The sequence below is a fragment of the Chiloscyllium punctatum genome, chromosome 35 (genome assembly GCF_047496795.1).
Source record: "Chiloscyllium punctatum isolate Juve2018m chromosome 35, sChiPun1.3, whole genome shotgun sequence".
NCBI lineage: Eukaryota > Metazoa > Chordata > Chondrichthyes > Orectolobiformes > Hemiscylliidae > Chiloscyllium > Chiloscyllium punctatum.
In genome coordinates this window covers 69806066-69878154 of record NC_092773.1, presented here as the reverse complement: position 1 = coordinate 69878154, position 72089 = coordinate 69806066, and positions in this window count along the sequence as shown.

Here is a 72089-nt window from a genome sequence, read left to right as displayed (position 1 = left end):
GTTGGACCGAATGGTTTGTTTCCATGCTGCCCATCTCGATGACCCTGTGACAGTATTACATTCAGAATGAGGTTAATCATATACAGAATCAAAATGGAAGGGAAACTGCAATGAAAATGAATATACGGAGTCATAGAGTAATAATGTCATAGTTAAGTACAGCATGGAAAACCTGAAAGGGTTCAGAAAAGATTTCCAAGGATGTTGCCAGTGTTGGAGGATTTGAGCTTTAAGGAGATGCTGAACAGGCTCAGGCTCTTTTCATTCGAGTGTCGGATGCTGAGGGGCGTCCTTATAGATGCTTACAAAATTAAGAGGGGCATGAATAGTGTCAATAGAGCAAATATTTTCCCTGTGCTCAGGGAGTCCAGGACGAGAGGGCATAGGTTTAGGGTGAGAGGGGAAAGATATAGATGAGACGTAAGAGCAGCTTTTTCACACAGAGAGTGGGTGGTATGTCATTGGAATCAGCTTCCCGAGGAAGTGTCAGAAGCTGGTACAATTGCAAATTTTACGAGGAATTTGCTGGGTGTATGAATAGGAAAGGTTTGGAGGGATATGTGCCAGGTGCTGGAAGGTGGGACTAGATTGGGGTGGGATATCTGGTCGAGTTTCACAACATAAATACGTTAGGAAGGAGATCAGAATTGCACGCAATATTCCAACTTTGGCCTCACCCATGTCCTGTACAGCTGCAACATGACCTCCCAACTCCTGTCCGCAAACCTCTGACCAATAGAAGAAAGTATACCAACACCTTCTTCACGATCCTAGACAGCAGCGACTATATTGTCAAGGAGCTATGAACCTGCACTCCAAGGTATCTTTGTGCTGCTACACTCTCTAGGAACTTATCCTAAAGTGGATAAGTCCTGTTGAGACTTGCTTTCCCAAAATGCAGCACCTCACATTTATCTGAATTAAACTCCATCTGACACTTCTCTGCTCATTGGTCCATCTGGTCAAGATCCTGTTGTATTCTGTCATCATAGTTAGAAGTTTTACAGCACTAAAATTAGGCTGTTCAGCGTATGATTCACACGGTGGTCTAAACTTTTGTTCTCCATCTCGAAACCCTTCCAATTACCCAGATCCCAGTTTCTGATTTAAGACTGATTTATTTGTATGGAGTTTGCACATTTTCTATGGTGTCCGTGTGAGTTACCTCTGGCTGTTCCGGTTTCCTCTTTAAGTCCAAAGATGTGCAGGTTGTGTGGATTGGCCACGCTACGTTGCCCATAATGTTGAGGGATGTGCAGGGTTGATGGTTTACCGATGGAAAATATAATGTTACGAGATAAGAGAGTTGAGACTGGGCGGAATACAGTTCAGAGAGTCGGTGTGGACTTGATGGAATGAAAGAGCCATTTCCACATTTTTGGGATTTTAAGATCCTATGACTCTTCACATGTGCCTCAAGGGATGAAATAGACTATCACCTGATGCCATATCCACTTGGATTGTTCAACATCAGGTCTACTTAAACAAAGAACTTCGGATACCAGAGATCTGAACGACTGCGCAGAAATTCTTGGTGAATCTCAACATGTCTGCCAGCATATGTTCGGAAAGAAGCAGAGTGAACATTTCGTCTCCAGTAATTGTTCTTCAGACCTGAAGATTTATGATGTTGACAGACCTACTGATCGTTCCCCGCAACTTATGTTCTTGTTTCTGATTTACAAAATCATCAGTTCTTTTGTTTTTTTTATTCCAAAATTGATTCAATAACCCAGGAGAGGCAGCAGGAGTTATTGAACGATAGACATGCCTGATGATCTTGACAGATTTAGTTTGAAGGACGATGATGTCCGAAGGAAGGTCAGCTTGTGATGGTCGGGCAAATGAATTATAAGCTTAGTGCCCATGTACCTGACTGAAATAGTTCCGTTTAGACATTGTTAGTTTGAGGATCTAACCAGTTTCAATGCTGGCTTTCGCAACACATCCATTTTGTTTCACTCGCCCAAACCAAGTGACGTCTTTCTCTGCTGTAATCGATCTCCAATTCCCAGGAACGATATTGCAGTGTGATCAGTAAGTGACACAACATATAACCGTGTTGTACAATATAAGCCATTCGGCCCTCAATGCCGTGCTGGCCTTCTATCCTACTCTAAGATCAGACGAACTTACATAACATTCATTGTACTTAATTCCACGTGATGATCCAAGAGTTGATAAACTGGCCCTGATGTATCTGACTCTACTACCACTGCTGGCAGTGCATCTAACGCAGTCACCACCCTGAGAAAAAAATCTACCTCTGTCATCTCCACTAAACCTTCCTCCAATTACCTTAAAATTGTGCCTCCTCGTGATACACATTCCCATCATGGGGAAAAAAAAACCTCTGGTCATCCACTCTATCTATGCCACACAACATCTTGTACACCTCGATCAAGTCAGCTCTCATCTTTCTTCGCTCCAATGAAAAAAGGCCTAACTCTATCAACGTTTCTTGGTAAAACACTACCTCCAGTCCAGGCAGCATCCTGGTCATTTCCGCCCACTCTGAAGCTTCCACATCTTTCTGATAATAAGCTGACCAGAACTGAACACAAAATTCCAAGTGCGATCTAACCTGGACTCTATAGAGATGCAGCATAACCTCGCGTTTCGAAAACACAATCCCCCTGCTAATAAAAATCAACAAACGATACGTCTTCTCAACAGCCCCACCAAATTTGGTGGCAACTTTTAGGAATCTGTGGACATGGATCCCAAGAGCCCTGTTTTCCTCCTCACTGCCAAGAGACATCCTTCCAATCCTGTATTTTGCGTTCAAATTTTATCGTCCAATATGAATGAATTCATATTATTCCAGATTTCACTCCATCTGCCAGTTATTTTCTCAGTTCTACATCCTGTCAATGTTTCGTGGCTACCGAAAACAAATCTCCAAACTATCCACAATTTCACCACCACTCGTGTCATCTGATAACTTACTAACCTTACGCTTCCACTTCCTCGTCCAACCCATGAAGAAAACTCACAAAGAGCAAAGGTTCCATAACTGATCCCTGCAGAACCGGAAAAATTCATCCCCAGAGCATCAATATGGACATCAACAGTTTCTTCATTTCCCCTTCCCCACCTCACCCAAGTTCCAAACGTCCAGCTCATCACTGTCCCCATGACTTGTCCTACCTACAAATCTTGTTTTCCAACTATCCACTCCACCCTCCTCCCTGACCGATCACCTTCTTCCCCTCCCCATTCACCTATTGTAATCTATGCTACTTTCTCCCCAATGCCACCCTCCTCTCTTTTATCTCTCCACCCTTCAGGCACTCTGCCCGTATTCTTGATGAAGGGCTTTTGCCAGAAACGTTGATTTTACAGCTCCTCGGATGCTGCCTGAACTGCTGTGCTTTTCCAGCACCACTAATCCAGAATCTGGTTTCCAGCATCTGCAGTCATTGTTTTTACCAAGAATACTGTTTTATATGATCGCTTCATAATCCATGAAATTGTCATGACACATGTCAGATCCCATGAGCAATTTTCTCTCACGTTGTTTGATGTGCACCTTTCGAGCTTGATCAATACTAATGTTGGGGGCTGAAGCAGAAATTGAGGTGTGTGATGGGGTAGTGTATATCTTAGTACACTCTCATTCCCTATCGATTAAATGATTAATTGTTTTAGCACGTGCCTCCTTTGCCAACAGCCCCTCGAACAGTGTCTCCACAACTTTCTGAACTGGCCCTGCCTGGTTTTTGAGAGTTTCCTCACTTTAAACTGTTAATTCTTTCATGATTTGTCTAACCGTCTGAACATTCTCATTCATACCCTGTATGTTCAATAAAAATTGACGAGGAACGGCACAGCATTGACCCTTGTGACAGCGTCATCCTTCAGGTGTCGAGTGAGATTATGGCATTCCCCACATTTGGTGGCCCCTGTGGCATCAGATGCTTTGTGCACTGGTTAACATGTGTTACATTTGTTTCAATCGAACGAGAAATGTTCTGGCGTTTGAATGCTTTACGTTATCATTTGACATCTCACCTATGTCAAAAAGTGTGGAGCTGGAAAATCACTGCATGTGAAGTAACATCCCAGTAGCAACACATTCGACGTTTCGTGCAGAAGCCCTTCAGTTGGAATGTGAGGATGGAGAACGGAGCTTAAATTTAAATGGGAGGGGGTTGTGGAGCTAAGGTAAAGTATCTTGGAAGGCAATAGGCAGATAGAGCTAGAGGTGATGTCGATAGGTCGGAGCAAAGGTTGGAGCGGATATGTTGAAAGGAAGATGGATTAGTGGCACAGTTCTACAAGGTAGTGCTGAGTTGGAGGGTTGAACCTGGAATTCAGTGAGGGGAGGGAGAGTATGAAACCGGAGAAATCGACGTTGATACTGTGGGGTAGGAGGATCCCTATTCGAAAGGTGAGCCGTTCTTCATCCAGACGTTGCGTGGTTCGTATTTGCCGGTGGAGGAAGCTCAGAACCGGGCCAATACCTCTCACCTATGTTTAATAGTACTTTTCCATGAACGGGTTTATGTTGGGATTGGCGATTTCTAATTCCCTCGGGCTTCTTTAGAGGAAGAAGTATTTGGTGTGGGTGAGGCAAGTGAAAAGCCAACCTACAACGATTGTACTGGTGCACCCATTTCCAAATAACCTCCACACAGCTATTTTTGCCCTTTCATATTATATAGCCTGTTGTCCGTGGAGGGGATTGCAATGCATGCTGAAGGTGCATTCATCCGTTTTTCTACTTCTTTTTTGTACATACATTTCACAGGTCTGCCTGTCGACTGTAAATACAATAAATCTCTACCAGGAGATGGCATGAACGGAGCGCTAAAGACTCGTTATTTTGCCATTCCCCCTTATAAGGCATGTCCCATCCCATGTATTGCGTGATAACAACGTCTCTCATATTCCTTTATTGGACCAATGTGATCTCTGAAGAAACAGAATATTAAGGATTTGAACTGGAGAATGCATCCTGTCACAAAAAGAGCGAAAGGTGGACCCATTGCCTCTGAAAAGGCCATGTTGAGAAAACTGACAAGGTGGGGTAGCATCATACAGAGAGAGCGGGGAATTACGTGATGGAAATGGGCAAGGGAGAGGATAACATTTGTTTTATGGCGTATTTAAGCAGAACTAAAGAAGTTAGAAAAGCTTTTTTTAGCAATTGGACCAGGTGTGGTGCTAAAGAAGAAATGAAATGGTCTGTGATAGGGTGGAGGCTGCAAACCTTAAATGACAAAAGATTTCATGGAAACAAATCTAAACTGATTGCTGACTGTGTCAGCAAGGAAAACAAGAGCCAAGGAAACAAGCAGGAGAAGATGCATTTATTCGATCTGTTCCATCAGTCAATATGATTGTGGCTGACTTCAGACTTCAAATTCAGCGTCCTCCCCATTTTCCATGATGCTTTGAGACACCATGAAGTTTTCGATTTCAGTCTGAAATGAACTAAGTGAGGGAGCACCCACAATCCTCAGCGATATCAAATACCAAAGACTCCGAGATGATTTGAGGAAAAAGGCATCATCTCTTCTCACTCCCAAATAAGCTTTTCCTTATCTTGAGATTGCGTTTAAGGTTGCCACACCCGCGGGAATAATTTCTCAGCATCTCCCCTATCAAGCCTCTGTCATTCAGGATCTTATATATTTCATTGGAATCGATTCTCAATTTTCTGATAACTGAGGATATGGACACATAGCATGCAATCTTGGCAGCAAATATTGAATTTTTTTACAATTTATTCATTGGGCTTTGGCATTTCTGGCTGTCTGCTGGCTTTTGTTCCCTATACGTAGCAGGTCTGGAGGAAGCGGTGGGGAGTTGCCTTCTTGAACGCCTGGATTCCATTTTGTGCAGTTAAATAAAAAGTGTGGTAAAGGAAGAACTTCCAGGATTTTCAAACATTGGCACCTTTTGGAACCAAATGTTTGTTCAAACCAGGGTGGTGAGTGGTTTGATGTGAAATTTTCAACTGGGGTGTTTCCTATTTATCTGCTGAGCTTTACATTCCAGATAAGAGTGCTGTGTGTTCAGAAGTTGTTTTGTATGGAATTTCTGCTGGGTATCTTGTCTATGGTACGCACTGCTCATACCGGTGGTGTAGACAGAGAATTTGTCGCTGTGATGCTGAGCAAGCTGCACTGCAAGTTTATTCTCCCTCAATATTGAGCGCACATCTGCTCCATGTGGTTACTCATTGCCTGTTTGGCAATTTTATTTCAGTTCAGATTGTTTACTTTCTTGCGGGCTTTTCGTTTAATAATAAACACAATATTGTGGATAGCCTCAGCTGGATGGAGAGAACCGATGCAGGAAAACAGCAGGAGTCATTCCTTGCCCATTAGCAATGGAGTATTGTCGTGTTTCTACTCCTTCGTATCCTTTCAGTCCTTTCCTCACGTGGACTCCTCGTTTCATTATTTGCTGCATCTAATCTTGTTGCTCAATTACTTGGATTTATTCATTATTTGAATTATTTTTATAACTGGATATTTAGCAGCATACGTTATCTGGTCTCTGAACTTTTTCTGTGTCACCACATAAATAAATGCATTTGTGCAGCAGCTTAAGTTCCGCAGCATAAATGCAGTTAGTTCAAAAAGACGACGAACAGCATAATCCAATGAATAACCAACATTAAAATAATATAAAATACAGCCCAACCAGAGGAGTATGAAGCTGGCTGATATGGCAAAGAGTAAAATCACAGACTTCTTTCTGCTCTCTATCTCTGGATCGTTCTCTATTTTTCTCTGATTCCCCAATCCCTTACGCACCTTAATAGCCTGGAAGATGTGTCTGACAGTCAGAACATTGAGAAAGAGAAGAAAAATGAATGGGAACATTGGTGTTAAAAATTGTTCCAAATATCTGAAACTTATCCACCGACGGTCGTAATAATAACTGGACCAGACATGACAGTACCATTGAATGTTGTTGATAATCGTTCCAGGTTTAAATCGGAAGTACGTAGGAATGTTCTTTAACGAGAAGAAAATAGAGATGATTGCGAGAACCCTCATTGCAGTTTTCTTTGTGCAATACGTAGTTTTCATCTGATGAAAACAAATGGCGACAAATCGATCGAAAGAAAAGGCAACAGTGAACCAGACAGAACAGTCAATTGTCAGGTGGTGGAGGACATTGATAAGACTGCAAACCGGAGTGATGCTCAGGAAACAAATTGGATAATAAAATTTTTGAAATCGGATAAGTACGACATAAAAAAAAATGAACAGTAGATCAGACGTTGCCATGGCCACCAGGTAGATAGTGCTGCATGTGGAAAGACCACATTTGCCCCGAGCTAAAATTACAATCACCACGAGACTAACTGTAAGAGAAAGGGCAGGAAGAGATTTCATGTTGCTGATTGAGCATTATTCATGCAGACTTTACGTAATGACACAGAGATGATTGTTGTACTCTGTAATATAAAGTTTAAAGGATCTGAACCATATAACAGAAAACGCATTCTAAATGGATCATTTGCACTTGGAAAAGACACAGGGAACCACATGATCAGCGGATTGCTCATGAAAACACGATAATGTGTTCTCTTTTTGGTGCCGGCAGTGGTTGATTTCATATGCTTCATAGACGAAACAGACTGGTTGGGGTTTCCCATATGACCACAACATCCACCACAAAGACACTTTGGATCAGTTAAGCAAAGAATGGGAGAAACCCTACATACGTATGGGATTGCAAAATTTCTGCATTTCATTTTAAACCAACGTTTGTTCCTTATCAGATTAAACGATATTTTATCTTACTGTATATTGGCACAGACCTCTTACTTACCTAATGCATCATGCATTGTGCTAACCATTGTGAAATCACAAGAAAACATCTTTTTATTTGGAAATGATGGTGGAACGAAAGGCATTGCTGAGGCAGATACAGATTTTGGGACCTAGTATATGACCCTGAATAGTTGCTGCAGCGATGTTCGACAGTTGAGATGATTGCGTTACCACAGCCGAAATCATTTTCACCTGTGGTCATGATGAAACCAGGGAGAATGAGATTACCAGAATGTGATCTAATTTAGTTTTTTTTGAGGGCTGTCTTACTGTGAATCACTATTTGTGATTTGAATGTGAAAGAATTGAATCTTTTTTCAGGAACTAAAATTTAACTGTAAAAATAGGCACAATTGATTGATAAACAGACAGCCAATCCTACTGAAAATGCAAGGCAAACAGTCCTAATTGTGGAGCAAGACAGATTTAACATGTGAATATTGGGAAGGTCAGAAGTCATCGTGCAAAATGCAACAAACAAGTGGCAGAGTTTGAGCCCCCAGAGTCGGAATGTTTTCCATTATGACGATAAAAGAAGGGAACTGCTTATAAATCAGGAAATTGGATTTGTAAGCTGTGAACTGACATGGAGTATGGCAGATGGGTAGAGAATACATAGCGCTTTGTGATGTAATTATTGAATTTAGTTATTTGTTGAAACAGACTTTTTTTCCTATTGCTATTCCTATTTTTATTTTTATATGTTGCCTTAAAACTGATTGATGCACAGTTCTCATCGAGAGCTCTTCTTCCTAATGAAGCCACACATCACAAAGTGTAGGGCAGCGATCTCTGAACAATTAACTGTAGGCAGATTATGAATTGCAGTTTTAACAATTGATAATCTTATTCTAACCAGATACAGATGGCAAGTCGTGACAAAATTTCCAACTCTATATCCATACTTATTCATGTTCAGAAAAGACATTACTGTAGCCATTGTTTCACAACTTTCCCTAAACTTGCTGGAAGATTAATCAGCATCAAAAACATTGCTTGAATCAACATGATATGTCTTAATGGCATTTGGTTGAATGACCGTTATTGCTCTCGGAATATATTGTATCTGTTTATCTTCAATGGGACATTTCACTTTGTAAACTTAGCATCAAACATAATCAACCAGATGCGAATATTTTCCTAGTAGCAAACCATTGTATATTGACAAACTGCATTAAGAACTTCATCACTGGACAGTACAGGAATGAGGAAGGTCATCCAAACGAAGCAGTCACTGTTTCATATTCTTATAGTCATAATTACCTTTGCTGTCAGATATTATATATCATTGTTGTGGTTCTGTTCTCCGAGCTGGGAATTTGTCTTGCAAACGTTTCGTCCCCTGTCTAGGTGACATCCTCAGTGCTTGGGAGCCTTCTGTGAAGCGCTTCTGTGCTGTTTCCTCCGGCATTTATAGTGGCCTGTCCCTGCCGCTTCCGGTTGTCAGTTCGAGCTGTCCACTGTAGTGGCCGGTATATTGGGTCGATGTGTTTGTTGATAGAGTCTGTGGATGAGTGCCATGCCTCGAGGAATTGTCTGCTGGTAGCGCTAGAGGGAAGGACTAAAATCACTAAGAAACGATAAGAACATAATTATACTACCAGCAAACAAATGCAGAATGACGGTCATCCTGGACAAAGCAGACCACATGCAAAAAGCACAACAACTACTTGCAGATGCCAACACCTACCAAAAGAGGGAGTTTGACCCCACCCCACAGCTCACCAATAGGATAAACAACACACTGAGGAATCTAGAAAAAACGGACAGATAACCAGGTCTGACCTACAAAGAATGAAGCCTGAAAGCAACAACACCCCCAGATTCTATGGACGACCCAAAGTGCACAAACCAGACATCCCACTCAGACCCATAGTATCACTACCAGGGACACCATCACACAAACTGGCCAAAGAACTACAGCAGAAACTGAAACACCTGATCAGCGGATCCAGACAATCTATACAATCGACACAGGAATTCTTGGACATCATCTGAAATATACACATAGACAAGGAAGAAACTATGGTCTCATTCGATGTAACGGCACTGTTCACCTCCATCGACAAAACACTAGCCAAAGAAACAATAGCCAACATGCTGGACAGACATCACAGACAACAGGACTTTGAAACTATCAACAAAGACGGCATACTTAAACTACTGGACTTGTGCCTCACAACATACTTCACATCCAATAACCAAATATACGAATAAATCAACGGAACACACATGGGCTCACCGATCTCTGGACTCATAGCAGAAGCAGTAATGCAAAGGTTAGAACAAACAGTCTTACCACAACTTCGACCCAAACTCTGGGTCAGATACGTGGATGACAACTTTGTCATAATTAAAAACACAGAGAGAGAGAACACACACCAGATCATCAACGCCACACTCACAGGAATCCGATTCACTGGAGAGGAAGAAAAGGACAACCAACTCCCATTCCTAGACGTGATGGTACAGAGAACACCGAACGGAGAATTCACCACAAAGGTTTACAGGAAAGTCACACACACATACCAAGTCCTAAACTATGAAAGCAACCACCCCAACACACACAAACGAAGTTGCATCAGGACACTATTCAAAAGGGCCACAACACACTGCAGCACACCAGAACTACAAAAAGAGGAAGAGGAACACCTATACAAAGTATTCAGCAAAAACGGATACCCTCGCAATTTCATCAACAGATGCCTAAGGGAGAGACAACGGAACGAGGACAGGCCGCAACCCAATGGACGAGCCACACTACCATATATCAGGAGCATTTCTGAACTGACAGCCAGAGTTCTGCGACCACTAGGACTCATAACAGCACACAAACCAACAGCCACGCTCTGACAACAGCTCACCAGAACAAAGGACCCGATACCCAACATGACCAAAACTAATGTAGTGTACAACATCCCATGCAAGGACTGCAGAAAACACTACATCAGACAAACAGGAAGACAGATAAGGATCCGGATACACGAACACCAACTAGCCACGAAACGACACGACCAGATGTCCCTAGTAGCCACACACACAGACGACAAGCAACATGAAATCGACAGGGACAACACTACCATTATAGGGCAAGCCAAACAGAGAACAGCCAGGGAATTCCTAGAGGCATGGCACTCATCCACAGACTCTATCAACAAACACAAAGACCTGGACCCAATATACCGGCAACTGCAGTGGACAGCTCGAACTGACAATCGGAAGTGGCAGAGACAGGCCACTGTAAATGCCGGAGCAAACAGCACAGAAGCGCTTCACAGGAGGCTCCCAAGCACTGAGGTTGTCACCTCGACAGGGGAAGAAACGTTTGCAAGCCAAATTCCCAACTCGGCGAACAGAACCACAACAATGAGCACCCGAGCTACAAATCTTCTAACAAACTTTGAATTATAAATCATTCTTTTCCCCACAAACAGCTAAATTCATAGTCAGAGATACTTCTCCATGCTGAAGATCGCTGGGGTAAATTCTTCTGCTCCATTTAATAATTCCCACTCAGCATAATTTTCCTTTGAGTGATGCTCCCAGTTATGCTTTCACACTCCGGTCATTTGTTCCTCTTTAGTTAGGAAATCACTTTCGATAAAGTTCTATTTGAAGATGCTCACTGAATCACTCTGTCACTGGAATTGGGTGTCAATTTATTGACCCTTATGCAATATAGATCTACAGTAAAAGATACACTTAGCAAAACTTACAATTGGAGTCACAGGTAGTCTCCTCTCAGTGCTCCCCACTTACGACAATGCTGCATTTACAGGTCTCCACAGAAACGCAAGAATGCTGCGTCATAAGTTTCTGTTTGAGCAGTTACCCACACTCAGTGCAATTCGACAATGGAATACCCTCCTAGTACCATGTGGCCACTGAAGCCAGGGGATCCGGACTGAAGTTCGTGATCCTTGTTCAGTACAATTATACAATCAGTACACACTTCAAACAGAGTCATTCCTGGAGATCTAGATCAATTGGACACAACATTCCAGTCGATCGTGCGTTAACATAGAGTGACTGAAAGTTGCAGACAAATGGTTTTCGTTATTTCAATTTAGAAGTTACACGACAGAGATGGTTTGGAAATATTAACCGCAAACATTAATATCACACAGGAAGAACACGTACCGCCCCAGTCCAGTGCCCATGAAGTGGAGGGATAAATATAACCATTATGCATGTCGACGGATCAGCATTCAGACAGCACTCCATATCAGGGTGTACGATGCTCTGGCGAAGGAAAGACCAAACTTCAAGACACGATTCTACTCCAAGAGCCCATCGAAGAATGCTTTTGCCCCAGAACTCTCAAGGTGCTGTGTTGTACTCACCTCTGGCATGATGATAGTAATCTGTGTTCTCTGAAACTTACAGAGGCTTATTGGGTACGAAATAAAATTTATTTGACTAAGAAGTCTCCATTTTCCTTCAAATGAACCATTTTGGAATGGAAGAAGACAGGCCATTATTGCATCAAAATGCCTGATCCACTCCAGTGATGTCACAAACGCTGTGCCAGATATATCCCAGCAAGCAGTTTTGATGTGGCAAACCTGACAATTGCACAAAATAGCAGGTCTCTGTATTCTTACTTCACTCTCACCATCAAGATAATCTCTACCCCTCAATTGCCTCAAAACATTCTGGGATAGCTCAGCACCGAAATGTGATCTTCAATAAATCACCTCACTTTAAACACTGATTCGAAAAATATGAAACATTTCATCGAAGCAGAAGGAGCTGAACATGCTGAACTGCCTTGCGTGGGGTCAATGCCCAGAATGGTCATCCACACCCAGCATAGGTTTAGTCATAAACAAGTTCCCACATAGTAAACACAGGTGAGTAGTCATTCCCACTCACCTCTGCTTTCCGATCATTCAGAAAACAAGGGACATGTGACGTTATTAAGAAGTAGATTGGCTCAAATAGGCCAACAAGATCTTGAACTGCATCGAGAGAGCCAAGCAATTAGAACCGTTGGCATTTATATCTCTATATAAATTTATCTGTGTGGTGTGAATCAAAATCACTGCTTGGACAGACACAGCACATGAAAATTGCATTGATGCCCCACACCATGTGGCAAAGAGTGACATTCAAAGCAGGGTCGACAAAACGCTACATATTATTGTAACAGTGTGCTGCTGATGGATTAGATATCAATTGGTGACACTGATAGGTTGTCTAAGTCACCAATCCATTCAATTCTGAACATCGGCACACGCAGCAGGGCTAAATGTTACTCCATTTTGCCCGATATTCTTGAGCCTTATTGGAACCTTGGAGCAGTAAGATAATCTGAAATATCTTAAATTGTACTTCAGTCACCCCAAACCGACTTCTCTTCCATCAGGTAAAATCTGCTGTACCACACAATCTCCAAAGTTCTGAGTCCTCTATCGTACAATAACAGGAATGTCTCAAAAGTGACAGAGACCTGCAGTCCAACGTATAACACAACGGTTTCACAGTAAATTGGTCTAAATTATATCCAGGATGTTCATCTCCAAAATGTCAGAACCGGAAAACTAACAGCGACGAGAATAAAAATAATCATAAATTCAGATTAGATTAGATTACTTACAGTGTGGAAACAGGCCCTTCGGCCCAACAAGTCCACACTGCCCCGCCGAAGCGCAACCCACCCATACCCCGAACTTAACACTACAGGCAATTCAGCATGGCCAATTCACCTGACTTGGACATCTTTGGAATGTAGGGGGAAACCCACGCAGACACGGGGAGAATATGCAAACTCCACACAGAGAGTCGCCTGAGGCAGGAATTGAACGCTCGTACTCTGGCACTATGAGGCAGCAGTGCTAACCACTGTGCCACCGTGCCGCCCGCAAATACGGAGTAACAATCCCAATCAAAAGCCCTTATATACCATTCATATAGACCAGTATCGTTTGGGGAATATCGAAATATAACACAACAAAGGGAAAGTCGGGAAATATCTTGTTTGACAAACCTGTTTCACCACTGTTGGATTGCTGCTGCCACAAGATTCAAGATCTCATTATATTTCATATTCGATTCCTCCCGACTGTATTGTGCATCTTTTTACAAAAGGTACTACTCACATGTTTTTTGTGGAAAGAAACAATCGAGAAATACACATCTAATTTGGAATCCTGTGCTCAAAATCCCTCCCAGCAATCCGTCCTCACATATATCGTGGTCCCACACACCCACTGATTGACGAAAACACACAAGATGTTCAAAGCCATCTGTGCTGACACTCACTTATCACTCCGTAGTGACCTACTCACACCAAACATTGCCCAACTGGTATCTGCTCTCCCATTTGGAACAAGATATCTGAGATACATCCACCAACAAAATTCCTTTGCATCAAGGAATTCGAAACACCTTACTCAGAGGTTTCTAAGATGTCGGTCGTTACAAACACCATCTGACTGATAGTAGGGTTTGAGCTACCACGGAGCGAGATCGGTCTTCTTCAACACTCTCTCGACCAGCCAGGGCCAGTGCTCATTCAAATTCCATCAGTATGGCCGCAGTGCCAACCCATTCTGCGCGGCATGGAGAAACAGGCAATGCTGCAAATTACTGAGGGGCCTCCTAATCAATAAACTATTCACAGTAAAATCAGTAAGTGGAGACATTGTCATCTGCCATTGGTATTTGCCATGCTAAATGGAAAGGAAATAACTATTAATCATAGAGTGGAAATAAGTATGATTTAATGCTGAGATTTTTAAAACTAAATTGTTTCAAGACTTACCAGGAATACCAAAAATGGCAAAGATGGTATAGTATATTTTTTCGATCATTATCGTTGGAACATACATTTTGCTGTTTGTGAAATAGCCTTTGATGTCCTGCTGCTGACAGTCTGTCTGAATGTGGAGAATTACCTGGCGCTGACACAGTTCAAAGTTTATTATTTTATATCATGTGATGGTCCACTGGGAAACACTGATTTTGTATCCAATATTTTTAACAAACAACTTATGACGGAAGGTTTATTTTAAATTTGTGATGTAATTGAGATTTAAGCCTGTAATTGAAATACCCCAAAGACTAGATTAATCTGATCCTGTTAGATCTCTTATATTAATTGTAAATCTTCTTCAAAATTCAATGCTTGTACAAAATCATGTATAGTTCGTCCCATCAATACCAAAATATTTTTCGATATTCTTTTCAGTGACTGCATACATTTTGATCAGGCTTTACAGTCATTCAATAGTTCGCGCGGTTGACCTTTTTAAAAGCTGTTGTACTGCATATTGTTGTATCCCTATTTTGCTTTTTAATCCAATTTACAACACATTTGAGAAATTCTATCTGTGAATGAGCTCTCTCAAACAGACCCTGAAGCTGATAGAAAACACAACAGCTGGAACGTGCACGAAGTGATATAGTTCGCAAAACAAATGCAAAAACTAAACAGAAAAGATTCAGACCTTTGACTTCAGAATCCAGAATGACAGAATGATACATAATACAAGTGACCCTTGGACCCGTCGTGTTCATTCCACCAAAATGAATTTAAATCTACATTAATCCCACTTTCCACTGCTTGAAGTATAGGCTTGTATGTTATGATATTTCAAACGCTCATCCAAGTAATTTTAAAAGTGTGTATGTTTTCCTATCTCAAGCACCCTCCCAGACAGTGCATTTCAGGTAAATACCATTCTCTGGAAGAAACGAATTTCCCTCATGTCCACTATGAACCTCCTGCCTTTCACATAGAATTATGCAACCTTGTTCCTGACACTTAAACTGAGAGAAAAAGCTGCTTTGGATTCACACTGTCCATGCCCCTTATAAGTTATACACCTGCTCTAGATAAGTCACTCCGAACTTATCCACCCTCCCTCTGCACAGCTAAATTGTTGCAAACTGAGCACCATTCTGGTGAATCTCCTTTGCACTTCTTCCAGTGCAGTGTCCAGAACTACACACAATACTCCAACTGTGGATTAAACAAAGTTCTGTACAGCTTCAACATGCCCTCTCCTTTTATAATCCTCCGACATTTCTCATGAAGGCATTATGCACGAGAAGTCGACTTTCCAAGTCCAAGGATACCGTCTGATCTGCTGTGGTCTCCCAGCGCCACACTGTTTGACTCTGATCTCCAGCATCTGCAGTCCTCACTTTCTCCTTATAATCTATGCATCGACAGAAAAAGGCGAGTGTCCTATACGCATTCTAAACTACCCCAGTATCCTGTCATTCCACATGCATGGTTCTGTCAACAGCACCTCATATCCGTTCGGATCCTCTGATCTTCCTAATGTCGGGCTATTCATTGAGTACACCCTTTTCTGGTGACTGCATTTCTTTTAAAGTGCTTCATCTATCATTTCAGAAGGATTACATTTCATCAACCACTCATCTGCCCATCTGACCAATCTATCTATTTCTATCTGACACCTAAGAATATAGACCTCCATGACAATGACCCAGACAATGCTAGTGTCATCGAAAATCCTATTTCACGTTCCCAATCTCTTCAACTGCTTCTCCCCATTCCCCAGCCACACCCACTCCGTAAAACACGCACACACATTCTCAGTCCCCCATGTGCGAACATGTCAAAGCCTTTGCTCAATTCCTATGAACGAATTCAACTGCCCTACCCTTATCGAGAGATCTGGCCACCTCATCGAAAAATCTCACCAGATTTATGAGGCATGACCCCCTCTGACGAAACCGTCCCAACTATCCATGCTGAAAACATTCCGCACTAAATGGAGGTGAACTCTATCCTTTGGTTTTTTTCTCCAACCGTGTCCTGAACACTGATGTCAGACTCAGTAGCCTGTTATTCCTGTTCGATCTCCACCTCCCCTCTTGAACAATGGAAACACACCAGCTGTCCTCCAGTCCTCTGGCACACCCCGCCCACCACCCGCACTCCCGCCCCCCCACCCCCCCGTCCCCTCCCCACCGTAGCTGAGGAGGAATTGAAAGTTTCAGTCAGAGACCCTTTAATATTTTCCGTTGTTCCTTTGGTTATATATCCTACGCATATCAGAACGTTTACACATTTAAGGTCTCCAAAATCTGCAATATCTGCTCGCATCATATAAATGGTGAGAGATTGAGCGAGTTTCGTTTTTTTTTTATCTCTTTAACTTCCCATTCGGTTTCCCAACCATACAAAGGGAAGACAAAATGTGTTCCAAGAATCTTGATTTCCGAATTCTATTTTTTTTTTAATAAACACATTGCAAATTCTTTCAGACTAAGTAAAAGCCGATTTCAGAACAAGAGAATTGTACACTGTGGAAGCAAGCCATTTGTAAAACGATTCCACTCCGACTCATTGTACAGCATCCCACTTGACCCACCCTTTACCCTATCGTTGTAACGTCTCATTTCCCTTGTCCAATCCAGCTTTCCTGCGCATCACTGGACACTATGGGCAGGACAGAACGTCTCGTTCATTCAATCTGCACTTCCCTGGACTCTGGGAGGAAACTGGATCATCCAAAACCCAGAGACTGCGGGGACATGCGGACTCCACACAAACAGTCGTAAAGAGTGAAAATAACCCAGATCCATGGTGCTGTGAGGCAGAAGTGCTAAACACGAAGTCACTGCATATAACACTCATAATTCATAAGAATGAATTAGGTGTTTTACACTCTCTCTCTCTCTCTATATCTCTCTCTCTCGCACACACAGACAGACACACACACGCACAAACACACACGCACACACACACGAAATGTCTTTTTACTTTCTTCTTTCACTACTTAACACTTTGTTTTGCATGGGGAAACAATTCCTCTGATCATCAACAGTTGCTTTTTCCTCACTGAGCAAATACACTGAGCCATCTTAATTTTCTCTTAATTGTTCGCAGTCAATGGTAATACCATTGTCTGGTCTTATTTTGACTGCATTCACATTTTCTCGGGATCAAGTAGAAACAAGTTAATAATTCGCTAAATAATAATAAAACTTATATCTTTATTGAGTAATTGGCACAAAACTTTCAAAATGGTCTCAAATTAAGGCAGGAAGCCAGCTTTAAATCCGTTCATTTTATGACTTTTAATATTGACATAAAGCTATGGTCAATTGAAGTAGCAACCCATCAAATTCATAAATGTCCTTTCGGGAAAGATAACTGCTGTCCACAGCCAAACTGGGCTCCACGTGTCTCCATGCTCACAGAAATTGATGTTGTTTTCGGAGGTTAGTCATATAGGCTCAAGGCCCACACTGCATGAGATCCTCAGGATTGTGTTCTTGACATAACAGTCTTTTGTAACTGTACAACTTACCTCTTGTCAATTAAAGAGCCATAAGGTACACTGTTTGCGAATAATTGCACAATCCTCAGCAGTATTCCTGGATACTGCAGCACTCCATGCCGCAATGATGCAAAATCTCAGAAACATCCAAGGCTGTGCTGATCAGTGCCAATTAAAATGCGTACCACACAAATTTCAAACAATTACGACCTCGAATACGAGCTCATTAAAGTTCCACCCCTTGACATTCGGAGGCTTTGCTGATTGTGAACCGTTGTGATCAACAACCTGGAGTTACTATTGAGCAGACAATGAACTGTAGATCCAAGAGCAGATCAGAGGGAAAGAACCCTGCCATGGCTAACGCATCACATAACACCGAAAGCCTCTCCACCACCTCCTGTGCAAGGCACAAATCAATTTGATTGGTGCCATATTTGGTAAAATATTTGCATACATGCATTCCATCCACCACCGATGTTCAGTGAATGCATTATGCATGATTGACAATACACATTGCAGAAAATCGCTCATGTTCATTCAGTCGCATCTTTCAAATAGCGACTGTCACATTTCCAAAGACAAAGGCAGTAGATGCATGGGAACACCTCTCGCTGCATGTTCCCTACTCGGTCACTCACCACCCTGCCTTTAATGTATCTTTATTCAAAAAAATTGTCTTCACCCCAATGGACAATAAAGCTACTCTCTTATTAATGAGAAATGAGTGGTTGTGAGTTCAACCTGAGGGTTACCATGTCCCAGGTGAGTGTTGATGGTGGGAATTTAGGAACTTTATGGTGATATCAGCCAGTGTGGGAAGTGACCCACACTGTTGATGCTACTCTACATCGCAAAAACAACCGTCCAGCTCGCAAAGCTGCAGGAGGTCAGTTAGCACAGCTGGATTGACAGCTGCTGTGAGATATAGAGAGGTGAGGTAATCTTCTGTTCAATATCGCTGCCAGTTATCTCACTGTCTGACAGAACAGCCCTCCGTATCTAAGATGATTCGTTCGGTGTGCCATTGTCAAACTCCTGCACATTCCCTCTCTCCTGTCCCCATCATACCTTCAACTATTTTTACGACACTGTCGTGACTGTAGTGGCACAGGAAAGCAGCTACAATAAAATACTGAAGGGAAATAAATTTTGGTCCATACATTAAAAAACAATCCCGCTGAATTAATTGATGAAACATGCCTGAACAAACCATTTTGATCGCCAAGATTATGAAAACCAGAAAATTCAGAATAATGTACAAGTAAAATCGTTGGATATGTAAACATTTGGCAGATTTTTTTCGTGTTGAGACTGAATAAGAGAATATTCGTGAGAGTGTAAGAGAAATAGTGCGAGAAAGAAATGGCATGTCAATTGCTGAACTCAGTTCAATGTCATTTTAACTATGATGAAATACATTGAGCAAATACCACTGATGGCTGAATTTTCTTTGAACGTTTTCGACACTTTGAAGCATTTTCATACATGACAGTCCGAAAGTGGTTGGTACATGTCGCACGTTACAATGTTCCTGCTTCTATTCGCAGAAATAGCTCCTTATAATCCTAAATCATCATCTGATGTTTGCGCAGCCCTTGTGTCTCAGATGAAAATATCGTCCTCGTGATCTAATATTGGTAAGTGTTTGTGCTCGAGAGTAATAAAACATAGCATCCATGCCAAATTGCGTATTGTTATTGAAATGATGAAGTTCACTGATCAGCATTTACGCTGCAGATGGATGAGAAAAGTATTGTTATCTATATTGGGTGACACAAGTATCGGGAGAGAAGAGTAAATTTTCCAGGGAGGGGTTTTACATTCAAACCGACATTGAATGATTACTGTTTGTGCAAGGATATGATGGCTCAGTGGTAAGCACTGCTGCCTCACATGTCAGGTCCACATGATCGATTTCACCATCGCGCGACTGTCTGTGTGGAGTTTTCACATTCTCCCAGTGTCTGTCCGTGTTTCTTTCATGTGTCCCGGTTTACTCCCACAATCCAAGTATGTACAGGTAAGGTGCTACAGTCAGGGGTAAATGTCGGGGAATGGATCTGGTAGGGTTACCCTTCAGATGGTTGGTGTGTACGTCGTGGGGAATAAAAGGCCTACTTCTACACTGGAGGAATTCTACCGTTTTATGAAGGAGATAGGGAACAAAACTTCTGTCAATAGCTGATTCAAGACAATATGTCTGAGAAGAGTTCCCATCGCTCGTACTTTGGAGATAGGCTCACTGCCAGTTCTTCAAAATGTCACTTTCCAATTGAAAGTATTGTTTTACTGAATTACGTAATGATATTGTCAACACTTTCTTTCAAAATGAAGCATACAAAACAAACTAATAATACTTGTTAAAAGAGTACAAATAATGGAACCAATTAGTTAACACATTTCGCTCCCTGCAGATTCGATGCTCGAATTAGAACCAGAATTAGGCTGTATTGTTACGTATCCTGATGAATATAAACACGTGAGAACAGTAAACAGTGTACAATGTCCCCATTCTCAGGTATCAACTTGGTTACAAAAGCAGAATTTTAAAAAAAAGAACATTACAAATAACACAGCCAAAGGTGTGTGTGGGGGGAGGGATGGGAGTTGGCTGGATTGGGGGGAGGGGGGAAATATCCGGACATTAAAGTTTAAATCTTTTCTCGATAAGCGTGTTTGCAACCACCAGAACAGGCACATGGACTAAGCCATCGCCTGTAGTATTGATCCGCCTACGATTCCGCACTTAATAGGAAGGGATGTCGTTGCTGGAAGAGGTTGCAACGATAAAGAACGTTGCACAGACTGGACGATGAAGCAGTGAGAGGTAGATCTACCGGGATTGGAGCAGATAACAGTAATATTGTAGGGTATAGAGACTGTAGGAGGTTCTAGCGATGACCGGAATGGCAAGGATGAGAGGGGTTTGCAGAGATAGAGAGGGCAGGAGTATCTGAAGGAGTTGACAGCGACAGGGAGATGTGTGACCGCTGGAGGAGTTTTCAGAGATTTCGACATTTGTCGGTTTTGGCGGAAGTTCCATAGATGGACATTGCTGCTGCATGGAATTATACAAGAAGGGAGGCTCTTGGGTTGGAGGACCTGACAGAGGGTGTAACAGAAGGTGTGAATAGACTTGAGCAGATGATGAAAAAACGAAGTGTTGTTGGGCTATTTTATATCACTGTGATAGAGAATGACATAGATTGTGGAGTCAATTACCTATATATGGAGGAGTGTAGCTGCTGGAGATCATTACTGAGATAAGGAAAAATGTCAGGGCGTACGTGGTTTCCAGAGATAGAGAGAGATGTAAATGCTGGAAGATGTTACGGAAATTGGAAAGGACGCAGGTGCTCTCGGAGTTAACAGAGATCGGCTGGGTGTTTGTGCTCGCAAGTGTCAGAGAGATCGGGCGTCGCCTTGGGCCTGATTGATTTCATTTGATTTACTGTACTCAGGTGTACCTAAGTACAGTGCTTTGTTTGCGAGCAGCATTTGTTGGATCAGAATAATCGAGCATACACATCACATACACTTCGATAAAGTAAGGCACAATGTTTTCATTGTACAAGCGATGCATGAAACAAAATCAATATAAACAAGATGAGCACAATTTGAAGTTAGGGAGTCCATCCAACATTCTGATAACGGGAGGGAAGAAACCACTCTTGAAACTGATGGTGCCTGATCATGCTTCTGGATCTTCTGGTTAACGGAAGATGTTGCAGGAGAATATTACCGAGGTCGGAGGGAGCATGATTTTGTTGGCAGTCTTTCAAGTGGTAATGAGTTGTGTAACTGGAGTCCATGGATGAAACCGTGACTTTCCTGATGAGCTCCGATCTGCACACAACATTCTGTACTTTTTGACAGTCCTCGGCTGAACAGTTGCCGGCCGAAGCCATTATGCGCCATGATACTGTGCTTTCCATGGTGCATCTGTAAAAGATCTTGAGATTCTTATATACAAAGCGAACTTCCTAAGCTACCTGAGGGAGAAGTGGTGTTGATATGCCTTATTAACCATTGTATCAACACGAGCCGTCCAGGACAGGATGCTGGTTATCGACGGCCTGAGGAACTTGTTGTTCTCAACCCTCTCAACGTCCTCCCCTCTGATGTAGATGAAGTCATACATAAATGAAGGTGTGAAGATTGTACAGATATAGGGATGTGTGTAAGGGTGAGTGAGGTTCAAGAAAGGGAAACGTCACCGGGCAGTTTGAGTTTCGAGAGAGGGGGCAATGTATCGGCATTGGAGAACGTTACAGACAAACGGAGGCAAGTCAATGCGGAAGGAGTTGGCAGAGACAAAGATGCATGTTAGGCTGGAGGTTGCTACAAATATAAGGAAGCATGTAGATGATGGAGGATTGTACAGAAGTTAAGAGCTGGAGTAATTGGGGGTTGCAGAGATAGGGAGGTGTGTGGGGCTGGAGATGGTTACCGAGATATGGAGGGATGTAGCTGGTGTCAAAGGTCTTGGGGTAGTAGTGGAGTGATGAAAGGGCTGGAGAAAGTTACAGACATGTGCAGGGGTGTAGCTGGTGTTAGAGATCACAGACGTGGGAGGTCAGAGGTATCGTGGCTGTACATGGGTGGAGAGTTTTTGAGGGGTGAAGCTCGTGTGAGACGGCACGTAGGTCATCGTGGTGGGAGGGATGTCGGGCCTGGAGAAGGTTACAGCGATATGGAGTGGTGTAGCTGGGGTCAGAGGTCATGGAGGAAGGAAGCGCGAGTGGGAGAGGCGGGTTTAGGTTATACAGATGTAGAGCCGTGTAGCTGGTGTCAGAGATCATCAGGTGGGAGGGGAGTGGTGTAGAGCCTGTAGATGGTTGCTGTGGAATCGATGGGGTGTAGCTGGTTTCAGAGATCAAGGAGTTAGGGGAGAAAGCAGAAGATATCGATAGAGATATGAAGATGTGCAACTGGTGTGAGATGTCATAGAAGTTGATGGAGTTGGGTGTAGTGGCTGGAGAGTGTTGTAGCGAAATGGGAGGTTCAGAGGGTTTAAGACGTCATAGAAGTGAGGGGGTAGCAGTGTAGCACCTGGAAAAGGTTAAAGATATATGGAGAGGTACAGCTTGTATTAGCCATCATAGAGGCAGGAGTGGTGGGGTGGGGGGGATGGAGACGGTTGAAGAAAAATGTAGGGGTGCAGCTGGTGTCAGGGATCATAGAGGTGAGAGGGAGGGAAAGAGGATCTGTCGAGGGTTACAGAGATAAGAAGAGGTGTGGCTGGTGTTAGCGGCCATACAAGTGCGAGGAGACAGGGTGTAGGGTCTTGCGGGGGTTGCAGAGATATTGAGGGGTTAAATTGGTGTCAGAGGCAATAGAACTGGGGGGCGGATTGAGGGGCTGGTGAGGATTACCGAGATATGCAGATATATAGCTGGTGTTGAAGGTCATAGTTTTGCTGGGGAGAGGTGTTGGGGCTAGAGAGGGTTACAGAGATATGGAGGGGTGAAGCTGATGTTATAGAGGTGAGAGGGGTCTCGGATCTGTGGAAGGTTACAGAGATATGGAAAGGTATAACTGGTGGGTGAGCAATAAAAGAGGTGGGAGGGGACGGGTGTCTGGGCTGGCGAGGGTTAAAGAGTTAAGGAGGGTTGTTGTGGTTCTGTTCGCCGAGCTGAAAATTTGTCTTGCAAACGTTTCGTCCCCTGTCTAGGTGACATCCTCAGTGCTTGGGAGTCTCCTTTGAAGCGCTTTTGTGCTGTTTCTTCCGGCATTTATAGTGGCCTGTCTCTGCCGCTTCAGGTTGTCAGTTCGAGCTGTCCACTATAGTGGCCGGTATATTGGGTCCAGGTCGAAGTGTTTGTTGATAGAATCTGTGGATGAGTGCCATGCCTCTAGAAATTTCATGGATGTACTCTGTTCGGCTTGCCCTATAATGGTAGTGTTGCCCCAGTCGAATTCATGTTGCTTGTCGTCTGTGTGTGTGGCTACTAAGGATAGTTGATCGTGTCGTTTCGTGGCAAGTTGGTGTTCGTGTATACGGATCGTTAACTGTCTTCCTGTTTGTCCGATGTAGTGTTTTGTGCAGTACTTGCATGGGATTTTGTACACTACATTAATTTTGCTCATGTTGGGTATCGGGTCCTTCGTTCTGGTGAGTTGTTGTCTGAGCGTGGCTGTTGGTTTGTGTGCTGGTATGAGTCCTAGTGGTCGCAGTAGTCTGGCTATCAGTTCAGGAATGCTCCTGATGTATGGATGACACCTTTGCAATAATTAAAAACACAGAAATAGAGAACACACACCAGATCATCAACGCCACACTCACAGGAATCCGATTCACTGGAGAGGAAGAAAAGGACAACCAACTCCCATTCGTAAACGTGATGGTACAGAGAACACCGAATGGAGAATTCACCAAAAAGGTTTCCAGGAAAGCCACACACACAGACCAAGTCCTAAACTATGAAAGCAACCACCCCAACACACACAAACGAAGTTGCATCAGGACACTATTCAAAAGGGCCACAACACACTGCAGCACACCAGAACTACAAAAAGAGGAAGAGGAACCCCGATACAAAATATTCGCCAAAAACGGATACCCTCGCAATTTCATCAACAGATGCCTAAGGGAGAGACAACGGAACGGGGACATGCCGCAACCCAAAGGACTAGCCACACGACCATACATCAGGAGCATTTCTGAACTGACAGTCAGACTACTGCGACCACTAGGACTCATAACAGCACACAAACCAACAGCCACGCTCAGACAATAACTCACCAGAATGAAGGACCAGATACCCAACATGAGCAAAACTAATGTAGTATACAAAATCCCATGCAAGGACTGCACAAAAGACTACATCAGACAAACAGGAAGACAGTTAACGATACGCATACACGAACACCAACTAGCCACGAAACAACACGACCAGCTATCCTTAGTCGCCAAACACACAGACGACAAGCAACGTGAATTCGACTGGACCAACACTACCATTATAGTGCAAGCCAAACAGAGAACAGCCAGGGAATTTCTAGAGGCATGGCACTCATTCACAGACTCTATCAACAAACACATCGACGTGGAACCAATATACCGGCCACTACAGTGGACAGATCGAACTGACAACCGGAAGTGGCAGAAACAGGCCACTATAAATGCCGGAGGAAACAGCACAGAAGCGCTTCACAGGAGGCTCCCCCAAGAACTGACGATGTCACCTAGACAGGGGACGATATGTTTGCAAGAAAAATTCCCAGCTCGGCTAACAGAACATCAACAATGAGCACCCGAGCTACAAATCTTCTTCCAAACTTTGAGGTCAGGAGAGGTTTAGCTGGTGTCAGAAGTCATAGAGGTGTGGGTGTCGGGTTAATGGGCTGATTTGGTCTCATGAATTTGCAGATTAACCCAGGAACTCAAGTAATATTGAGATTCGAATCCCACCATGGCAGATTGCAGAATCTTTCACACAGACATTCTTGGAATTAAGAATACAAAGATCACTGAGAAACTATTGTTGGTTGCCAAAAATATCCAACTGGCTCACAGAATTCCTTCAGAGAAGGATTTCTGCCATCCCCTCCAGGTCTGCCGACATTTGAATCCAATCTCAATGCAAGTTGGTAGACCCTTAACTGCCCTCTGAAAGAGCAAGGCAGTCAGTTCTATCAATCGCTACAATGTCTCAAAAAACAAATGAAATGGCACCGACAGCTGAGCATGACCTAGGCAACAGAAAAGACAAAGCCAGAAAAGACAAAGCAAGAAACAGACCTGTTGAACCTGTAATGTCTTCCTACAGTTTATGACAAAGTTCGGAAAGTGGCCTCACAGAGCAGTCAATCAGCTTTCTATCATTTTGTGCCCCCAACCACCTCTCACAGTCTTTCTTTCTGTCTTTACCTTTCATTCCTCTTCCTCTACATCTGTGCAAGCATATCCTACTATATCCGTCTCCTATTCCGTGTACTTGACGTTACCTCTTATATCTGTGTATTTCTATCTATTTTGCACTCTGTCTGCCCTAAGTAATTATGCACTGCCCCACATTTGTGCTTCTCCTTTCTTGCATAGCCGCAGTACGTGTTGTTTTTTTCTCTTCTCAAACGCAGCACTTCACACAGCTCCAGACAGAGTTGTATTTGCCTCTTCTCTGTATGAGTGACCATTGCACAGAATCATCGAATTATTTTAGTGTGGAACCATGCCATTCTACCTGCCGAACAACAGCAACCATCTGAAGAGCAACCCACCCAATCCATATAACCCTGCATTTGCCATGACTAATCTACCTTGCCTTTAATTCCCAACACACTATGGATTATCTAGCATGGCCAATCCACCCAGCATGCACAACTTTGAACTATAGCAGAAAACCGCAGCAACTGGACTAAACCAACGCAGACACGGAACAAGTGTACAAATTCTCCTCAGAAAGTCGCCCAAGCTTGAAATTGATCCTCGCTATCAGAGATCTGGCTATTTTTATTTCATATGTTAATTGCATCTGTTGTGATAACAGGAAGAACAGAAACCACTATCGACCCGAAAGGATAGCACTGATTTTTCTCCACAGGTGGTGCTAGAACTTCTGAGCTTGAACAGCAATTTCTGTTTTTGTTCCTGATATATATAACTGTGTTTGCCTGTTCCCTTCCCAAAAACATCACTTCACAATTCTCCAAATTGAGTTCAGTTTGTCACTTCTGCTGGTTGTTTTTTTGTGGTTTTTACCCACCTAGAGAACCGTGGTAGACAATCAGTGAGCTTTGCGGACATGCAATGGCTAGATGAACCATTGCGAAAGCTCTGCCTTTCGTCTGCACGACCGCACAGCCTTTTAGGGAGGCCTGAGTCGTTACTGACAGATGTCGCAACAAATCAGACCAAGCATGACTGACAGCTATGTTAACCAATCCGATAATCACGTCACAACACTCTTTAACTCAACCCTTTCAGGCAATCAGAGCAGTCAAACTATGACATCAGCACTTGCACTCAATCAGATTGGCAGTTCAACGGCTGCTTTACGCAATCAGAAATCACCAACCACGTCACCCCCCCCCCCCCCCCTGCCCGCGTCAGACAAGTAACAGTGGTAGAGATTTTAAAAAAAAACTTGATGAATTGAAGATGCTGGAAATACGAAACAAAATCTGAAATTGTTGGTTTCTGCTGGTGAGGGTCACTGAACCTGAAACGTTAACCGTGATTTTTCTCCACAGATGCTACCTGATCTACTGCGTTTTTACACCACTTTCTGCATTTGTTTGTCACATTGAGAAGCATGTTTCACACAATAAAACAGAAGCATGAAGTGAACAGCTGGGAGACATTCGTATTAACTTGCCCATGCCAGTCAATAAATATATGAATACAAAGAGGTGGGGGAGTGGCATTGCCATGCAGGGATAGTGTCAGAACTGCAGAAGGGAGGTCATCGCGAATAGCTTTTCTTCTGAGTCGGTATGAGTTTGAGTCAGATACATGAAAGGAGCAATCACGTTGCTGGGTGTTTTCCACAGAGCCCCCAACAGCAACAGTGACACGGAGGAACAAGTTTTGTAAAGGTGCAGAAGTAAAGGGACTATTGTCAAGGGCAACTCCAACTTCCATAACAAGGATTACATTTTCTCAGGTGTGCCCAGGAAGGATTCCAGACTCAATATGTAGAAAGGCAGACTGGGGAAGCGGGGGGCGGGGTGCATATTGGATTTGATGCTTTGTAATGAACCAGGTCAGGTGTCATACCGCTCGGTGGGAGAGCATTTTGTCAAAAGTGATCATAACTCTTTGAACATTACTATAGTTATGGAAATGGATAGGACCAGACAGTATGGGAAAAATCATTGTGGGCGGGGAAATTATGATGCCATTGGGCAGGAACATTCGAGCATAAATTGGGAGCTTGTATTCTGAGATTAATTCACGACATAAATGTGAAGGGTGTTCTTGGACATCTTGCTGTGTGTTTGCATAGATTTGTCCCAATGAGAAAAGGAAGGAATGATCGGGTGAAAGAGTCTTGGATGATAGAGATGTGGAACATCTCATCAAGAAGAAGAAGGAAGATTACATAAGGCTGAGGAAGCAAGGATCAGACACGGCTCGAGAAGGATAAAAGGTGACCACGATAGCACTGAAGAATGGACTTGCGAAAGCAAGGAGGGTAATGAAAACAGTTTGTCCATTCGGACTAAGGGAAACCCCAAGGCATTCCACATTTACGTGACGAAAAGGAAGATGGCCAAGTGAGGACAGTGCTGATTAGGGATAGTGGAGGGAATTGGTCCCAGGAGTCGGATAAGTTCAGCGATTTCCTTAATGAATGCTTTCCTTCAGTATTCACTAGTAAGGAGGACCTTGACGTTTGTGACGATAGCGTGAAACAGGCTGTTATGCTTGAACAGGTTGATGTTAAGAACGGGAATATGCTGGATAGTTTGGCACCATGAGGTTAGATAATTCCCCTGGTCCACATGGTATATATCTTCGAGGAGAAAGTGAGGACTGCGGATGCTGGAGGTCAGAGCTGAAAATTTGTTGCTGGAAAAGTGCAGCAGGTCAGGCAGCATCCAAGGAAACGTCGATTCTCCTGTCCCTTGGATGCTGGCTGACCTGCTGCGCTTTTCCAGCAACACATTTTCAGCCCAAATGGTATACATCCAACTTTACTATTGGAAGCGAGGGAAGACATTGCTGTGCTTTTGGCGATTGTCTTTGCATCTTCACTGTCCACTGGAGTAGTACCAGATGATTGGAGGATGGCAAATGTTATTGCCTTGAATATGAAAGGAAGTAGGTTTAATGCTAATCATTACAGAACAGACAATCTTACCTCAATGATGGGCATACTATTGCAGAGCAATCTGAAAGACAGGATTTCTTGTTATTTGGGAAAGATTGGCTTGAATAGAGTTAGTCAGTATGGAGTCGTGAGGGGCGGGTCATGCCTCACAAGATTTACTGAATTCTTTGGGGATATGACAAGCACATTAATGAATGTCGAGCAGTGCATATTATGTATATGGAAATTACCAAGGAGTTTCAGAAAGTAAGGGGGGATGGGATACAGGGAAGTCTGGCTATATGGATACAGAATATCCTGGGTCATTGAATGAAAGAGACTGATAGTAGATGGAAAGTAATCAGACTGAAGCTCAGTGACCGGTGGTGGCTCTGCGTGAATGACATGAATGTGGAAGTGGAAGAGAGGCTCAGTAAATTTGCCTGTGACACGAAGGTGTTTGGAGTTGTGGATAGTGTGGAGGGCTACTGTAAGTTGCAATGCGATATTTAAAGAATGGAGAGCTGGGCTGAGAATTCACAGATGCATTTCAACCTAGATAAGTGTGAAATAATTCACTTTGTAAGGTCGAATCTGAATGCAGGTGACAGCATTAAAGGCCGAATTTTTCACAGGGTGCAAGAATAGAGTGATCGTGGAGTCCAAGTCCATGCATCCCTAAAAGTTGCCAAACATGTTGCGAGATTTGTAAAGAAGACATATGATGAGCTGGCTTTCATATGCAGGTACATTCAGTTTCAGATACGCAATGTTGTGCTGCAGCTCTGTAGACCTCTTGTTAGAACCAACTTGAAATATTGTATTCAGTTCTGGTCGCCTCGTTATAGGAAGAATGTAGAAGCTTTAGAGAGGGTGCAGAGGAGAATTACCAGGATGCTACCTGGACTGGAGGGCATATCGTATTATGAAAGTTTCAGGGAGTTCGGGCTTCTCTCATTGGAGCGAAGAATAATGAGAGGTGATTTTATAGTTGTGTCAAGATGATGAGAGTCATAGATAGAGTGGCTAGCAAGAGACTTTTTTCTAAGGTGGAAATGACTATCACGAAGTGCATAATTTTTGCTAACTGGAGGAAGGTTTCGGGGAGATGTCAAAGGCCGGTTCTTTACGCAGAGAAGGGTGGTTGCGTGGAATGCATTGCCTGCAGTGGTAGCAGCGTCACATACTTTGCAGTCATTGAAGCAACTTTTGAATTGGCACATGGATGATAGTAACATGAATGGTATGCAAGTTACTTTGATCTTAGAGGAGCATAAAAAGTCGGCACAACATCGAGGAATGAAAGGCCTGTACTGTGGTATACGGATCTTTGTTCTTTGTGCAATAACTCTTTTTTCCACTTTGGATTAAAAGCGCTGGATTCTCAAACACATCATTAGGCAGTAGGTTCCATAGTTCAACAACTGCTGAGTGGTAAACATTCTCCTAAACTATTGTTTTAGACTCCTCCCTTTTAATATAAATCTGTGCCCCTGGAAATTGATACATGTAGTGATGGAGATGAAATGACATTGATGCATCCCATCAATGCTTCTGAGAATCTTATAAAACTCTTAAACATCCCCAATGTTGGTTCATTGCTTCAATCCGATATTCATTTGATTTATTATTGTCACATGTACTTAGGTAAACTGCAAAATTTTTGTTTTGCGTGGCAGATCATACGATACATAGTGCATTAGTGTAACAGAACAGAGCGAAACTTACAAGTTACGACTGCAGAGAAGACGGACAGAGAGCAACAGCGATATTAATTCAAAGTTTGGGAGAAGATTTGTAGCTCAGCTGCTCGTTGTTGTGGTTCTGTTCGCCGAGCTGGGAATTTGTGTTGCAGACGTTACGTCCCCTGTCTAGGTGACATCCTCAGTGCTTGGGAGCCTCATGTGAAGCGCTTCTGTGATGTTCACCAGAACGAAGGACCCGATACCCAGCATGAGCTAAACCAACGTAGTGTACAAAATCCCATGCAAGGACTGCACAAAACACTACATTGGACAAACAGGAAGACAGCTGACGTCCGCATCCATGAACACCAACTAGCCACGAAACAACATGACCAGTTATCCTTCGTAGCCACACACACAGATGACAACAATATTAGTTCGACTGGGACAACACTCCTATTATAGGACAAGCCAAACAGTGGATTGCCAGGGAATTCCTAGAGGCATGGCACTCATCCACAGATTTAATCATTAAGCACATCGACCTGGACCCAATATACCAGCCACTGCAGCAAACAGCTGGAAATGACAACCGGAAGCGATAGGTACAAATCACTATAAATGCCGGAGGAAACATCACAGAAGCACTTCACAGGAGGCTCCCAAGCACTGAGGATGTCACCTAGACAGGGGAGGAAACGTCTGCAACACAAATTCCCAGCTCGGCGAACAGAACCACAACAGCGATATTAATTTATAGATTTAAAGGTCAATTCTAAAATATTACATCGGGAAAGAAACTGTTTTTGAATTTGTAGTTACGTGTATAAAAAACGTTTTTACCTTCTGCCAAAATAAGCTGTTGGCAGAGTTGAGAAGTAGTGGGATATTTCCTCATGGCTCAGAACGTCCAGTTGACGCAGTCTCCTGGTCAATCTCCTCTTCACCGTTTCTCGTCCACTCACATTTTTCCGATCATGTGGTGCCAACCTAGCTCAGCACAAAACAAAAAAGTCAAAGGAATCGTTCGGGCTCGCTAGTCCATATGGTGCCACTCCTGCATGGAAATTAGTGACAAATTGTTCTACTCGATGATCAGTCATTTCCAGACTGTTGCCCTTTGCGGCTACGCTGATCCACGTTGCCACACTGATGTCAGAAACCATTCTCTACGTTTCAGACAGTCAGTTAGAACATTGCACCTTTTGTTGCAGAATTTCCATTGGCAATCCAATGGAACAGGTCAATGATGCAGTGTCTCTCACCGAAAATTTTATGAATTCCGAAGTGTTTGATACAGCCTCAAAGACAGGTTCAGTTTTAAAGACTGTAGATGTACAAGAAGGCTTTTAACCGATCATCATATCCGACGATAAAACATGATTTTAGGTATTACAGGTATAACATATAATTGATATATTATTCAACATATTATAATTTATAAGAACACCCTTCCCACCCCACACACCCCATTTATGTATGTTTAAATTACCGTGAAAAATAGTGAACACACTCACAAGGTAGGAAGAGGAAAAATATTCAGGGAGATCATGACTAAAGTGATCGTAAAATTTTGTCACATGCTGTCGTTTTCTTTGACGTAGCTGCCAGGAAACTCACGACGCCGGAACTTCTGGAGAAGGCATCATTGTTGTCTGTCGACCGAACAGTGCGCCAGTTACACTGAGGCCACCAGCCGAATGACAAAGGGTTTTGTAAACACGACAATGAAGGGAGAGATCACAATAATTTACATGACAGCAGGAAGATTATCAAAAGAAAAGTTATTTTAGTAAATAATTTTACTGTAAATTAAAATCGGGGAAAAAATTCAGATGGTCTTCAACTATTCTTATTGAATGTTTTGCTTTGATTTGATTTTTTACATGTAACTTTAGGATCCTCAAACTGGAGTCTGAATTTCTGATTCGTTCTGTGCTGGTTACGAACTGAAATTCTCAAAGTGGGTTTTGCGCTGAATCACTTGCTCCTCTAGAATATTTTGTGTCCATAGCACAGATATATAGAGCACTGTGGGAGAGAAGAGACACAAAGTTGTATGTTATATGAACCAATCATTTTTCTCTACTCAAAGCAGTAGTGAATCTTTCTGGGAATTTTCCAAACCTTACGTCCGTGCAGCATACCTTTAATAAGTATCTCTGAGTTTCCATGGGAAACTGGACATACCAAACTGGAGTTTGAAAACCAGCTGCTGACAACTACAGTTTAGCATTCTGATTTGTTCTGAGAGATACTTAACAAATGATCTTTGCCATTGTTCCTGCAACAAAATGTACAGTTGATCAGTTAGTTGAAATGTATCCAATTCAACGCAATGAAACTGGTAATTTAAGCATAAAATTATTTGTCTTCATGATCGACATAATCAGTGAAGAAAATTTGGAAACATTGTAACCGTTTGAGATCTTCACCAAAATAATAAAATTATTTCAATATATTCGTGATGATATCTTGGGGAAAGTACACAACACAGTAGAGATGTTGCTTTGCGTATTCGAATGTATGAAGGTGGATCAATAACCTGGACCTCACCAGTTATATCCAAGAGCACTGCAGCAGTCCAGTGAAGAAATCGCGGGGGGATCGTTTGATATTGTGGCTAATCGCAAGCATTGGGTAAGGTTCCAGAGAAGGGAGAAGAGCGAATATGGTTCCATTATTCACTAAGGGCTGGAAAAAAAACGTTGGGAGCTATCGACCAGTAATGTTTACATATGTGGTGGGTACGTTTTTTGAGAAGATTAGAGACGTAGGTTCATAGAGATGTACAGCTTGGAAACAGGCTCTTCGGTCCAACCTGACTATGCCGACAAGATATCCCAGCCCAATAGAATCCCACCTACCGGCCCATATCTCTCCAAACCCTTCCTATTCATATACCCATCCAAATGCCTCATAAACGTTGAAATTGTACCAGCTTCTACCACGTCGTCTGGCAGCTCATTCCATACACATATGAACCTCTGCTTGAAAAGGTTTCCCCTGATGTCTCTTTTATATCTTTCCCCTCTCACCCTAAACTTAATGCCCTCTAGTTCTGGACTCCTCCAACTCAGGGAAAGTCTTTGTTTATTTATTCTATCGATGTCACTCATAATTTTGTAAACATCTGTAAGGTCACCCCTCAGCCTCCGACGCTCCAGGGAAAACAGGCCCATCCTCTTCAGCCTCTCTCGATAGCTCAAATCCTCCAACACTGGCAACATCCCTGTAAATCTTTTCTGAACCCTTTCAACTTTCACAACATCTTTCCGATAGGAAGGAGACCAGTATTGCACGCAGTATTCCAACAGTTGCCTAACCAATTACCTGTACAGCCGCAACATGACCTCCGAACTACTGTACTCAATACTCTGACCAATAATGGAAAGCATACCTAGCGCATTCTTCACTATTCTATTTAAGTGCGACTCCACATTCAAGGAGCTATGGACCGCCACTCCAAGGTGCCTTTGTTCAGCAAGACTCCCGAGGCTTTGCTGTAGGAAAACATGCCTCAAACAATTGCAAGAGTTATTTAATGAAGGTAGACAAGGGCAGGGCGGTAGACGTGGTTTATATGGATTTCAGGAATGCCTTTGAAAAGGTTCCACATGGTAGAACGCATGGAATCCCGGGCGAGCTGTCAGATTGGATACCAAACTGGGTTGACAGTAGGACGCAGAGGATAATAATATAGTCCTCATGGACTGTATGACTCGATGTTGGAATTTCCAATCTGAGATGTATGAGAAATATGAGTAAACTTATATGAATTACTGACATTAATTAATGGGAAAGTAATGGTCATTCTACAAGGAGCAGGGCTGGTTTGCCCCTCAAAGCTGACAAATGTTAGTTATCAAACAAACCTTGTAAATTCCAAGAAATCCTTCTCCATTATTGCTACCAGTTTGATTAGTTCAATCAACATGCAGATTGAAGTCACCCACAACTCTTCCATACTCTTAGTGCACACATATGCAATTTACTGTTTTGTGCCATTGGGTTATTGCTAACAGTTTGGTTAGACCAATCAACATTCATGATGATGTCACCCGGAATATCTGCTGTACCCTTCGTGCACTCACATGTAATTTTCTATTTGATGCCATTCCCAAATTCACAAATGTTTGGTGGGCTGTACACAACTCCAACTAATGATTTTTTTTTCCTTTGGTATTTCACAGCTCTGCTCAAAAAGATTCCACATTGTCCAGATTACTGTTTAGATTAGATTAGATTACTTACAGTGTGGAAACAGGCCCTTCGGCCCAACAAGTCCACACCGCCCCGCCGAAGCGTAACCCACCCATACCCCTACATCTACATTTACCCCTTACCTAACACTATGGGCAATTTAGCATGGCCAATTCACCTGGCCTGCACATCTTTGGACTGTGGGAGGAAACCGGAGCACCCGGAGGAAACCCACGCAGACACGGGGAGAACGTGCAAACTCCACACAGTCAGTTGCCTGAGGCGGGAATTAAACCCGGGTCTCAGGCGCTGTGAGGCAGCAGTGCTAACCACTGTGCCACCGTGCCGCCCACCGTGTTGCTCCTTACTATTTTGTTAATATGTTTTACAACCAGCAATGCTATCTCACCTCCTCCTATTTCAGTTTAGAATTTCAGATAATTGAACATTCCAGTGTGTTGAGCTCTCAAACATCGTCACCCTGTAGCCCCCAGTTGCATCAGACCTAAAAATAACTGCCTGCACAGTTTATTCATCCACCTTATAACAAATCAGTTGTCTGCCTGAATATTTTTTCATCTTAACATCACCCCTGCTCCCCAGCAGCGAACGTCGGCCCCAACTCACTCTCTTCCCCTGAAAGTGCCCGGCCATTCTCAACCTCTCTATTCCTCTTGGAGGCCCTGGCTGCTCCGTCCATTTCGGCTCACCTAGGAACGCATTGCCGACCCACCATCCTATGTTCACCTAGTCAGTTCCAACGCGACTCATTTTGTCCAGCAAAGATGGGCATATCCATTAGCTCGCTGCTCACCCACCAACAGGCTCTGGTGCAACACACCAGCTGTCCCCCAAACAAAGTCTTTTCACAATGGGCTTTGTCCCCAGCCACATTGGTCCCCTTGTAACTACATTCAGACCCAGACCACACTGTTCTTCAGCAGCGCCCAAGATCCAACCTTCTACAACCTTCCCCTAGCAAGGGCTTCTGGACAGAATCCACTCTGATCATGTAGCAATGGCCTCTGGATTCAACACCACACTGTTACCAGCAATGCCCTCGAATCCAACTGCCAATCTCGTAACCACTAGTATGCCAACATGCACTCTGTTGCCCTACAAACTGCTAGTAGCCCCACACCACACTGTTCCTCTAGTAATTGGTCTAAGGACCTGCGCCCCCTCTGTAGATCTAGGAATGTCCGGTGACCCCAAATATATCTGTTTGCCTTCGGAACAGACAGTGGACCCATTATCTCCTTGTGCCCAACTTTTGGCCTTTTGACCATTTCATATTCTGTTTGGAGCAGCAGACAGTGGACTCACAGCCATTATATTCTCCTAGGAGCAGTCAGTGAACTCTCGCCCCATCTGTTTTCTTAGCAACAGATTCTTAGAACAATTCTGTACCGCTCCAAATGCAGCGACCTTCAGCCCCAGCAGCCCGTTGTTGCCTAATCAACGCCCAGTGATCATACATTCATTTTTTACATAGGACCGGCCTGGTCCAGCACCCCCACTCATTTCTCCAAACAAAGGCTTGTTGCCCAATCGAACCTGCTTCCCATCTAATCGTCTGCTGATTCTTTCCCACTTCGTCTGTGAGCAGTGACCTGCAGTGCCATCCCCAATCCACTCCGCAATTAACATGCAGTGGTCCCACTTCTAATGTGTTGACTCATCAATGGCCTGCGGACAATTCCCACTCTGCACATCTAGCAACAAACAATGAGCCCACATCCAATATTTTCCTCTGGAAACGGCCGGTATCTAAATAGACAGACGTTTCTCTGAACAGTAACGGTGGTTCTGCAATCAATAACCTCCACTATCAAATATTAAGGTGCGATCTCCAATCAGTTTCCCTCGTGAAGGCTTGCTGGCCCAATGCCATACTGTTCCCTCGAAAAAGACAACATGGCCACATTCACACTGTCCCATTACCCACAATTAGTTGTGTAGTTTTCAATCTGTTCTCTCAGCAAGGCCTGTGGACCCATCAGCACTCTGCTCATCTTTTAAAGGCCCCAGTCCCACACCGTTTGTGAAAACCTATCAACGGTTATTTGTCGGACAGCAACTATATTCGCCTCGCAACGAACTATCCCCCACACCCTTTCTCATCCCTTGGTAACAGACAGTTGTACCACTGCCACACTGATACCCAGTGTCCATGTTATTTCCCTAGAAACACATAGCGTCCCCAGCTGTGTCTGTTTCCCATTGCGTAGGCCTGTAGTCCTACTTCCATACATTTCCTCGAACAAGCCTGTGAACTCACTCCATTCTTTTACAATGTAGCTACAGATGGTGAACACACACCTCACCTTTTCATGCAGCAATGGTCTGTGGCCCTATTCCATACTCTTCCAAAGCCCACACCAGCCCTGTAAACACCCTGTTTTCTAACAAACGCCAATGATTATGCAAGCACTCTGATCCTTGAACAGCATGCTGCGTCACTTCTGTGCACTCAAACATGGCGGCCCGGCAGCCCCTCGCAGAGGACTCTCATGACATTGAGTTATTTAATTTCAGTTTTCTAAGGCAAAGATGGAACAGGTATAGGAAAACCACTGTTTGCAGATATTGTTACAATCTGCAAACTCTGTTCCTGTCCAGGAACGGGCCGAAAACGAACCTGAATCGAAAGCTATGAATGGAGTTCCTGGCTTGGCTTGCTTTGGAGACCAGGACTTCAGCCTCGACCTCGACTGATAGAGTTGACCAGATTTTGAGACGTCAGAAGCAGTGTGCGAGGAGGCGGAAGCTTGGTAAGTTGGCACGAGTTCATATTTGGCGAAAAGCAAACCCAAGCCGACCACTTCTCCCGTCCATTCTGCAGTCAAATATCTGCTAACTGGACAGGAATTTGGACTGCATCTGACTACGGCATGCTTCTAAGCGTGTGTTTAGAGACGGCTGCGACCTTGTTTTCATGGAAACATTGCTTCCCAACAGAGTTTAAGACAACACCATCCAGCGAGATTGACTTGCCTAGTTTCGGGCTGAACGAAATGAAGCTCTGTGCGGAAAGGCTGTGTGTGGCAGTTTGTGTCTACATCAAAAATAAATAATGAAAGGACTCTGTGCTATTCTCCAGTTAGTGTTCATCACTGATAGATTTGTGATTGTTTGATGTAGACTACTTCATTTGCCACGGCAACTTACCGTTGTCAGTATAGTAGGTCTGCATATTACTACCAGTGTTTATGTTAAGAAGGCACTCTATGAACTGTACGGGGCTATTAGTCGACGCCGTACCCAGACCCTGATGGACAGTTTATTGTTGCTAGAGATCTTAACTACGCAAACCTGAAATTTGTGCTCCCGAAATTCCATCAGCAAGTGATTTTTATGACGAGGAGGTGGAAAACACTTGATCTTGTTTCCACAAACATCCACAATGCATATGGGGCAGAATCCGTCCCCACTTTGTCTCCTCAGACCACATCTCTTTCATGCTAATTCCAGTGTACCGATCGCTTGTCAGATGTGTCAAACCAGTTCTGAAGCGGTTTGAAATCCAGGCCTGTAAGAGATATTTCTGCTCTTCAAGACTGCTCAGAGCACTCTGACTGGCACTTCATGTAGGAGGCGGCAACCGATAGTGACTCCATCAACCGAGAGGTGTGCACAGCGTCAGCCATTTGCTATAGTACCAAGTGCATTGAATACGACACTGTGTCTAAGACTATCCGTTCTCACCCTAATTAGAAGTTGTGGATGACATCAAGCGTGTGCGCTGTGGCGGTTCCATGAATCTGCTTTAAGATCAGATGATAAACGGGCCCGACCAGCAGCGAGGGCCAGTTTTTACGGGCTATTAATGAGACAGAGCTTGCATACGCACAGAGAATTCGCAGCCTTTTACAGGACAACGGTACTACCTAAGCGTGTGGAAGGGCATTCAGTCTATCGCCAACCACAGAGCAGTACAGCCTACTGTGCTAGTGATGCTTCCCACTCAGATCAGTTGAACAACTTCTATGCACAGACTGAGGCAAGAAATGACGTGGCAAGAAATGACCATCTCCCATCCAAGTTAACAGGTGTTGTGTCTTACAATGGCTGACGTGTGGACAATTCTCTGCACAGTCTACCCATGTACGGCTACTGGACCAGATAACATCCCTGACATAGTGCTCAGATCACGGACATTTTAGGCACCTCTCTGAGTTGTGTCATAGTTGCAAAGTGCTTCAAGACCGCTACCATCGTCCCTGTGTTGAAGAAGTTTTCAGTGTCCTGCCTGAGCTGCTACAGTCCCTTTGTTTCAACACCCAATATCATGGATTGTTTCGAGAGGCTCGCAATGGTGCTCATTCAGCACTTGCTCCCGCCCTGTCCACATTGGACACCGTGCAGTTTACATGTCGTCCAAACCTCTCAACAGATTATGTCATTTCTCATCAGCCTTCATCTGGCGAACACTCGTCTGGAAAAGAAGGAAACCTCCATCGGATTATTGCTCTGAGACTTCAGTTCTGCATTTAAAACTGTCATTCCTTCCCACCTGATTGGACATCTGAGTCTGCTGTTTACCCTCTGCAAAAGTATATCGGATATTTTGACGGGGAGACATCAGTAAGTCGGGTTTGGGAACAGCATCTCCAACACCATCACGCTGAGTGAGAGTGAGGGTAGCGGCAGAGTTGTATGCTCAGTCCATTGATGTTCACTCTGCTGACACAGGACTGTGCAGTGATTCACAGTTCGAATTACTTTATTAAGTTCTCTGATGGCACGGTGGTAGTGGGTGTCATCACCAGGAGTGACGATTCAGCATACGGAGAGGAGGTGCAGTGGCTTACGGTTTGGTGCAGAGCCGACAACTTAGCTCTCAGTGTAAAGAAAACGAAAGAGATTGGTATTGACTCCAGGAGGGGATGGAGCGATCACTTTCTGCTGGACATCGACGGCTTCCCTGTGGAGATTGTGAAGAGTCCCAAATTCCTTAGTGTTCACTTGGTGGAGTGTCTCACCTGGTCACTCATCACTAGTTCCATAGCCAAGAATGCCCAGCAGAGTCTCTACATGATGCATAGGCTGTAGAAAGCCACGTCCCGATTATCCAACCGATACCCCCTTCCTCACCAAATTCCAGAGTGGGATAAATGAGGTTAACATGATTAGCTGCATGATGGGCTTGCTCGGGAACTGATTCATATTGCATCGTACGACCTTGCAATGGATATTGAAGAAAGCTGTGAAGATCATCGAGGTCACTCTTAATTGCGGGCATTTATATTGCACACTGCATTCGCAAGGCTAACAGCATTGGGGACGACCCCACACAGCCTTCATTCAAATTCTTATCCATTCTGCCATCTGGCAGACGATATCGGAGCATTCAGTCTCTTACAGGCCAGACAGTGAAAGAATTTCTTCCCACAAGCCATCAGGCTCCTGAACACCGTTTGATCACATTCTATTCCATTTGCAATTTTCGGACGACTTGTTCAATTGCTGCTGGAATAATGGTTTATTAATGATCATTCAGTGTTACATTGTATTTTGTCCCGTACTCTACCTATCCTTTTGGATGTTTGGAAATAATTGTGCAGTCTTGCATGTTTTGCACTTTCCTGTGCACTTTATGCTGCCCTGTGTATTACTGAATTCTTGTCTAGTCAGTCTATTTATATGCTACTTGGTCATGGATAAACGCTGTTTCATTTTTATTGTGCCAGCTGAATATGTCAGAAACGACAAATAAAACTACTGTATTCTTCTTTATTCTACTCTGCAACACTGTTCTGTTCATATCAGGAATTGTCCTCCCCATAGTAAGTTCCCAAGCAAGAGTTTGTGTCTCCAAGTACGACTATGATTCCTCAGCAATGTCCAGTTCGTCACTTGATAAAATTTAGCACCAGAAAAATGCAATTCGGCCAATCGACTCTGGTCCACCATTCTATCATGGCTGATGTGCTCCTTACCCCCACTTTCCTGCTTTATCCCCACGACTCTTCAACCCATTTCCAACTAAAGATCTCGCGGACCCCTCCTCAAGATTACTCACTATCCCAGCATCCAGTGCACCTTGAGGTAGAAAATTCTGCAGACTCACAATCTTTCAAGAGAAGTAGTTTTTCCTCAATTCATTTAAATTTGCTATCCCTTTTCCTTAGACCATGTCCTAAAGTCCGACAATAACCCACAAGAGGATGTATCCACTCCATGTCTATTTATCTGAACTTTTATAATCTTAAATACCTTTCATCTCCCTTTCGGCCCGTCCAGGTTAATGTTTCACTGACAAACGCCATAACTGAGACTTCAAGTCTCATTTTTCCATAAGCGTCATTTATCCTCTTGACAAGTAATTCGAATTGTTTCGTAAATCACTGCTCCGTCTGTCGACAACTTCCTCCCTGTCTAACAGCTGAATACTTATCAAGGCCTCCCAGCAGCGTTTTTACTGTACAAGTTCCACATTTGAATAGTGCATATCCCTTGAAATTAGTTTACCCATCCTATGCATCCTGAATCTTGCCTAATTGTATCATTATTGCCTTTCCCCAAACTATATGTCCTGCCCTGTGTTGTATGCTATCCCTGTCCTTTGCTAAAATAAACATAACCAAACTGTGGTCGCTTTTACCAAAGTGCACACCTGCCTCCAAGTCTAACACCTGGCTCGGTTCGTTTCCCAGGAACAAGTTCAATGTGGCCTCCCATCTTGCTGGCCTTAATACATCCTGTGTCAGGGAACCCTCTCGCAGACATTGGACAAAATCTGACCCATCTGAGGTACTCGCCCTATCACGCTTCCAGTCAATATGATGCAAGTTAAAGATTCCAATAAGAGCTGGCCTGTTATTTTCGCTTCTGTCCAGAATCGTCTTTTCAAATTCTTCCTCCATATATCGGGAACACTTCACTGTTCGACAGAAAACTCCCAACAGGGTGACGTTTCCTTTCCTGTTTCTATCTTAAGACCATATTACCTCAGTACACCAGTCCTCACTAAACGTCCTTTCTGACACCGGCATACTGTCCTTGAATAACAATTCCTTACCTCATCCTCATTTGCCATCTTTCTTGCTCGTTATGAAACATCTGAACCCTAGAACCTGCAGCAACCAATCCTTTCCCCGCTCTATTCATTTCTCAGAAACAGCCACAATATCAAAGTCGTAGGTAACAACCCATACTGCAAGTTTCCCACCTTAATCAGAATGCCCATGGAGTTCAAGTAGACACACTTCAAACCATCTGATGAAGGGCTTTTGCCCGAAACGTCGATGTTCCTGCTTCTCGGACTCTGACTGACCTGCTGTGCTTTTCCAGCATCACTCTGACCAAACTCTGGTTTCCAGCATCTTCAGTCCTCAATTTTGCGTAGTTGATTTAACCTTGCTGCGAATCCTCTTGCAAGGATGTCTACCTTCATAATGTTCTCGTCCTATCTGTAAAACTATTTGAGTGAGTCTCCCTCTCACTGCAACCCCCAGGTCATCTCCTCGACCTATTCCTATTGATGGGCTTCCACCCGAAATGTCGAATTTCCTGCTCCTCCGATACTGCCTGACCTGCTGTGGTTTTCCAGCACCACTCTGATCTTAACTCTGGTGTCCAGGATCTGCAGTCCTCACTTTTGCGACACTTCAAACCACCTTCTTGCTTGCTGGTACAATCTTGAAATCTTGAAACCTTGCTTAACACCTCATTACTCACAACATCCGTCCAGTGGAGCTACAATTCAGGTTCCTACTCACCCTCCTGAATTCGTTTAAATTGTCCTGAAGAGCATGAGCACATTCCCACCCCACAACCCAGGAAATTCTTCCCCTCTTTTTCAGGTGTACTGCATCCCGTTTTTAGAGTTCCCACCCAAACCAGAAAAAACCTCAATTATAAAGGTATGTGACCCCTCCTTCCTCATCATCCCTGTAGCCAGGTGTTCAACTGCTCTTTCCCTATATCTCAACTCGCTGGCAAGTGACATTTGTAACAAACCAGAAATACCAACTCTGTTTGTTTTGGCTCTAAGATTCCACCAAACCTGCCTGAATTTCTGTTTTGTACACCCATCGTATTTCCTACCTATGTCGTTGGTCCATACATGGACCTCGAATTGGGGCTGCTACCCCTCCCCATTAAGCATCCCGTAAACACTATTTGAGTCACCATGAACCCATGCAACTGGGATGCAGCACAGAAAACGTGAATCTGTCGTATTACCACACATTCTCTTATTTGGGCCCTAAATTTGTAGTCCCCAATAACTAATGATCTGCTCTCTCCCCTTTCCTTCTCAGCAACAGGCACAGCCTCTGTGCCAGAGACTTGTACCCCATGGCTTTACACTGCTAAGTCATTACCCCAACAGTATCCAACTTGGTATACTTATTCTTCTGGGGAACGGTCACATGTGATCCTTGCACTGTCTGCCCGATACGTTTTCATCTGCCAACAGTAAACCATGTACCATTTTCCTGTACCTGACCTGTTATGGCATTTCCGAAAATACTATGAATAACTCCCTCAGCCTCGCGAATGATCCGCAGTTTATCGAGGCCCAGCCCCAGTTCCCTAAAACATTTTCCAAGGAGCTGAATGTGGGTGCACTTCCCACAGATGTGGTCAGCAGGGACATTAGTTGTGACCCTAACCTCCCATATTCGACAAAGAGAACATTGAACTGTCCTACCATCCTTTCCCATTGTTCTGAATTCCCGGACAGACTACGTATTTCTATTAAAAGGTGCAAAACAATACTAAGCAAAACAGCATTTTTATTCTAAAAGTTCCATTTCTGACATTGTCGAGTGTTCTGCCATTCAGGAATAGCTCAATCATTAACGAACAGTTATAAAAACTCACAAAAGGAATATCCATCTCTGGATAGAGAAACCGACTGGACGTTTGAACTCGATGACCTTTCTCATATTGCTAACACTGCATTGGCTAACATTCTGGGGAACGCTGTTTAGCATGTTTCATATTATCGCATTTGCTATAAATGCGCACTGGTCCTTAAATCAACATGAAAGGAATTAGGTTTATCTCATTGGGTTGTTTGAATATTGCCAGAAAAACTGGCATTGAAAGGGTGAAGATTTTTTACAGTACTGCTGTGAAGAATAAAGGGTTGAAACAGGAATAATCTTCAAGACTTATCGCTGGATTCCTTTGATGGAAATCAATGCATATTAAATGGTATCACGGCCTTCTCTGCTGATGGCGGAAAAATGTTCAAGCAACAATTGGCAATAATAATGGTGTGCTACATGAGCAGGTGCATTCCTATTCACTGTGGTATATTTTCCTTTGAAAGGGATGTCAATGTCGCCACAACCTTACAGATTTGGTGAGCAGCGAGATTGGGATCCTTATAGTAACCTAAGACGGTGAGAGAATTAATCCTGCACTGTTGGTATCACTTTATCGTAAACCAGTCATGCAGCGGACTGAGCTCACGGACTTCGGTTCAATGTAGAGCTAAAACAACAGCTCAGTTATTTTACAACTTCGAATCGTTCATCTCGAACTTGCTGCTCAACCTGTCAAAACAACCTAGCTCTTTTTTTACATGTATTATTCAATTGCAGGTGTGATGGAATTTCCTCCCAATTCACGTTAACCAGTGAGGGCGTGTGCAATTTACGCCTTCCCATCCCAACAGCCCAGAACCCCGTCCCACTAAATTAACTACTTTTGCTTCTGCACGCGTCTTTTCATGTATTCTGGAATCAGTTTCTGAAAAGTTATCTTTTCTGAAAAACGTCATTCCCGATTTCAATAAGTTTCAGAATGGAAAAATAAACACCGTCTCCAAACTTGTCTTTATCACTCACCGCTGGATTTGAAGTACTAAACTCTATTTATTGATCCATCTGAATGAGGGCATTTAACTCCAATTTGCTGTCACCAAACTCACATCATCTGGTAAACCTCCATGAGGACACGCCTCAATCTTATTGATTTTCAACCTACGTGATCTATTCACATTTTCCACCATCCAATTTACTGCACCTCGCCTTTTCTAATATCTTTATCTCCCAGTAAACCGCATTGCTGCCTTTCCAATGTTTATGCATCCAAGTAAATCCTATCCATTCATTCCTAACGTCTTTACTTCCCAGTAAACAACCTCCATGTCTATCATCATGACATTGTCCTGTGTCTGAGGACTGACACCTCCCTGTGTATCGTCTCAATTTTTCTCTCAGCCTCCCGGATGATTCGCAGTTCATCCAGCTCCAGCTCCAGTTCCCTAAGTCGGTTTTTGAGGAGCTGGAATTCGTTGCATTTTCGCAGATGTGGTTGTTAGATTTTCCAAAAATGCTGATGTAAGAAGGCTGTTGTTATGTGTGACTTCAAATTTCCCAATATTGACTAGAACCTCCTAATGCCGATGGTTTGAATGGAGCCTTTTTGTCAGGTGTTTTCTGGAGGGTTTCCTTACACAATATGGATGCAGGCCGAGAAGGGGATAGGCCATTTTGGATTGGGTGTTCGGCGATGAGCCAGGACAGATGTCAGATCTCGCCGTGCGAGAACACTTTTGTAACAGTGACCACAAAAAATCACACTTACCATTAACTTGAAGAGGGAACAGAGCACTTATCAAGGGAATATATTTCATTGGGGAAAAGGAAAATATGACGCTATCAGACAGGAGTTGGGAAGTAAAGATTGGGAATAATTGTTCCACAGAAAGTGCCCAACAGTCATATGGAGACTGATATTTTTGAGGGAATCAGCAGATCTCGCAACATCTACTTACAGAAAGCAAAGTCGACATTTCGCACCCATGCAGACACGTACGCACAAATACAAGTACACATACTTCCCAATGCCAGAGGCAAACAGAGAGAAAAGCACACACATAGTCACAGCTTCGCACAAACATTCATCCACATGCAGACAAATAAAAGTACAAGCGCATACTTTAGCACAATTACAATTAAAAAAGCGAATGGTAGTGCAGTTCCCTACAAAGCGAAGAGCAATAAAATCGATTAAACAAAAGTGTTCTCAAATTCGTTGAATCAACTCTCAGTTTAGATTACTTACAGTGTGGAAACAGGCCCTTCGGCCCGACAAGTCCACACCGCCCCGCCGAAGCATAACCCACCCATACCCCTACATCTACATCTACATCTACCCCTTACCTAACACTACGGGCAATTTAGCATGGCCAATTCACCTGACCTGCACATCTTTGGACTGTGGGAGGAAACAGGAGCACCCGGAGGGGACCCACGCAGACACAGGGAGAACGTGCAAACTCCACACAGTCTGAGGCGGGAATTGAACCCGCGTCTCTGGCGCTTTGAGGCAGCAGTGCTAACCACTGTGCCACCGTGCCGCCCATATGATAGGCGTGGATAAACGTCAGTGAGTTTCAATAAATGCTCACTTTGGATTAGAATTCGAAATTTTTTGCGCTGTCTCAGATAGAATAGATAACTGTCAGTTAGAAACGGTACAGTACGGATCCACCCGTCCCCAATCGCCATCCACATCTACCAAATGAATATGGACTATTATGTTGCAATTCCAGAACTTCATATTCGTTGGCCCACATCTGTTTACAGTTGACTGATTTGATTCATGGGCACATCACAGTTAAAGGACCGGTATCAGTAAATGTCGACTCTGCTTTCTGTTAGTAGATGTTGCGAGATCTGCTGAGTCCCTCCAAAAATATCTATCTTTGTTTAGCGATTGCCATTCGACTATTGCACATAAATGTTGGTGGTGTCTGTATGTCAGTAGCACAACAATCTTCATTGAATAAGGGGAATTCAATACACTTCAATGAATTCACTGATAGTTTGCTCTCGGATGGTCTCAGTTCTTCCGATTCTTTGTTATTTGAATAATAGATGTAACAGGAAATTTCAACATACTCCCGAGCTCTTCTCTGAACTTGGACTGCGTCACCACATAAATAGACTTATTTTTACAGATAGAAAAGTTGAAGTTCTGATGCATACCTTCGAATTATTCAAAGGCAATTTCAGTCACTGTGTCATCCCACGGATCCATTGCTAGTATGTTGTAGTAGAGGATTTCAGTTTCATATAATTACCACAGGAGGATAAAACACCGCGATATGGTGACAAGTCGAATCACAGACTTCCTTCGGATCTCCATCTTTCAATAATGCGGAATTTTCTTCCATTCTCTAATCTCTCAGTTCCTTGTGGACTCTACTCTCTTGCAAGATTTTCCGTCATCTTCAGAAAATGTGAATAGTAGCAAAATAGTTAAAGCATGATCACAAGGGGCATGCAATAGTCACCCAGAGCAATCTCTGTGGCTGCAGGCAGGAGGTCAGCAGTAAAATTGCATACAGTGGTGAAGTTCTGGATAAACCCCTGGAAATAATATTTTTTAATGTGGCTCAGTATGACTTCTGTGACAATGACAAGGATATGTACCGTTCCCGTTGCCACGGAATAATGAGTGATGCATGTGGAAAGGCCACAATTTCTGCCAGCCTGGATCCCAATTTCACGGAAATTCGCTGAAATGGATGGAAAGTGGTAAACACTAAAAAGCTGCTAAGCCATGTTTTTAACTCTTCTGTACGAGATAGTAAGTACATAATATTAGCAGTGATATCTTGTGTGCTTCGAATGGATCGTGTTCCAGCGTGTTTACCTCTGGTTAATAAGACAGTCCAACTATGCTGGGATCACTCCAATTGTCCATGAGGTTTGCGTAATCTAAGAAAATGTGCTTGCTTTCGTCTAGATCTTCATAAATTGAAACATCATCAACTGCAAGCGAGTATCACAGCCAGGAGATCTAAGCAGCAAAACAGGGAGCAGGTTGTCCACAACAACAGCAACAAGAACAACAGTAACAACAACAACACAGAAGCAGGGATGGGGTCAACAATACAACACAAATTGGTGAAAGGTTTGATTTGCAAGTGATAATCACTGGGAATCAAATCATGATGAATTCTTTTGAAGGAAACACTAACTGATTCAAAGCACATAAAACTTCAAAAACAGCTTTGCCTGTGGAATAGGGAACAGATGGGATACCGTCGAGGATTACCCTGGAGAGCATCATTCCAAACCTGAGTGAAGTGAATTATTTATTTGCACTGTGATCATGCTTCAAGCTTATTTCATGTATATATATTTCAGTCAGACCTCCTTCAATCAATTTTCTATATTAGTTTCTCATTCCTAATTAGCTCTGTCTGAAATACACATGTCCTAAGATAACAACACAGGTTAATGCAGATATGTGGCAAGAGTTTCACCAATCGTTAACATGTTCGGAAATACTTTATTCAGTAATACAAGTGGATAATGAAATCAACTCTGGAACTTTTAGGTACTGAAAAAACGCGAATGAGTACATAATTTCAGCATTTCTTGGCTCACAGTTTCTTTAGCCTATGCAGGTTGAATTTGTTACTACCATAATGTCTGCACGCAGGAAAAAATACAATCCTATGGTCATTGATGTTTATATAGAGAAAGGTCCTTGTCCCCAAAGTATCTGTCAGTCAACAACTAGCGCTTAAATATCCCAATCTCTTTCAACAGCATCCATTCCAGGCATTGTATGTCTTGCATTGCAAGTGCATAGAACAGAGGAAAAGAACAATGCAGTGCAGAATAGGCCCTTCGGCCCTCGATGTTGCGCCGATCTGCGAACTAATGTAAACCCCTCTCCTATGCTCTCTCATCACAATGTTTATTCTCATCCAAGGACTGCTTAAGTGCTCCGATGGTGGCTGAGTTAACGACATTGGCAGGCAGGGAATTCCACGCCTTTACCCCTCCCTGAATAAGGAACCTACCTCTGACATCTGTCTTAAATCTGTCACCAATCAAATTTCAGCTGTGCCCGCTCTTACAAGACGACGTCATCATCCCAGGAAAACGACTCTCATTGTCCACCTTATCTAATCCTCTGATCTTCTTGCATGTCTCCTCTTAGCCATGCGATTACCAACGAGAACAGACCAATATCCCTCAACTTTTCCTCTTAAGACCTTCGCTCCAGACCAGGCAAGATACTCGTAAATCTCCTCTTCACCATTTCCAATGCTTGCACATCCTTCCTCTAATGGGGCGACCAGAACTACACAAAATATTCCATATAAGGTCGCACTAGTGTTTTGCACATTTGCAGCATGACATCACAGCACCGGTACTCAATTCCACTTGCAATACAGCCGAACAAACCATATGCCTTCTAACAGAACTATCGATCTGTGTGGCAACTTTCAGTGATCTATGTACATGGATACCAAGTCCCCCCTGCACGTCCACACCACCAAGAGCCTTTCCATTCATCAAATATTCGGCCTTCCTGTTATTCTTCCCAAAGTATACCACCTCACATTTATCTGCATTGAACTCCACTTGCCAACTCTCGCCCAATTCTGCTCTTTATCCAAATTCCCCTGCAACCTACAAAATTCTTCCACATTGTCCATTACTCCTTCGACTTTGGCGGTATCTACAAACTTACTAAGCCATTCACATACGCCGGCGTCCACGTCATTTGTGAAAATGACAAACGGTAGATGTCCCAAAAGACTTGGTTGTGACACACCACGAGTAACTGGACTTCAGGTTGAATATTTTTCATCAACCAGCACTTCATGCCTTGTTACAGAAAGCGAGTTTCCAATCTAAATTGCTAAATCACTCTCAATACCATACCTCTGCGTGTTCTTCAAAAGCTTAGGTTGTGGAAACTTTTAAAAGGCTTTACTGATGTTCATGTACACCACGCCAAGTTCCCTACCCTCATCCACATGCTTGGTCACTTCGTCAAAACATTCAGTGATGTCTGCCCGTGACGAAATCATGTTGACTATCTCCAATCAAATTGTTGCTTGCTCGATGATTAAAAATCCTACCACTTATAATCCTTTTCAAACCTTTTCCTCCAACCGACGTCAAGCTCATTTGTCTATAATTACCTGGATAATCTGGAATGCCCTTCTGACACAATGGCACAGCTTTTGCAATCCTCCAGTCCTCTGGTACTAAACCTTCAGAAAATGACGACTCAAAACTCAAGGCCAAATTTTCCACCATCTCCTCCCTAGTTTGCCAGAGAATCCCTGTATAAATCCCATCTGGCCAGAAGACCTATCTCCTTTCACAGCTTCTACAATGGATAACACCTCATACTTACTAACCTCGATGCTTTCTCGTCTAATAGCCCGTATCTCATTATTCTTAGTGAATTGTTAAGTACTTTTAAAATGTTATGACAATTCCCGCCTTGTCACCCTTGTAGGTGATTTCGTTATTTTGTTGCCATTCTATTGGAGAAAATATGTTTTGCTCACATCTCTTCTAAACATGCTGCCCCTTACGTTGAGTTTAATCTGGTGGATCATTGATCCTTCCAATAATGGATGATAAAATGCACTATCTTATGCACTATTTCCCTCAATCTATCTCTTTTGAGGAAAACCAGCCAGTCGATTCAATCTCTCTTTGTTACTGAAACTTGCCCACGAAGGAAGGAAATAAGCTATGTAACAGAGCTTGATGATCCCGTATAGAGAACTCAGTTTGAGTAATTAACACTAAATTGAAATTGTTAAATTAACACCAGAACGATGACGGCTCTTTCCACAGCGAGAAACATATAAAGACACCTGACTTTATCCAGATAATCAATACATGTCAGACGAAGGGCAAATTTCACGAAGGAAATAAATTCATGAAGAAATCAGGCAATGTGTCTTACATTACAAAGCAACCGATCCTGTAAAGTAAGTGAACTGACTACTATTAACGGTCCTTGGCCCACTTTGTGAGTCAATAACTACTGCCTAACTATCCCAATTTTATTTGCCAACACCTGGCCTATTGCTCTCTATGCATTGTCAGTGCTGAGCATGTTCGCTCAGTAGTTAACGGTTCTGGATCATACCGAGGTCGCTTCCCGCCTCAGGCGACTATCTATGTGGAGATTGCAGATTCTCCCCATGTCTGCGTTGGTTTCCTTTGGCTTCTCTCCTTTCTCCCACAGAGTAGGAGAATGGATCTGGGCGTATTATTTGATGGAAAGTCGGTATGAACATGTTGGGCCAAATGGCCTGTTTCCACAAAGTAAAGATTCTATGAATTAGTGCATGCCTTTTTCTATTAAGAGAAATTAGAGAAACACCAACAAATTTCACTTCACACAGGCACGGTTGAACTTTTCAATTCAGAAAGCAAATGCATTTCAATCCATTGCTCCGAAAATCAAACGAAACAAAATTAAACGTGGTAAGATAAAACATCTTGAATTCATTGCAGACAAATTTTCTTTAAAAACAAACATTTGGTGCTGCTCAGAAAAAAGTTAACTTCCAAATATTCCTGTTGTTTTCATCAGGCCAAATGTAGGAGTAACCAAAATATGGGGTACACCAACAGCATAGAACGGTGGTTATGATTGTTAGGAAATTTCGGCTGACGAGCAGAAAATGTCCATTTTGATTCGTAATGATAGTTGTGTTTTTTGGAAGACCATTAATAAAAGACAATGACCGAAGAAGTTAAATTCTGAATCCTCACACTTCCCTGACAGATGAACGGGAGAATTTGACCCTGCGAAGTTGCAAATTGTTAAAGTGGATTACCTCGAGCTACCTCTCATGACTCCATTCAGTGAGTTAGTGGCGTCTTTTCTGTGGCCTGTTCACATAATAGTCTTCCAAATCTATAATCTTGATAATTCAGGGGCGTTTTGACGTTCTGTATCAATCGAGTGACTGCAGAAAATATTAAAAATAAGTGAAATGATTAACTCTACGTTGGACAAGTATTTGTGAAACATCACAGTCTCAACCAAGAGGGCGGTTCCTTAACAATTCCATATCTAATTAATGGTTGCAATCACTTAGCAGCAAGTCTAGTAGAAGCAAGATTGATGTAATATATCTTCAAAACATGTTGAATTCGAAGATGCATTTTCACCTCCATTTACAGCTATTCACCCTCCCAGCAAGATCGTTATTCACTCCTATATCCTTCCAAATGTTCCATTTATCTCTGTGTGCTCTGTTCCAATCTATTAGTTACTCTTTTCCCCCACCTCCTGCAGTTCGGAGATGTGCAGATCAGGTGAATTAGCCATGGTAATTTGCACACAGTCTTTAGGGAAATGTAACTGAGGTGAATTCGTCAGGGGAAATGCAGAGGAATGGGGTGGTGGGATATTATTCAGAGAGTCAGTGTGGAGTTGTTGAGCCAAAGGGCGTGTTTCCACGCTGTAGGAATTTTGTATGATTCAAATTACCCCAGCTACCATCAGTTCTGAGGTTTGGTCACTGGACTTGAAACGTTAAATCTGATTTCTGTTCCCAGATCCTGCCAGACGAGCTGAGCATTCCCAAAAAATTTCAGCTTGTTGTTCTTGATCGTCACCATCTGCACACCTTCCGCATTTAGGTCAGAGAGAGGGAGGATCCCGCCACTGACCTCACAATCGGGCCCAGCTCATTGATGGCAGCTTTGGATCATAAGGAGGAGGGGGCGGGGCTGCCAACCAAGCTGCGCCAGCTAGTCCTATAACGAATGGGAGTTAAAGGCAGGCGTGGATAGTGACACAACACCTGCGCAGTGTCATGTGACTGGATACCACAATGTGTGCGGGAGCAGGAGATGTGTAAGGGGGGAGTGACAGTGGATACCAGGAGAAAATAGAGTCAGTTTGGATTGGTAGATTTTATATGCAACTGGTGTAGTTCGCTTGTTTGGTATTAGAAAGTCTCGGTCCCATGGTTTCAGGAAATGGGAAAATGGCCATAGCTTCCGGTAGTGCTCGGTCCGGGTAATGTCTGCCATCTTTGTTCGGGGAATTTACCACGAGGCACATGCGCATGTGCCTGTTTACATCAGTGCCGGCGTGAGCCGGCAACAAAGTGATATCTGTGTGTTGCTTGGTTCACTGAGAGTGCTTTGGATATTGGCTGAAAACAGAAAGGGAGTGGAGACAGGAGAAGGTTAAACTGGGTAGTGGCGAGCATTTTGAAGAGGAGCATTTACGCAACAAACTGAAATCAAGAGAAATATTTACCTTTTGTATTCATCGTGCAGTGACTGCTTTTTTTTGTGAACTCATTCCCCATGATTTTCTCCGTGAACAATTGAGACGGGGATCTCAAACATATGCTTTTACAATAAGCAGAGTCAGCAGAAACCGAATATCATTGGCATTTAACTGTGTATGAAAAATGTTGGTATGTTCTGTGTGTGGAAAGTATCTTCAATATTTTTTGGAATGTGAAAAGCAGAAAGATGCTCAAATTCCTTTTTAGATCGCCCTTGGACGAAATGCTCAGTTGTGGGTGCTGCAGCTGAGGACGGAGACACATGTCTGAGAGGGCGTGCACATTCGTCCAAATTACACCTCGTCTATTTGTTCAAACTATCATATTTACTCGCAATTTCCCTGTTAATGACTTTAACCAATAAACGCGTCATTCCCAATTACCTGCAAATATCCTTTTAAAGTTGGTTAATGCCTCGATTACAGCACATTTTCAGGAATTCTGAAGTCCATGTTGAGTCTCGGGTTCCAAACGGCTGCATTGAAAGACGAGATGCTGTTTCCTGAGCTCCCATTGAGATGCATTGGGATGTTGCAGGAGGCTGAGGTCAGTATCGGTGCTGGAATACAAAGGAGACAGGCAGGAGGCTGGAAGAGCACAGCAAGCCAGGCAGCATCTGGAAGTTGGAGAAAGCAGTCCTGAATAAGGCTTCCAAAAGAAACATCAACTTCTCCACCTCCTGATGCTGCCACACTTTCTGTGTTGTTCCAAGCTCCTTCCTGTTTACATCAGTGCCGGCGTGAGCCGGCACCAAAGTGATATCTGTGTGTTGCTTGGTTCACTGAGAGTGCTTTGGATATTGGCTGAAAACAGAAAGGGAGTGGAGACAGGAGAAGGTTAAACTGAAACTCAGTTTTAGATCGGGATTTTCAAAAAGTCAGACCGTCCCAATGGGAACCGCCAATTTATAAATGATACCTGTGGAGTACTTTTAACAGTTCTTACAGTTTAACGTATCAGTTGATTTAAAGATCGGAGTGTTTGATTAAAATAGAAATGTTTGAAATGAACGAAGATTGCCAGCATATTTAAATTCTCTTAATGGGATTAATTAGTTCGATTTAGAGAGAAGACATGACAGGAGACCTCTGACTTGTGATGTGCTCCTTTTCCACATGTGTCCCTGAAGGCTATGTGTGAAGTTCATGTGTCCATCTGCAGCTACTGGGTAACTGCTTTTCACATCTGGAGGCATCGTTGGATACACAGTGAAGTGTACGCAATACCAAGAATGTCATGGACAGTATTTTGACGAGTTGGTCACACTGGATGTGAGGGTTACACGTGCAGAAAGGGAATGGGTGACCATCGGAACAAGTAAATGGCTCAGAAAGGATCATCCCCTGCTCAAACTGATATCTCATTTAGGATTCTGGTTGGGGAGAAATGGGTGGGGTGGCCTCTCAGGGGAAATCAGCAACAGCCTAGTTCATGACATCACAGGTAGCTCTGCTGCTCAGAATAACTGGAATTGGAGTGGCAAAACAATAGTGCAGGAGTTTCAGTAATTAGGGGGACAGACAGCCCCTTCTGTTGCCGCAGACATGAATCCTGGATGCTATGTTACCTCCTTGGTAACAGGGTCCGAGATATCATGGAGCAGCTGAACGACATTCATGAGCTGGTGAGTAAACAGCCAGTAGTCGTGGAAAACGTAGGTACCAACGACATCGCTAAACAAAGGGACAAGCGCCTAAAAGCTGAATATATGGAGATCAGAGATACATTCAAACATAGCTCTGTTATGTAATAATGTCAGGAGAGATCAGCTGGATGTGTGGCTGGAGAAATGGTATGCCGGAGATGGGTTTAGATCCGTCAAACTTTGGAACCGTTTGTGGGTTAGGTGGGACCTATGCAATACTGACCGGTTGCCTCTGGGCAGAGCTGGGACAGATAATCTTTTAGCGGCTTTTGCCAGTTCTGCTTGTGAGGTGTCAAACTAGTCTGATCGGGAATGGGAACCAATGTACAGGCTTAAATGAGATAAGATAAGGAATGAGATCAGAGTCAGATAATGAAATGGGACGTATAATATTAGTTAGTGATCTCGTCAGCGGCTCAGAAAACTAAAAAAAATTGAGGATTAAACAAGGATTGAGACTTTTCTCATCCATCAATCCCGACATCTCAGGAATCAGAGTCAATAAAATATGGAGTTGGAAAACAACAGCAGGTCAGACATTATCGGAAGTGCAGAGAAGTTAACGTTTCAGGTCTGGACACATTGTCAGACCTGATGAAAATTCCTGACCTGAAATGCCTGACATGCTGCGCTTGTCCAGCTCCACATTTTGCCGATACTGAATTTCAACATCCGTCTTCGTTAACTATCTACAGATCTCAGGACTCAGTGATCCACTTTTACACACTCTCAATAACCCGGGTAGCGTTCCTTACGAAAGGAGAACAAAAATCCACACAGTACTCCCAGTGTCCTCTCACCAAAGCCCTTCCAGAAAGATATCATTGCTCCTGCATTTGAATCTTCTCGCTATGGAGGCTACACATCATCTGCGTTCTCCAATGCTTGCTGCTCCTGCCTGCTTCCTAACAGAGGGAATCACAGAGAAACAGAGAATAATTTTGCGTCAGAGACTCGGATAAAAAAAGAGGTGGACACTACATCTCCATCTTATCCATGCTGGATATCAAACACCTGTAGTCCCACTTTCCTATATTTCGTGTTGAACCTATATTATAGTGTGAACCTGGTAAAGCACAGCTGATCAGGCAGCACCGAGGAGGAGGAGATTCAACGTTTTGGGCATAAGCCATTCATCAGGAATTTGTGGTGTGTTTAGGAGAGTGGAAGACAAATGGCAGCGAGGCAAGGATGGGGGAAAGTTGCTGAGAGCGTGATATATAGATTCAGGCGGGGGTGATGATAAGCAGTTGGAACAGAGGGTGGTGCCAGCAGGTGGGAAGGAAGATGGAGAAGTGGGACCCGAGTTGGATGGTTGGATCGGGTAACAGGAGGGGTGTTGATTTCACCAATGTCATCATCTCTCTGCCCCCAACTTATCCTTTGAACTTTCTCACCTGTCAATCGCCCATCCCACCTTATCGCTCATGTCCAAAACGTCGATTCTACTGCTCCTCGGATGCTGCCTGACCTGCTTTGATTTTCAAGCACCACACTTTTCGACTCTGACCTCGGGCACGTGGTGTCCTGACTATCTCGTATATGAGAGTGCCTTATGAGATCATCTGAACAATTGTTCAAATCTACAATGTTTCCTGCATCTGTCACCATTTCATAACCTGCCAGACCTGCAGATTTCTACCATTTTGCTGAAGCAATTGGAGTCATCGAGTTGTACAGCAAAGAAACAGACCCTTCAGTCCAACTTATCCTTGTCAACGAGATATCCTTTGCTGATCCAGTCCAATTTCTGAGCAGTTAGCATATATGTCTCTGAACGCTTTCTATTGAAGTACTCAGTCAGACGCCTTTTAAGTGTTGCAACTTTACTTGCATTCATCAGTCATCTGTCAGCTCATTCCATACACACATCAGCCTCTGAGTGAAAAGGTTGCCCTCAGGTCACGTTTAAATCTTTCCACTCTCACCTTTAAACTGATGCCCTCTACTTTTGAACTCCCCACACGATGGGTGTGCGGGGAATAAAAGTCCATAATCATCCAAATTTTCTGTTCTCCTCTATAAGAAAACCCCATCCGTCTCTGACACTCCAGGGAAAAATCCCCAGCCTGTTCATTCACTCCCATTAACTGAGCTCTACAAACTGACCATTAATTCTTTAGATATTTTCTAAAGTCTTTCACGTATGGCAACACGATCACAGAGATGTACAGAATGGCAACAGACTCTTCGGTCGAATATGATTATGTGACCAGATTATTCTGGACACACACCACCATCTGCATAAGGGATGTTTCCCTACGGACCCCTTTAAGTCTTTCCCCTCTCATGTTAAAATTATGTCCTTTTTGTTTTGGATTCCCCAAACCTGGGGAATAGAAAACATTATCTCTTCACCCTATCCATTACTCCTCATGAATATACAAACTCCTACAAGGTCACCCCATTGCCTTCAGTGCTCCAGGGAAAATTGCCTCGGCCTGTTAAGCCACAACCTATGATTCAAATGCTCCAACACTGGCAACACCCTTGTAAATGTTCTCTGAACACTTGCAAATTTTCCAGGATCTTTCCTATAGCAGAGAGACCAGAACTGAAGGCAGTATGGGCGTTTCATACCTGGTAAAACCAATGTTCTGTACAACTGAAACATGGACTTCGAACTCCTCCACTCAATGCACTGACCAGTAACAGCTACTGTGCTAAACGCCACTTTCACTGAACTGCCCATCTGCAAACGCACGTTCGAGGGACTATTATCCCACATTTTATAATCTATTTGCTCAGCAACCCTTCTCAGGTACTTACCTTTATGAGGATGGGTCCTACCGTGGTAACGTCTTTCCTAAATTAGTGACACGAGAGTTGACCTCACCAAGGTCTTGTACAGCCACAATGTGACCTCACAACCCCTATATAGAACACAGCACAGTGCAGCCTTCAATTCACGACGTTGCGCCGAGCATTTATCTTCATCTAAGAACAACCTAACAGACACGCCCTTCAATTTACTGCCATCCATGCGCTTGTCCATCAGTCACTTAAATGTCCCTAATATCTCTGACTCTACTACTACCGCAGACCACGTACCCACCGCACTCTGCATGTTCACCCCACACCAACAATCTGAACAGAATCCCATCCAATCACTGTAACCTGACATTTCCCACAGCTAATCGAAACGACTTGCACGTCTTTTGAATATGGGAGGAATTCAGAGCACCCAAACGAAACCTACGCAGACAAAGGGGAGATGTGCAAACTCCGCAAAAACTGAGATATAACCCAGATCCATTTCTTGTTTAATGCACTGACCATTAAATGCAATATGCCAAATGCCTTCTTCAATACCTGATCTCCCTGAAACTCTACTTTCCAGGAATTATGCAGTTGTTCTTAGCTCTTCCGAGTAATTGAAATGGATTAGATTCCCTATAGTGTGGAAACAGGTAATTTGGCCCATCAAGTACATACCGACCCTCTGAAGAGTAACCCATACCACTCTGACTAATGCACCGAACATAATGGACAATTTAGCAACGCCAACACACCACATGACCTTTTAGCATCCCAATTAATCTAGGTGTCAACGTTCAGAGGTTTATGCACCAGGCAATCTCTGATCTATATGTTCATCTGTATTGACAAGAATTTTACCATTAACAGAATACTTTGCATCCCTGTTACTACTTCTGAAGTGAACCACGTCACACTTTTCTGGATTAAACTTTATTTGCTATCTCTCATCCCATTTTACCTCTGACCTTCTATAACCCAGAACATTCTTTGGCACTGTCCATAACACTGACTACGTTATGTCAGCCGGAAATTTACTAAACCCTCATTCTAAACCCATATTCAGCTCATTTCTACAAAAAAAAACAGCAGTGGCCCCAAAACAGATCCTTACTACACACCACTGGAAGTCTTATTCAGGATGAACATTTCCCATCAACCACCAACGTTGTGCTTGCTTTCAGCTTGCCAATTTCTGAACTGAACCCATAAATAACCTTCAATCCCGAAACTCCGTAATTTGTGCAATAGCCGACCGTGTGGAAGCTTATCAAACGCCTTACTGAAGTTCGTATACGTCACATCAACCACTTTACCTTTATCAATCTGATTGTCGCCTTCTCGAAGAACCCAATTAGCTAAATGAGGCACGACCTACACTTTTCAAGGCCATGTTGACTATCCCTAATCAAATTATACTCCTTTCCAGATAATTATAAATATGATCTTTTATAACCATTTCGAACACAGTACCCACAGGTGAAGTAAGTTTCACTGGACGATAATCGCCCTACTCCCCTTCTACAACATGGCAACAACATTTGCTATCCTCACGACGTTTGATAATACTCCTGTCGACAATGATGACATAAAGAAAAAAGCCAAAGTCTCTGCGATCACATCCCTGCCTCCGAGAGAAATTGATGATAAATCCCGTTCGGCTCAGGGGTCTTATTTATTTTCAGATGCGCCAAAATTGCTAAAAACTCTTCTTTGTCAACCTCAATGTCAACTAATCTTGTAGCATTTGTCTCCTTATTGACACTAAATTTGCCCTTTTCCATTATGAATGCTGATGAAAGATATTCATTTAGCATTTCCTCGAAGTTCTCAGATGTCAAGCACAACTTCCCACGACAATCTTTGATTAGCCCTTACCTTAGTCAAGCCATTCGTTTATTCCTAAGGTACCTATCGAAGGCCCTTACACTTTCCTTGATCCTATCCACCAACAAATTCTCATGTCCACTCCTGGCTCTTCTTAGCACTCCCATTGTCCTGGAATTCACCACGTTTTGAATAGTGAATTGCACAGATGCTCAACACATGAAGACAAGTGCATTATTTTTCATGACAATAAAATAGAATCCCTTGCGTGCAGAAACATGTTATTCGTCCAAGGAGTCCAAGACAAGCTAGAATGAAGCAGAAAGGAAGGATAACGTACGACATATGGCTAGAAAGTTTGGAAATTATGAGAATAGGAAAATCAGCCTTAAGGCGCTTTACCTAAATGTTCGTAGTAGTTGTAACAAAGCAGATGAATTAATGACACAAATTATTGTGAATGATTATGATGTGTTAATAATGACAGAGACATGGTTGCAGGGTTTTGAGGACTGGCAGGTAAACAGCGAAGGATTATCAAACAACTTATCAAAAAGACAGAAAGACGGGCAGAGGGGGCGTTTTTGCCTTGTTAGTTAAGAATAAAATTAAATCTGTGGCATTGGACAACATAGTGTCAGATGCGTGTGTGGAGATGCAGAACGACAAATGCAAAATAAAAGCTTAATGGAAGTTATGTGCAGACCTCCCAGTAGGGGGTCAGTACCAGGGATGCAGGAAATAGATAGGGCATGTCAGAAATATAAGGTCACTGTGATCATGAGTGACTTCGATATGCAGGTGGACTGGGTGAACAATGTTGTCGGTGGATCCAGAGAAAGTGAATTCATGGAATGCCGACAGGATGGCTTTTTGGAAATGCTTGTGATGAGGCACACTAGGGACCATGGTATTCTGGACTGCGTCCTATGAAATAAGCCAGACGTTATTAAATGTCTAAAAGTAAGGGAACACTCAAGAGGCAACGATCATAATGTTGTACAGTTCAGTCTACAGTTTGAAAAACAGAATGCAAAATAGGCTGTCATGGTGTTCCAGTTAAATAAAGATAATTACTGTACATGTGAGGGGAACTGACAAAAAATTATTGGAAGCAGAGCCTAGTGGAGAAGTGAGTAGAAAAATAATGACAGGAGTTTCAGGGTGAAACTTAGGAAGCAGTACAGAGTTTTCTGGGGAGTGGTTAGACAGCCATGGCTGACAATGGAATTCAGGAAACGTATCAAAGAAAATAAGAGATTCTATAAAATGACCAAGATCACTGAGAAATCAGAAGATTGGGAAGACAACAAAAACAAACAGAGGATAACAAAGAGGAAAATAAGGAAGCAGGGGTTGAAATATGAAGGTAAGCTAGCCAGTAATATTAGAATTGAAAGTAAAAGTTTCTTTCAATACATAAGAAACAAACGAGAGGCAAAAGTAGAAATTGGGCCGGTCCAAATTGATGCAGGAAGCGTAGTGCTTGGAGATAAGGAAACAGCTGGAGGAATTAATAATTACTTTGTGCCATTTTTCACAATGGGAGACATAAGTACTATTTCAACAATTAAGAAGGATCAGGGGGCAGAGTTTACTATGGTAGCCATTACAAAAGAGAAAGTGCGAGAAAAACTTAAATAAGGTGAAAACAATGATGAAGCTCCCGGTCCTGATGGGCTACATCCTCAAGGTAGTTGGCTGAGGAAATTGCGGAAGCGCTGACTTTGATTTTTCAGAAGTAACTGGAGTCAGGGAAAGTCCCAGAAGATTGGAAAATCGCTGTTGCAACCGCCTTAATCAAGGAAGAATCAGGACAAACAATGAAAACTTATAGGCCGATTAGCTGAACCTCGGTCGTTGGTAAATCTCTAGAATCCCACATTAAGGAAGATCTTCCTAAATTCTACAAAGTGCAGGGTCGGTTTGACTAAGTCCACATGATTTAGTAAGGGTAGGTAGTGCCTGACAAACCGTTAGAATTCGTTGAAGAGGTAATAAGTAGGTTAGACAAGCGGAAACCGAGTGATTGTTACCGATCTAGACTTCCAAAAGACAGTAGATAAGATGCCTGACGGAACGCGGCTGGGTAAAGTGAGGGGCCATGGTGTTGGAAGTGAGCTACTGGCATGGATTACGGATTGGCTGTCTGGCAGAAGGCAGAGATTTGGAAAAAAAAGATTCCTTTTCGGAATGGCAGCTGATGATAAGTGGGGTCCCACAGGATTCAGTGTTGGGGCCGCAGCTGTTCATATTATACATTAATGATCTGGATGACGGGACTGGCGGCATTCTGGCGATGTTCGCCGATGATACAAAGTTAGATGAACAGACAGGTAGTACTGAGGAGGTGGGGAGGTTGCAGAAAGATGAAGACAGTTTAGCAGAGTGGACCAGGAAATGGCTGATGAAAGTCAGCGTGAACCACTGCGAGGTCTTTCACTTTGGAAAAAAACATGCAGGCATTGACTTTTTTTCAAATGGTGAGAAATTTCATAAAACCAAAGTACAAAGGAATCTGAGAGTCCTCGTCGAGGATTCTGTAAAGGTTGATTTACAGGTTGAGATCATGATTGAGAAAGAAAATGTAATGTTTTCATTTATCTCAAGTGGGTTGGAATATTCAAGCAGCGACATTCTCCTGAGACTTTATAATTCTCGAATTAGGCCCCATTTGGAATAGCTGAAAAGTGTGTTGCAGGAGAAGCGCATCAGGCCAGGCAACATCCAAGGAGCAGGAGAATTGACGTTTCGGGCATAAACCCTTCTTCAGGAATAAGGAGGGTGTGCTAAGCAGGCTAAGATAAAAGGTAGGGAGGAGGGACTTGGGGGAGGGGCATTGGGAATGCGATAGTTGGAAGGAGGTGAAGGTGAGGGTGATAGGCCGGAGAGGGGGTGGGGGAGATGTCGGGAAGAAGATTGCAGGTCAAGAGGGCGGTGCTGAGTTCGAGGGTTGGGACTGAGATAAGGTGGGGGGGAGGTGAAATGAGGAAGCTGGAGAAATCTGCATTCATCCCTTGTGGTTGGAAGGTTTCTAGGGGTTAGATGAAGCGCTCTTCCTCCAGGCGTCGTATTGTCATGGTCTGGCAATAGAGAGGCCAAGGAACTGGATAACCTTGGCGGAGTGGGAGGGGGAGTTAAAGTGTTCAGATACGGGGAGGTTGCGTTGGTTGGTGCGGGTGTCACAGAGGTGTTCTCTGAAAAGTTCTGCAGCTATGTGGCCTGTCTCCACAATGTAGAGAAGGCCACATCGGTTGCAGCGGATGCAGTAAATGATGTGTGTGGAAGTGCAGGTGAATTTGTGATGGATATGGAGGGATCACTTGGGCCCTTTGAGGGAAGTGAGGGGGGAGGCGTGGACGCATCTTTTGCATTTCTTGCAGTTGCAAGGGAAGGTGCCGGGTGTGGTGGTTGTGTTGGGAGGGGGTGTGGACCTGACGAGGGAATCGCGGAGGGAGTGGTCTTTCTGGAACGTTGATAGGGGAGAGGAGGGATTGGTGAAACGTACCGCAAGTACTGTCAGAATGAAATCGGAGGACGAAATGGAATTTGACAACAGGACAGAAGATAGTGAATTCCATGTTGCAAATGCTGACTTGATAGAGGCAGTGATACAATGAATCTCGATTCGCAGGTCGACCTTGAGTCACACGGCTAGAAACAAAGCGGAGAGAAAAATGCACAACTTCCCTGATGCATTTCGCAGTGGTTTGCCGTGTCAATGCACGGATTCAGAGTGTTTGCAGAAACAAGATCAGCAGCAAAGAGTGTAGAGTAAATCAAAAGAACAGTAATGCAGTTATCCTTGGTTTACGGAAATAATATTTGGAAATTGAGACTTACCAGGGACACCAATTATAGCCAGAATAGGACAATAAAAATACATATTAATGCAAAATGCATGATAGATCCTCAACGGTAATGAAATCCAATCAGAATCTAAACAAAGACGACAAGATAAAATCCAGGACATTATTGAAACATTCCAGTCGATTGATCTCTGATTCAGATGTATTTTTTGGAACAATGCAGTCTATTGCTCTCAGATTCCAATCTACCGTTGGATCATTCCCGTTCAATATTCCCGGATTTTGGTCCATTATTGGAATATTCCACCCTATTTTTCTCAGAATCTGATCTCTCTCTATCTGCTGATCTCTGTTAGTGTTTTTAATGATGCTCCCGCTCATACTATGGAATGACGCATTAAACGGAGCCCATTTATTATTAAAAAGATGGAAGCCCTCCACTGCAAGAATGAGACTCCGTGGGCAATGACATTAATCAGAGTCACTGATCAAAAAGTTTTTGTTAACCCCTTCCTACATCATTTTTCATTCCATAATACAAGGTAACATTTTTGTGGTCTGGATCGAATGGATGAGGATTGCTGAAAGAAAGATCAGTGGTCCACCAATCTATTACATCTATCTTCTTTGATGTGCAAATCGTGCCACTCCATTCCAGGGTTGTCCGTGTCCCGCATTGTTTATAAAAGGAGACAGGGGTGCAATAACAGAGGAGGTGCATATAGTATTGGTGGAGAAATTTACAGGGACGACAAACCAGGAAATCAATACTTAATGGACGCTGATGTTTTGTAATGCTGCTAGTAGTTTCAAGTGCCTTGAACTGAAATCATTTCATCAACTTCAGACATCATTCAGAGTACAGAGACTACTGATTCCAAATGGTGGAAGCAGTTCTATCTGCACGTGACTGTTACAGAGGCACAGGAGAAGCAGACTCAGACTACAGTACCCGAATCCCAACTTCAAGAGGTGGAAAGCTGGAATAATGGCATAGTTTGAAAAGAAAAAACATGTAAAAAATAAAGAAATTTTATGCAGCTGCAGATGTTAATGGGAGGACAGCTGGAGTACATTGTGTTGATGGTTTTTCGGTAACTCAAAAGGGAGGGACAATCATCATCTACAGTTCACAGGCTGTTCATATCGCACGGATTGATGTGTCATATAATGTCTTATTCACGTTAGAGAGGGACAGGAGAAGCTCAATCAGCCTCTCAAGTCTGTTACATAGGTACAGGAGGAGGCCATCGAGCCTCTTGAGCCTAGTACAGAGGAACAGTAGCTGGCCATTCAGTCTCTAGGGCCTGATACACATGGACAGGAGGAGGCCATCAGACGCTTGGGTCAATTCCAGTGGGACAGTGGAGTCCATGAAGCCTGTAGAGCGGTTACCCAGGGATAGGTGGAGGACATTGAACTGTTCCAATCTGTCATCCGAAAACACAGCTAGTCAGCTTGCTTGCTTATTTACAGAGAGAAAAAAAGAACTGTGATCCATCATTCAGAATTTGATGCTGTTTCACAAAATCTGGAGGAAGTCCATAGAAGCTGTAAGGATTGTGAAGAGGCCATTTAGTCCCTCAGCAGCACGAGAGCACACAGCTATTGAAACTTGTGACTCAGGACCATGAAGACGAAATATATTTTCAAGAATTTGATACACAGGAACAGGAGGCAGTTATTCAACTGCTCGATACTGATATACTGGGAAATCTGGAAGCTAGTGAGCTACCAGGATCCTGTTACCCAGCAAGAAGAAAAGGCCACTCACTCCCCACCCGTACGGTCATGCGGGAGATAAGGGGAATTGAGTATGACGAAGAGAGGTCTAAGAATTATTTGATATTTCCACCATTTCTGCCACCCCAACACCAGAAATATGTTTTCCATACTCACCCCTACCTGCGTTCTGCAGACACCATGCCGTCCGTGAGTACCTTTTTAGTTACATACATCCATTCAACTCCTGGCAGATTTCGTTGACCCATCAAGAGATGCAAAACCTGCACCCACATCTCCCACTCAACTCCATGCAAGTTCCCAAATGATCGTTCCACATCCAACAGAGATTGTCCTGCTCCTTGGTGCGGATGCGTCAATATTGGGGAGATTGGACTTCACATTGAAGAACGTTTCAGAGAACATTTCTTGGACACAGGCACTAAACAAACCCACCTTCCTGTGGCCGAATATTTTAACTCGCTGTCCAACTCGGCCAAGGATGGAAATGTTCTAGTCCTCCTCCAATTCCAAACCCTAACCACCGGACGCCTGGTCAAAGGGCATCTCATCTTCCGTCTTGGGAACATGCAATCACATGGTATCAATGCCGATCTCACCAGTTTCCTCATCTCCCTTCCGTCTAACTTATCCCAGATCCAAACATCCAACTAGCACCGCCGTCTTGACAGACCTACCAATCCATCTACATTCCCACCTGACGGGCCCAACCTCCGCTTCAGCCGATCACCAGACGTTCATTGACCTATTAGATTCCCGGCTAACCTACCCAAGCCCAATACCCTCCCGTTTACCTCTCAGCCCCTTTGTGCCGCCCACATACCTGATGAAGTGAGTATGTTCGAACCATCCACTCTCCTGCTCCTCGAATGCTGCCTGACCGACGGTGCTTTTCCAACACCACTCATTTTGAATCCGATGGAAAGAGTTAAATAATGACATGCTTTCAGGGGATCAACGGAAATCTTGACACACACCAGACAAACGATGATGCATGAATAAATTCTGATAGGCTCACGTCATTAGCATGAGTGTATAAGTGTGTGAATCTGAGTCTCGCAGTGTCATATAGGTCCAACAGTCTCCGTGGTGTTTCAAATGATACAATGCCCCCCTCTGCTGATCTCCCCACCCCACTTCACAGGCGCTGGTGGAAGGTGAAAATCAGTAGACATTCAGTCGGAGAGAGGAGTGGGTAAAGTGTCACAAACGCACAGCAACACACCAACACGCAGGCGCAAACACACACACACAAACACACACACACTCGCACACAGACACAAATAGATTGGGGAAGATTGCTGTGGCACATAGAGTGGACTGTGCTCATGTGTAGAAATGTTTATGCACCGCTGCAATGCGAAAGTGATTTGTCTTTGGACAGTGTTCCAAAGAGTACACCTTAAAATGTGTTTGTAATGCATTTATATCCAGGCAACTTCGAATGAACATTTTCCAAGTAGACGAGATGTAGTTAATTGCAGTTTCTGTAACTTGCAGTGACTTACTCATAGACGTTCTCTGTAATATTCAAATTGATAGGAAAGCCCGACAAATGACCAGCAGACTGTGGAAAACCAGAGAATTTTAGATGATTAAATGTAGACGTGCATTATATAATAAATGGCAGAACCCTGAGGAACAGTAACATGTTAAATGATCGAGAAGTGCTAGTTCCCGAAAAGTGGCAACGCAGGTGGCCAAGCTTAATAGAAGGCGTATGACATGTTTGTCTTCATAAGCCAGAGGACTGAATATAGGAGTTGGCAAAACATTTTTTAGTTACAGAAAACCCTCATTCAGCTGGATTGAAGTAGTTTGCGTACTATCAGAAGAATGTTGAGGCTTTGTACAGAGTGTGGACAAAGTTCACCAGGATGTTGCATGGTCTCAAGAGTATTGACTCTGAGGAAAGGATAAAATTACACGGATTGCGTTCATTGGAAAGACGGCAGCTGAGACGAGACCTTAAGGAAGTCTACAAAATTATGAGTGATATAGATTCAGTGGATGGTCAAAGATTTTAGCCCAGGTTTGAAGTTTCAATTACAAGGGGACACAGGTTCAATGTGTGAGTGGAAATGTTTCAGAGAAATGTTCCAGGGACGTTTTTCATGCCGGTGGGTAGGGGCCTGGAATGCACTGCCAGAGGATGTGGTGGAAACAGGCAGTTTGGCGATATGTAAGAGACATCTGGATTGTTGCATGAATATGGAGGGTATAGCGGAATGCTGCCCAAATAATGGCATGTTTCTTTTAGTTTCCTTCGAGCATGTTGTTCGACACTGGCTGAGAGAGCCGAAGGACCTGTACCTCTGCTGCACTTGTATTTGTGCTTTGTTGTTTGTGCCACTGTTCCACATTAAAAAAGAACTTCAGCCAGAGACAGAGGCAGTCGGCGCGGTTTTGACCCCCAATTCATTGATTCAAAACCATTGCAAAAAGACTAGGATGCTATGATACAAACTTACATAGGCACACTAATACAGAATCAAACATAATGCGCAGAGGGAGATGGACAGAGGCATAGATCCACACAGAGACATACACAGACAAATTTGGACACACATAAATTTTCACAAACTCAGACAGGGTCATGCAGATGCATACACAGACACACAAACACACATAAAGTCAAACAGTCATACAGCAAGGAAGCAGAACCTTCATTTCAACGAGTCCAGCTGCCTGCCTGCAGATACACAAACAGGCACACATAGAGTCAAAGACTCATTCAGCATTGAAGCAGACGCTTAATTTCAACTAGTCCCAGCAGCCTGCGCTTGGTCCCTGTCCCTCCAAACGCTTACTTATTCACGTACTTATCTAACTGTATTTGAAACACAAGAAATTTACACACATCCACGACTGCCTTTGAAAGTTCAGACATAACACTGTGTGAACCAGTTGCCCCTCGTGTCTATTTAACACCTTTCTCCCCTCAGCATAAAAATATCCTCCGAGTATTGAGATCCCCCACCCTCGGGCAAAGACACTGATCCATACTCTTCGTGATTTTACAATCCCTTAGAAGATCATCCCTCACTCCCCGACGTTCCATTGAAATGCGCTTGCCTAACTATTCCATTTTCATAACTCACCTCCTCCGTTCCTGGACACATCCAAGTTAATGTCATCTGAATTTTGTCCAACACAATAATACCCTTCATATGAATGGGTTAGTACAGCTGGGCACACGAATCCAGAAGAGACCTCGCCAACATTCCTGTACAATCTCAACATGACATCCAAACTTCTCGACTCAAAGGTCTGAGCAATGAAGGCAGCATGCTGAACGCCTTTCTAACAAACAAAACGAACAAATATCAAAGATTTATGCCTGACCACGCGGTATCGGACCACGGGTTCTCCAACAATTCAAAAGACCTAATTTAATTGTATAAGTCCTGCCCTTGTTTACTTTACCAAAACTAAGTACTTTGCAGCTAACCAAAGTAACCTCTCATCTGCCACTCCTCGTCTCAGTATGTGATATTACCGGAGAGGGGAGGCGAGAATGTAAGAAGCTGCCTTGTTCCATTTAATGATTTTATGAAAAAGGAAATCACACGATAGAAGTGCGAAATAGTGACCATTATTTTAGTGGCAGAAATTATTCCCTTTCATTTTCGCTGCTGGGCAGTAATAATATTGACTCGAGATCCTTCCTTCCACCAAGTGAGTCTGCAAATTTCCTTCCCTAGTATTACAGCTATTAATCATTTAGGCTGGAAATCATAGCCAAGAAATTAAAGATGCAAACAGTTTATTTCACACACACAAAGTCCTTTCGTTGAGGCAAACACCTTGTGTTTGTTTTGGAAGGAAAACTAATACTTTTCAGTAAGTTAATTAAAATGTAACACATCTACAACCAGCTGAAAGCTGACAGTAAACGTATGTGCCAGTATTTGGGTGTGGTTCAGATCTTGAATAGTGGGAAGTGAACCAGCCTCTGAGCCAGACTCTGACTTCGCTTTTCGTCATTATACCTGCAGTAATATCACAATCTCTGGAGCATAAGTTCTGGATTTAGGTCTTATACTGTCGTGGAGGTGTGCAACACCATGTCAGAACAGGCTGATGAACAAAACAGACAGGATAATAATCTTGCAGCTGTACGGGATATTGCTATGTAGTATTACCGTCTCTACCTCTGAGCCCAAATATCGAGATTGGACTTCCAAACTCATTAATATGTCTTTACATTTGTGTGCGCTGATTTTGGTATTGTGACTTAATCGAGAAGGAAGGCGTGTCATTATTAGATTTCAGAATTTGCGATGAATGAAACCATTCATTTCTGTTGACCGGAGTCAAATATGCAAATTATACAGTTTTGAAAATCGTGAGGCGCATGGATGAGGTGAATAGCCAATGTCCCTGGAGGCCCTAAACTGGAGTGCATAGGTTTACGGTGAGAGTTCAAAAATTTACCTTGGAGCTATGGTGTAATTGTTTTCGCACAAAGGGTGGTTTGAGTATGGAGTGAAGAAGTAGTGGATTCTGGTACCGTTAGAACATATAAAAGTCTTCTGGAGGCAGACATACCTGCTGAGTTTTTCCAGAAATTTCTGTGTTTGTTGAAGAATAAAATGCATTAACTTTAACACAAGTATTATAAAATGGACATAGAATATTACAGCATAGTACATGCTCTGCAGCCCTCGAAGTTGTGCCAACCTATGTAACCTGACTGGCGCCCATCTAGTCTACACTATTGCATTTTCATCCATATGATTGTCCAATTACTATTTGAATGCACATTCAGTTGACGAGTCGACTTTTGTTGCAGGCAGGACGTTCCATGCCTCGACTACACACTGAGTGAATAAACTGCATCTGATACTTGTCCCATATTAATTACCCCTAAATTTAAATCTATGTCGCCTCATGCAAGCGATCACTATCTGAGAAAAAACTTTCTCATTATCCACCATATCTAAACTTCTAATTATCTTTTACATGTCTGTTAAGACACCTCTCAATGGTCTTCCCTCGAACGAAAACAGCATAAAGTCGCTCAGTCTTTTCTCATAAGACCTTCACTCCATTCCAGGCAGCATCGTACTAAATTTACTCTGAAACTTTACCAAAACTCCCATATCCTTCCTTCAAGGCGGTGACCAGAGTACAGAATACTCCAAGTGCGAACGCACCAGAGTTTTGTACGTATTCCGGTTGCTCAGAAACTCAAGCCTTTTACAAATTATATCCATCACACATTGTGCATTTTTACCAAACCCATCAAACTCTAGCAAACTTGTGGGATCTAAGTACGTGGACACTGAGATCTCTCTGCTCATCTACACTACCAAAAATATTACCATTAGCCCAGTACTCTTGGTTCCTGTTGTTTCTTACAAACTGAATCCCCTCACGCTTATCCACATTAAACTTCATTTACCACCTTTCTGCACAGCTCTGGAGCTTATCTATGCCTCTCCATAATCTACAACATCCTTCGGCAATTTCTACAATTCTACTGATCTTAGTGTCATCCGCAAATTTACTAAACCATTCTTCAATGCCTTCATCCAGGTCTTTCGCAAAAGAGACAAACAACAGTGGACCCAAAATAGATCCTTGCTGTAAGCCAGTAATGGCTGTCGTTGTGGCTCACTGGTTAAAACTGCTTCCTCACAGCGCCACAAACTCAGGTTCCTTTCCAGCCTTGAATGCTTGTCTGAGTAGAGTTTGCACATCCTCCCGGTGTCTGCATGGGTTTCCCCCGGGTGCTCCAGGTTTCCTCCCACAGTCCAAAGATGTGCGAATCGGGTGAATTGGCCATGCTGAATTGCTTATCGTCTCCGTGGACTCTTCAGAGGGAAACAGGTCTTGATGGATTACTCTTTGTCGGGTCGATGTTGGCTTAATGAGCGAAATGCCTGTTTCCTGGAGGGAATCTATTTCTTTCCGCCCTCTTTGTGGTGATTTAGAAAAAATGACGAAACGGATACTTGCAGAAAACCACTGGTAACTGAACTCCACAATGAACATTTCCCATCAACCACCACAATCTACCATCATTTGTCTCGCCAATTTCTGATCCAAACTGCGAACTCACCCTCAATCTCATGACACCGTATTTTATATTAAAACCGACCGCCGGGAACATTTTAAAAATTCCTTATTGAAATCCACTTGGACGATATAATATAAACCATGCAGCATTACAGCGCAGTACAGGGCCTTCAGCCCTCGATGTTGCGCCGACGGGTGGAACCAATTTGAAGCCCATCTGAACGACTCTAATCTTTTCTCGTCCCTTTCCTTATCCAATCATCATTTAAATGCCCTGAAGTTGTCGAGTAGACTACTACTACAGGCAATGTGCTCCACACCCCCAATACTCACTGACTACAGAAACGAACTCGAACAACTGTCCAATGCGCGCTCGCACACACACACATATCCGCAGAGACAATGATTGTCAAAATATCAGATTCTCCAAAGGAGATATCGAGGTCTGGATAGTAACGTTACATCAAACAGCTGTTTCAACCTGATCACGTCTTTTGCTTGCACGAATTAAGAACAGTCTCAGCTTAACCGAAATGCTGCCAAGAACAGTCTTGGACATTGAGCGCGGGCACCATTTTAAAATGAATGACCTTCCACCATCTCTCCCTCTACCTACAATTTTACTGGAGTTCTACATAGGGGAGAACCCAGGGCAGAACGTTCAACCCTCCATCCCCAGATATTCTCTCGAACATTGTCCTGCAAAGGGCAGAGGTGGAACATTTTAAAAGTGGGCAGTGGGCGGTGTTGGACAGGTTTGAGGGCGGGTGTGGTAAGTGTTGGGGGCGGGCGAGGGCAGGCGGTGGGCGGTGTTGGACGGGTTTGGGGGCAGGTGGTGGGCCGTGTTGGACGGGCGTTGGGCAGTGTCTTTGGGGCCCTTTGGGGGCGTTCGTGGGCGGTGTTGTTGGTGAGCAGTGGGTAGTGTTACACGGGTTTTTGGGGCGGGTGTAAGGTGGTGCTGGGGTGATGGAGGGGGGCTTTGGATGTGATTTGGGGCTGGCGAGGTGAGGTGTTAGGGGCGCGAATGCAACGGTGATTGACAGGATTGGAGAACGGGCTGAGGGTCGGATGGGGGTCGATGTTGGGCACGGGGTGCAATCTTCGACCAATTTCGTGGGCGGTCAATGGGCGGTGTTGAAAGGGTTTGATGGACGGGTAGTGGGCGGTGCTAGAGGCGGTCAGGAGGCGGCGTTGAATCGGTTTGGGGGACGGACAGGGGGCGATGTTGTGGGTAGGCTTGGGGGTGGTGTTGGGGGTGGGCAGGTGGCGGTGTTGGAGGAGTTTCAGAGCGAGTGGGGTTGGTGTTGGAACGGATTTGGGGGTGGGCAGGAGGGGCGTTTTTTGTCTAGTCAGGGGTGCGGGTTTTGCCCGGAGTTTGCTACTGCCCAGTCTCCTGAATGGTGGACAGGCTTTACAGACAACTCCGAGCCACTGGGGAGACACATTGAATCCATGAAATCAATTATTAATTATCCAAACATCATAGTGCTCCCCCAGCTCGTTTGGATAATCGAGGC